This window comes from Wolffia australiana, chromosome 1, assembly GCF_029677425.1.
Source record: "Wolffia australiana isolate 7733 chromosome 1, ASM2967742v1".
Taxonomy (NCBI): domain Eukaryota; kingdom Viridiplantae; phylum Streptophyta; class Magnoliopsida; order Alismatales; family Araceae; genus Wolffia; species Wolffia australiana.
In genome coordinates this window covers 11,279,409-11,351,497 of record NC_135835.1, presented here as the reverse complement: position 1 = coordinate 11,351,497, position 72,089 = coordinate 11,279,409, and the positions used below count along the sequence as shown (strand labels likewise).

Sequence of the window (72,089 nt, the reverse complement as noted above, 5' to 3'; positions counted from 1 at the left end):
GCCAAAGCGGGTTGAGTACATATCATCACAAAGTTGAGACACTAAAGTATTCTTTCCTCATTGTAATGACAACCCTACACGTGGCCCTTTCTCCCTTAACTGAAGGGAATTTCTAGAAGGAAATTTTTTCTTTGAAATATTTCCAATATTTATGACTTCTTTGATAGTCCTTGTGCGCACAGTTATCTTTCCCTTCAATTTCATTATCAATTATAACGTGGGATTTACCGATCAATGCTCTCATTCAGACAGTTAATACTTCTAGGACGCAAGATGTATAATACACATAAACATCAGTAAGGTCTGATTAATTTGACTTTCCTTTACCTATAATATTAAAAAAACCCCAAAAGTTGTAATGATTTTATGAATGTTTAAGTACCATTATCTGAAATATTTATTTAGCCCTTGATATTTCGTATATTAAACTTATTCATGAGTGCTTCCTCCAATTCTCTTTGTTGGAAAGTTATTTTTACATATGTTTGATGTAGCTCTAAATGAAACGAGATTGTTAGAATACACTATCTCATAACAATTAATTCTTTTTCTTTGATTAATTTTTTATGCATTGTCTTATTTGTTTCACTATTTCTTCATGATTATTCATAGAATAGTAGATTCCTTAAAATCGATAGGTTTATTTCCTAATGATAAGTTTGTGATATTCTAACTTTTGTTTAATCTACTCATAAATATCATCCCTCGTGCTATTCAACAAATTACTGGACCTTGCATATTCTATTGTTCTGGAAATTTTAATATTCACATGTTTCCCCTAAGCTTAGTATTTCAAAAATTGGCAGAGCACATAAGACGCTGCAATGGTTCTTTTGTATCTACTCCCTTCAAGGATTTTACAGAACTCAAACTAGAAATTTAGATCAGGAAACAAATTTATAATTTCCTCTCTTAGAATGTGTTTATTGTTGAATTCATACAGAGAAAGGAATTGAGAAAAAGAATTGCTACGGGGAATTAGAAATTTAAGATTGTAGAATATGATAAACTAAATTACTGTAACTTATTGTGTTTATTATCAGGATATTTGTGGAGTATTTGAGGATTACAGTGAAGATAACATTTATTCTTATATTGTATCGACTATTAAATTTACATGAAACAAAACTTGTGAATGAGAATTTTGAAGGTGTCTGTGGTTTACAGAAATGGTCTGGCAGTAGTGCCTGTACACAATTGTGGCATGCACAGGTAAATTGCATGCATAAGATAGAGGCATTTAAAAGACCTCCTGAATTTGTGTGGTGTGGGTGTTGGCTTCCTGGCACGTTGAAGCATGGTGGTCTCATAAAATTCGTTTAGTCCTGAACGCATGGCTGGTTTAACATAAAAACCTGAGAGGTGTGTTTTGTAATGTCATCGTAAATGAAGTCTTCTCTGTAGGTGTGAGGCGTAGAACAAAGCCTAGTTTTGATTTAGAAGATATGAAGATGAAATAGATAATGTATATATTAATATGCTGGTATAGACTAAGATAATGATGACTTAATGTATTAAGAATATAAATGTTGGGTTCTAAGGGTTGGAGTGATTTCTTCAAATAATATTTCATGAAACAAAAATTGAAAAATCAATATAGAATTTATCAATAAACATATATGATCACATCACCTTATATAACTAATTCCACCATTGAGCAGCTCCTTAGAATAGTTCCTTCAAGCCATTCACATGTGCAGTCTAGATGTATCCAAATGCTCTATGTAATGATGGATCTCCTATTCTTTTTCTCTGATTCTTCTTTAAGATCTTGTAGATCTAAAACTCAACATCAAGTCTCACTAGTGGAGTAAGTGGATTTAGAAGAAAATAAATATTGGGGGACCTAATATTGGCTGGCATGGGCACCTAAACTGGATGCCTCCATCTATTTTAAAACTTTAAAAATGTCCATATAACTTTAATTATATCCACTAACATTCATAGATATTATGCATGTAACCATTTAGATCCATGTATCAGCCTAATTAATAACTTTAATATCCCAATAAAATTTATTGGCCAACCTTACTGACTAAAGATATCGACATGAAGATTAATTAAATAAGTGTTGAGTTAACCCAATCAATAGATTAAGTTCCCAACCCCTAGGATTCGAATCTATACCTCATGATCTAGAAGATGCAAAGTATTAAATAAACTCTATCACGTAACCTTTACAATCATCGATTACTGTGTATGGGTAACCCTTTGTCAGGATGAGACTCTCAAATCACTTAGGGTCTAGTTAACTGTCAAACCGTAGTCCATTTCAGTTAGTATTGATATAAAACAAAGATCAACGAAAAACCTCTTCTCCCACGTTCTCACTACCCTGACTACAGAATTTAATGCACCTTCTTCCTCAAACAATCCCATCTTGATTATTCAAATACCCTTAGTATGACGTTCTATATATGGGCTAAGACTTAATCCAAAAAGTAAGGACTCATAAGACATGTTAAAAATGTAGCTATCCATCTACATAATTTTTTGATGTCTTTTTGAAAGAAGGACTTATACAAACATGACCTGAATCATCTTGATTGACGCTTAGGTACAGCACCTTTAAGCAAATTCATATAGGTTAATTTTGGGAACTCTTTCCCTAAAGAGAACCCACCATTGATCCATAGCATCTCTAGACTAATGATCACAAGATCAGTTATACTTACCATTAAATTAGGATGGGATAGTGTTGTTCTTTCTAAACAATTTTATGTCCATTTTGAGTGTTCATCAAATGATAATATTTTGGATACATGTTTAGAGACTACTGATCAATGTATCTTGATATCATCATAATTCATTAAGTCATTAGGCATATTTAGGGACTTCAAATGACCATTACAGGATAATAATAATGAAAATATTTATTCCAATTGATTCCGGACGTCGTCGGGACGTCGTCAGGTCAACACCGAATATGATGGTTTGGGGCAGATAAATGATAATGGTATCGGACGTCGACAGTGGCGTCGTACGACGGGAATCCCTACGGGAATACACTACGATGCGATCAGTTTGGTACGTGCAAGTGCCGACTAAGAAGGGGTGCCGACTTCCTGGCTCGACAGAGTTGCCCGGTGGTGGAAGGGTAGACCTCTCGAACCTCATCACAAGAGACGAGGACCACTACGGCGCGGAACGGAGTGAATCTGTAGGGGCCCACACGTGACGGGCAGGCCCGACTCGTACCAAAAAGACGCTCAAGATAGACATAGTTCACACTCAACCTATCCCTCTCACCTATATCTAACCCAAATCCTTCTGCACTGATGCGTCCGGGCGGTCATGGGGTGAAGGCGGCGAAGGGAGTTTCCGCAGAAGGAACCGGCGAAGTGTGACAGCCTCGGCTGGAGCAAATAATCAGGGGACGGCTGAGGAGGGAGAGGCACCCATTCAATGTGTCAACAACCCAAACTGACTCAGGCAGCAATTCAGTAGAATCGCCTACTCTCGACGCGGAGTGCTGGTGGGGTCGGTGCAGCTGAGGGAGGGGTTCTCAACTTGAGCGTTCGACCCCTCGAGCGGTAGTAGAACTCCACTAGAAGCACCTCACGGTCTGCCGTAGGCCCACAGCGCGGGCAGCGTAGGCACCGCACGGTCGGTCAGGGGGGTCTTCCGGTCACGGAGTCAAACCCAAACTCGTCCTTTCTTGATCGATCGAGTGGTGATAGAGGCTGACGTCCGATTGGGTTGTTCATGACCAGGTATGTCGGGTCGTCCGGTTCCCGACCCTAACGGTTACAACCAGGGGTAGGGTACCTACGACCTCGGTCGACAAGATTTGCATCCCAAACAGGGTCTCCGTTATGGGGAAAGGGGAGGTGCATGGTCGGGAAACCTTCCCGACCACTCGTCCTTCCCGACCTTGAATGGCCGAATGGTCGCACTGAAGCGGTGAGAATCAACACGGATGGAGTCTTCCCGTGGCCCTTCCTGGTTAAATGAGTCGCACGAGGAACCGTTGACGTCTTGGGCATAGACGTGCCTGCGCAACTTGACGATTTGTCATCAAAATACGCTGACGATGACCACTGCACCCACTGCACAACAAAGAGAGAAGGATGCCCTCGGGTAAGGGAGATCTAGGGAAGTGACGTTCCTCCATCTCCGTCTAGGGCTCCTTCTCACCACACGAGTTCTTCCTTCAACGTTTTCCTCCTTTCTGTAACGGTACCTGATTTTCTTGCAACACAATTCTTTTAAAAAAACATGTCCGACAGGCTAGGGCGCCCATCCTTTCCTTTTATAGGGGAAGGACATGAATGGGCCCCTAGCAATACCAAGAGGGAGAAACAAAGGGGTTAAGGCCTACTAAGGGGGGAAGGTCCTTATAGAATGGATGCCCCTGCCCCGATTACAATGCATAGAAAGGAAGAAAGAGAATAAGAAAGAAAACAAAGGAAGGAAAACATGAATTTGAGAAATACGGATGAAAATGATGGATAATGAGTACGGTGCACCCTCTACCTAGAGTATCTGAATCTGGAAGTTTGGGCAGTCGCCTTGGCTTGCCGGCAGGCTAAATACGAGCTGGCAGTGATGTCGTTGACGATGACGGCATCTCCGAAGACGTTCCTTGGGGCTCAGGCTGCTTTGCACCATCACCAATGGACGTAAAATGACATGGAAATATAATTGGGTTGAGATCCAAATAATATTGATCCATATTTCCCTAGGACTAAAAACTATTACCCTTATTCAATAGTCCCATTGTTCTGTGGTGACATTCATAAATATCATAACCTATGAGCTTTGGTCGTGGGGTGCAATGTTATTGACAGATGAACAATTTTATATCCCAATATCTCCTTGAAGACTGAAATTCGAAATTAAGTGAAAGCACCTCAAATGGGCTTTGAGTTTTGTTGAGACTGTGCCTCTTTCTCGTGTTATTGAACCATATTTTCACAGGACAAATGAATATATCTCGATGTCAAAGGAACATCCCCAAACTTGGTGACGAATTTCTTCAACCACGGTGCTTCCTTGGCAGCATTGTTTGCTACAACATACTCAGATTATATCCTCAAGTCTGCAGTAGTGCTTTGACTGGAAATCTTCCAAGATACTATGCCTCCAATCAATGTGAACATGAATCCAAATGTAGATTTTTTGTCATGTGGGTCTGATAGGAAACTTGAATCAACATAAACCTGAATCTTCAGCTCATGTCATCCATTAATTTGAAATAAATCATCAGTCCTTGTCAACCACTTATGGGTGCATTTCATTGGCATCTCATAGTCCCTTTAAGGTATGCTTGAAATCTTCTCATAACACAGAGATAAAATGCAACATCAGGTATAGAACATAGAACTATCTCCATGATTGACCTTATAGCAAAAGCATACGGGACTTCAATACACTTAAAAAAAACTAAATCTGTGACTTAATCAATAAATTTGTAAAACTTAGACTCATTTGAATATATCTATCTTGTGATAAGTATGGGTCATTTTCACATGGAATGATGATGAGTGAATTAATTATATTTGATTCACAATTAAATAGATAAGAGAGATATGTATAAATATGAGATAGTCAAAGACGAGAAACAGACAGATGTGAAGATAGTAGGTAATATTTATAGAATGATAATATTTAACGACGATTGTATTTCATAGTGTGAGAGAGAGGTAGTTGAAGAATGATATATGTTTGAATGAAATATGGTAACAAAATGATAAGGTATGTAGATAGGTGCAGGTGGGAAGTGTGTTGTGATTAAATGAGCATTAGGGTTTTGAGAAAGATAATGATAAGGTGAGGTGAAAATCAACGGTTGCAGTGAAAGGAAATAGGATAATGAAGACTGAAGATAGGAGAGGATGAATCTTACCTAATTGCAATGATGAAGATAACACAATAAAAGGCGAGAAAACTTACCCTTGGTCCTTGCATTCCATGAGGACCATAGCAATTTGCTGATGCAGGCAAGCCTCTCCACTTCTCTTTTGTATCTTCTTAATCACCCAAGTGACCCACAACCCCTTAATGATTCTTTAATAATTCAATCAGTGTACAAAATTAGAAAATGAGTTAAAAGAACATTTTTTATAGAAATCCGCAAACAATCTTCTAAATTGGAGGGTTGAATGGAAACAGATGAGGGAGACAATGTTGTCCTCAAGAGTTCAGGTCGATCAGCCTTCTAAATTGTTGGATATCAATCCTTGAAGTTAAATTAATCCTGATTAATCTAATCAAAATATTTCTCTCTCCACATCATACCAGTCATAGTGTCATGTCTAGTGTTTTGGTATTAAAATTCCCTGCCATCTGATGAAATGATGGTCAAAGATGATGTCTATTGTCTTGTTATTCTCAATCAATGGTTTCAAGAGGCATCACATGTCTATGCATGAAAGATTAAATAACAAATATATCAATATTAATGAGAATGTGATGTGACACAACAGTGTGTGTTGTGTCAACACTTTTTATCCATTCCACCATCCACAAGTGAACATGAGTGTGGCTACATACATGGATGTTTGCCAAGTTAATGCCTGTATGCAATGGGTACAGCCATGTTGGTCAAGATTTAATACCAGCAAACTTAAGTCAATGGATGTATCTTGATAAATATAGCTTATCAACTCTACATGTAATTTGGTCAACCTCTGAAACCCATTCAACCAATGACCATTTCATGGTCAGCCTATTTACAAATCATGACCACAACAATTGAAATAATGCCTTAATATGTTTAGGATGAGTTGTAAACTAAAAACCATATCATACATGCACAGATCACATACGCTCATTGATAAACTCAAAATTAGGGGTAAAATTACATCTTCGTGAAATTGAATTTAATAATTAATATTTATACACCTTTACTCATAAAATAGTTTAATTATTTTGTGATGATTATGGTTCATCTTTGGAGGGAAGGGGTATTAGGGAAAGAGCTCTCTTTTTGGTATTAGGTGAATTCAAAGAAATGAGAAGGATAATGTATAGTGTAAGAGGTAGTGAATGGCCAAAGAAAGTGATCATGAAAGAGGCAGTAGTAATTTATAAAGATGGGATGAGTATAGTGCTAGTAGTGGATCATTATCAAATGAGCGGGAGCTAGAGGGTAAGAGGGGTGAAACAATGACATGAGACAAGATTAGAATTAATGATAATAAGTAATTACTTTAGGGTTTAATAGTTAGGATTTACTAACATAGGGTTCAATAGAATATAGGAATATGGAGAGACAAGAAGGGATGAAGATGATGGTATAAGATGTGGTGATAGGGGTAGTGAGAATAAGGTAGAATGTGGCGTGATAGAAGAGGATGGTGATGTACATTTTCTTGAACAAAAGGGGAGGAGACACATTATGGATGAGAATGGTGTAGGTGACATATGAAATAATGACAGGAGATGATGGATAGGGATCGTGATGGATGAGATGAGTGATGATGACGAATGATGGTGATGGATGATGATGATAATAAGACTTCCGAAGTGTGTTGAAGAAGAATCAATGTAAGGCAAGAGACTGACCATACATCCCAATATTATGCTAGGATGAAGGCATCTTCCTAATGTAGATCAACCTCTCCACTTCTCTGTTGACCCTCTCCAAGCACTAGGGACACCAAGACCTCCTTGATGGACCTTCAAAACTCCCCTTTCTCTCAATCTACCTTTCTAGGAAGAAGTGAACTTAAAGATGTTTTTTATGAAGATCTGAAGCTCAATCAATATATCCAATTATATGGATGGATATAGGACAAAAATTCAAACATACCCTTAAAATTTCAACTCAATTGGGATTTATGGTTGTAGGATATCAAACTTGGAAGTTGGACGATTCCTAACTATTGAGTTTTGGATCTGTTTTTATTTCTCTCTCCTCATCCTCATCAGTGCTATCACATCATTTGGTTAGGATTTTATCTCATACTATCATTTAATGTGATGACTGGCTTAGATTCTTCCTTATCATATGTGATAATGTTGGGTTTTTGTCAAATTGCAAATGCATACGTGATAGAGGCCTTTATATGGATGAAGAAAACGAAACAATACGCAGTGAAAAACTTTTGCCAAAATCGCACGTCATCGATGAAATCATGAAACTAAGTACCTTTGCACAGATCACATCTATGATTTTTTGGATTACGGAGCAAGACAAGTCGAACTGCTCAAGTGTGCAGCCTCTAGACCTATGTACAGGATCCTCGACACGTCAAATCTCCTCCTCATTGATGAGCCTCATTCAATCTTCGTTGCCGTCATTACATCGTCCCAATCGAATCAGGAGTGGAGAGGGGTTGTGGGGAGAAGGGAGAAGAAGGGGAAGGTCCCGAAACAATTCTGGCATGGGTGATTTTTATTTAGGGCCTTCCCCTATTTATACTAAGTGGTTATCCTCACAAAAACCCCCTAAAGACCATTTGCGTGTGACCCTTGAGGTCCACATATCATTCTAGTTAACGAATCGAGCAGCCCAATAACCTTATTGGCCTTCCAAATTAATTAGATATATTGACTTATAGATTAATTAATGTCGGATTGATTTAACCTAATTAATAGGTTGAGTCTCCAACAAGTGGGGGGCCAAGCTATATCTAGTGCTCTAGAAGATACAAAGGAGTGTGTATCAACTCACCCATGGAACCTGTTTATCATAGGTTACCATGTATGTATAATCCTTCATTCACTCGATGCTCCTAAGATGACTTAGGGTACGTTGAACTTTCAAACCCTACTTTGTCATCTGAGTTAGTACTGATATGTTTGGAAATCATCGCAGAATTCTTCTCTCGATATTTCAAAGCCTTGGCCAAAGACTTTATTGCATCATCTTCCTTGAGATGTCACCTCTTATACTGAGGGTGGACGATTCCATCTTGACCACTCAACCATCTTGGTGAACTTTTTTATGCACCAAACTAAGATCGCTTTAGAATCCCATAATTAGAAACTCGTTGGCCATAATCAAAGTACAACCGTCCATCCACAAGATGACTTTGGTGTCTCAGGTCTAAGGACCACTTGCACAACCGTGACATAAATCAACCTGATTGACACTTTAGTATAATACCATTTTGGGATTCTTAGTGGTAAATTAAGTGAAATATTTCCACTAAGGAGCACCCTCTATCTATCCTTGGTGTCTCCACACTAATGGCTACGAGACCGACCATACTCATCATACGAGTAAGGCTAGATAGTGATATTCTATAAGGATACTTTGATGTCCTTCCCACGTATCCTTCAAATAGGAATGTTTAGAACACATACTTACATACTAGTGATCTCCGTATTACGATCTCATCATAATTCATTGAGTCCGACCATATATTCATGAACTTCTTAATAAGCATCACTCATGCACTATAATGAATATGTTCTTTTGATGAACATGTAATGATATGTAGAATCTGTGATTGGCTTGTCGGCTACATATATTTTCGTCAGATAGATGTATCTCATCTCATCATGTGGTGCCCTTGGGAAAAGACAAAATATAAGAATAACAATATATTATTTAATAAATATGTCATAACTGACGTGGTGTTATGTCAGTGCATGCCATGTCAGCACATTCCCCCTTTTTATCCAATAAAGGTTTGACACGAATGGGGCATGCATACACGTTACACAATGTGTCACTAACATGTTGGCATAGCCACATTTGATTATTTTCAGAAAGAAATAAAAACCAATATTTTATATCCCGGATGCATTTATTTTGATTGGTTATCGCAAAAAAAGTTTCCCTTTATTTTGATGGGGTGAGATCACCCAGAGTTAGAAAAGTAAAAGTAAAACTGTTAACTTTAAATGCCATTAGTGCATGGCAAATAGATGCCATAAGAGTTAAGGATAATGATTAACTCACAACAATCATTAATCCGACAACCAACTATTATCCCTAACAGTGGTTGGTTGCCATTTGACAAATTGAACAATGACACGTGGCCGCATGAAAATAAAAAGGTTAAAGATATTATAAATTTCATAGTAAATTAAATAGAAACCCAAAAATTATAAGTATTTATAAAATTTTCTATACAAGCCTAGTAAACTAAAATAATTTCTCATCCAAAACTAAAATTTTATATCTTTTTAATCAAGTATCTAAAAAGTTTTTGCTGAGAATAACAAGACAAGTATTTTGATTGATTTAGATATTGAAAGTATCAGTTGACCTTGTAGTCTTGTTTATGATCAACCATACACTTATTAAATGAAATGTTCATAGGAAACTTTAGATTGAGTTAGTTTTTAAATTCTGAGTAATATTTATGATATTTCAAGTAAGCTTTTGAGATACATTTATTTAATACTTTTTTCACAAGTACCAAACGAAGGTCTGCAACCATAAATTTTATATTAATGATTTTTTTTTATCTTTTTCCTACTGACCTGGATGGTGTGACATCATCATGAAGATGATGGAGGTTTCCCACGAAGTTCCGTGAATTCTCTCATGATGTCTGAGCCTGGTAAGGGAAAGAAAAGGATAAGAATGTCATGAAACGACGTTTAACTCAAAAACACTACATTCAAAGCAGCCACCTCATTGTTTAAAAAAGGGTAAGAACAACCCTTTACATTAATAATGTACCTTTTAATGAGATAGTCAACTTTATTCAAGCCTTCAAGAACTGCAAGAATAAGGAAAAAGGTCTCAAGTGAGTACACACTCATTCTCAAGAACTCAACACAAGGAGGAGCATTAGGAATAACACTTCAAGATCAACCCACCCTGGTGCATTCTTCTACTCTTCTATGTTTTATTTAGATTTGTTTCATGTCATCCATGAACTAAATGTGAGAGGTGATGGATATTATTTGGTCATCAAGCCAATCACACCACCACATTTTTGTTTAAGTTTGTTTAATTAAATATTTCTTCATTATTATTCTCATGTGATGTTTACAATGAAGTCCACTTATATGTGTAATGATGTAGTTATTTATGATGAAATCATAATACAATGATAATTAAACATGTAGTTTGAATATTCTTATTCGTTGAATATATGAGTTAGGCATTAAATTCTCAAGATAAAATAACACATTTTAATCCTACTTATACAAATTTTATGGTTGATCATGTTGCGATTAGTGTGAAGAGACTGACAGATAGTGGGTTCTCTTTAGAGAAAAAGTTCACTAATTGATCCATATAAATCCCTGAATGTTATTATACCTAAATGTGAATCATGTTGATTCATATCATAGTCGTATAAGCGATCTGTTGATGTGAGTCACAAATGACATCTTGTGAATGGACAATTATGTTTGGACTACGAGTTATAAGTCTCTAACCATGCAATTCAAATCAGTCTTAGCTTTGATATAGTAAGAAGCACACAAATATGATTAAATGGTCAAGATGATTAACCATACCTTAGTCATTTGAGAGTCTCGCGTGGAGAAGGATTCTACATATATACTAACCCGGGGTGGTAAAGGTTCCATGGGAAAGTTAAAACACTACTCTGTATCTTGTACCACCCTTGGAAAATTAACTTGTTCATTAGGTTAAATTGATGCTTAGTTAATTAATTTGTATGTTGATATTGTTAATAAATAAGGTTGGGTAATAATTGGTACATGGACCCAAAGGGTCGAACACATGATCATAGGGGCATTTGTGGATATATGTTTTCTTGCTGGAATTATTATAAAAAGTCTTATGCGAAGTATAAATTGGGAAGGGTACCCATTTTAGGCATCCGAACCAGCCCATACTGGAAAGCCCCTTTTCTTCCCTCTAGGTTTTCATGGTGAGAGATTCTACAAAAGATTCAACAAGGGTTCAAGCAGAAGAGGAGATCCAAGAGCACCTTCATCGTCTAGATACTTAAGAGGCCAGACAAATGAATGACTCCAAAACACTCTCAAAAGGAGCATGTCAACAGAGGAACATGTCCCCGACAAGGTACACATGATGTGTAATATTTTATAGATTGATTTGGAATTGATCATAGCTTAGAAGAGGAGGCCTACCATCAAAGAGGGAGGGAGAAAATAAATCAACACTCAAACACAAGCATAAGGTCCACGATTGCATTTCACTGATCAATAGAAAAGAAACATTTAACATGGGATTGGATTTTATAAATTTTGGAGGTAGATTTGAGACAAATAGATGCCAAATTAAATCTACCTTGTTAATAAGATAATTGAATTTAAATTGAGTTCCTATTGAGTCTAAGGGGGAGAAGAACTATTAGGAAATGAATTTGAGAAAAAAATGTTGTAAATTCGTAGATTGAGTTTGTTGTAGGATGTACTATTGGGTTTGACTTGAGAAGCGTTTATAATCTATATAGTGAAAAAAAAATTGTCAAGAAAGGAAGGAAGAGAGAAGAGAAAAAATAAAATTGTGAAGATGCTAAAGAGAGTAAAAGAAATTATTTTAAAAGGATTTGGAAGATGGAAATAAAGATAAATTTTGGTTTTGAGACATTAAATGAAGAGGACAGAGAGATCTAATTAAAATTATACTATGCTAAATCTAACATAGAGTTTGGGTGCTTATTGGACTTAATTCAAGGAGGATTTTCATTGGATTGTTGAAGACTCTATTTAGACAGTTTGAAGAAATAAAATAATATAAGTTTTTGGAATAATAAAAAGGCCAAATTAAGCAACATTGATAATATTATTGGGAGTACTGCTAAGTAATGCTCTTGAGTAATAGTAAGTCATCTTTGAGTGGATTATTGGGAGTGAATCTTGGTGAGCGAATCATTAATAACACACAAATTATATAATATTTACATATTTTATGCATTAAAATAATAAAATATGTGTATTATTTGATTTAAGAGACATGTTATTTGCAGGGGGTGACGTGGACTAATGGAATAAAGAAGCCATTTTTTCCAATAAATGCCGACAATAATCAAGAAAAGTAAAAGATAAATATGGTAAAAGAAAAGTCAAAATATGGGATGGTACAAGTGGCACGCACGTGTAACGCCACAAGTCATTTAACATGAGGAAAAAGACAAAAAAAACTGACGCAGCATGCAAAAACCCGTGCCCTATTAGAGACTGTCATCAAATATTTCTCTTTTCTTTGAGGTGAATCACGTGCATCAGTGCATCATTCACTTAAAATGAGAAAAATGGAGAATATTCCATGTCGTGGCACGCCGATGCGTCACCATTCCATTTAAAAATCAATTAAGAAGTAAAGAAAATAAAATGTGCTTTTTTTTTATTTTTCCACTTACAAGTACACGTGGCCAGTTTGAAAGATGATGTGACAAAGACTCTCAACGATCTGAGAGTTCAACTGAAATGAAAAAAGAGGAAGCCTTAGCGCCGATGATAAGGAGAGAGAAAATCAAGGGCTAGAATTGCTCCAAATTGAAACCCGATATCTGAGAATCCATACGTACGCTTGAGCTGAAAATTCAAGGGTTGCTTCCTCTCTCCCTCCTCTTTCCATCCATCACTGTGAATTTCATCTTGAACTTGCTTCTTACTCATGTGGGCTGATTGAATGATAGTGAGTTTTGAGATCCATCAAGTGTGTTCTTGGTGTTTTGGGTGTGAGGAAACAATCATTAGAGAAAAGGCACAGCTTACCAGCAATCATTTATTGCCATGATCTTGGCTGAACAAAAGGATCTATTATATGCATCTTCACCTTAAGTTGTTCTTTCCCAACACCGTCGCTAGCATAATTAGATTCTGTTATCATCATTTATCTATCACATCACCTCCTTACATCCCAATAATATCATCTCTCTATCATCATAACATTCACCCACTTGATCATTATAGTATTTGACACATTCTCTACCTTATTCATGTATCGCTTTCCGTAATTCTACTTTTGATTTCCTCTTCTATTTGGTAATTGTAAGTTTGAATTATAGTTGTTTACAACCTTTCACTTAATACCACTATCTCACCTATGATAATATCGTCTTTATCCATTTCCATATCGATAATCAATATAGTAACAAAATTGAATCCTTAATCACCGTTCCCTATGGAGACGATCTGTACTCATCACTACTTAATTATTCATAGGTAAGTACTAGTATATATATTTATTGAGTAATCTCAATTAACAATTACGAGTTAAACCCCTAAAATTGAGATTATCACTCATACATCCATGTTGGGCCAATTGGGTAAATCAATAGATTCTTGTTAAGAGACTAGATTTCAAAATGCAAGGATAAATTTGACTCAGCAAACGAAAAAATCAAATATCACTAAAAAACTCATTTTATATCATATGTTCATCTAAATTTATATTATTTTTTATTTTATTTAGTTATCTCAAGTATCTCTGAAAATTTAGAGAATTTCATATGCTACGATAACAGGTTGGAACTGGCGACATGTGAGGTTAAATACTGAGGCTTTGGTAACCTCATTCACAATGACTACGGGTAGCCTAGTGAAGTTGACTTGGGTGGTCAAAAGCAGACGAGGTGGAAGAGACATGCATTTAATAAGGCTAAGGGGGGCAATGAATGGCAAGTTCTTCACGAACTTTTATTTTTTTGGATAGCATTATATGACCCTATTTCTACCCATTTGGATAAGGGGCTTTGGACAAAGAATTTCTGCCTATTGAACTTGGGGTAAGAATATCCTCTGGACAAGAGTAAGGGAGTATTCTAGGCCTGTATAAAAATCAATGTGTCTATCCTTTATCTCCAATCCATTAGATAGGATATCTATTATGTATGAATAAGGTTAGAAAACTAAAACGAAATACCTAATTCACCACCCGCAGGCATGAACCTAGACATATAAACCAAAAATAGATATGATCATTGTGGAAAAGAGAGAATGATTTTATTCCTTTTCTATATTAATAAGAGAGGATTACATGCCTTAATATAGTCTAATGATGGTAGGATTAGAGAATCAATCCATGTGAGACAAGAGAGAGAGAGAGAAGGATAGTGGACTAGGCCTAATGGGACACTCCCCCGCAAGCTGGAGCATATAGATCAATCATGCCGAGCTTGGTACTAATCCCATCATAGGAGATTCCCACCAGGCTCTTCGTGTAGATGTCCGCAAGTTGCTGAGATGATGCGACAAATGGAGTCGAAATAATCCATTACTTTGTTGTGAAAGTAATGGCAGTTCGCTTCAATATGCTTGGTTGGCTCATGGAACACATAATTTTTTGCGATGAAGATAGCGGCCTGATTGATGCAGTGCATAGGCATAGGTGTTGGAGACTCTACACCAAGCCCTTGTAACAAAGTTTAAGCTATACCATCTCTCAAGATGTGGAAGCCAAGGCACGATATTCAGATTCCGCACTAGAGCATGAGACTACCTTCTGCTTACAAGAGCGCCATGTGACCAGATTACCACCAATATAAGTACAATAACTAGTAATGGATTTGCGACCCCCTGGGTCTGCCACACATGACACATCAGAATAGGCTTCAACTCAAATATGATGATGGCGTTGATAAAGAAGTCCTCTCCCAAGCGCACTTTTGATATATGCAAGTACCCGTAAAGCTCCTGCCCAATGAACTTGACGTGGGTCCTGCATAAATTGGCTAAGGACACTAACCGCTTATGCAATGTCGGAACGTGTCACTATGAGATAAATGAGTTTCCCCACCAATCGTCGATACTCGTCAGCATGAGCCAGGTGGCAATGAAGTATCCCAAAATGATGGACGAGCCTCCATAGGAAATGATGCTTGCCGGCATCCCAGAAGTCTCATTTCTTAGAGTATATCTAGGGCATAGTTTCTTTAGAGAGAGAGAGTTTGTCACCTTGATAAGCAGACTCAATGCCGAGAAAGTATCGAGGAGTCCCCAAGTCATGCAAACTAAGATGCTGCATGAGATAGGCCTTGGTGGCGTGAATACCCTCGTTGGTGTTGCCGGTAATAAACATATCATCCACATAGACTGCAAGTATGATAATACCTGCATTAGTGCTCTTGGAGAGCATCGTAGGATCGGCTTGACATGGGGTGAAGCCAAAATTCTTGAGAAGTCTGCCAAATTTTGCAAACCACACGCGAGGACTCTACTTATGGCCATAGATTGCCTTTTTCAGATGATATACCTTGGATGACTCTCCCGGAGCAACATACCCCAGAGGTTGCTCGATGAAGACTTGCTCCTCCAAATTGCCATAAATAAACGCATTAGACACATCAAGCTGATGCATACTCCATGCCTGATTAACTGTCAAAGAGAGAATCACTCAGATGGAATTGAGATGAACTACAGGAGAGAACATTTATGTATAGTCAATCCAATTTACTTGGGTGAAGCTGCGAGCAACCAATCAAGCTTTATGTCTAGCAATTGACCCATCGGGGTTGTGTTTGACTATGAACACCCATCTGCATCTTATAATATTGGCATCCCGTGGACGAGAGACTAATGTCCATGTGCCCCGTGAGACAAGTGCATTTATTACAAGATCTATGGAAGCTTTCCATGCATGTACCTGTGCTGCCTCATCATACATCTTGGGTAATGACTCAGAGGCGACGGCCAGGGCAAAGGTGCAAAAGGAAGGAGAGAGGCAATCATAGGAAACAAAGTTAGAGATAGGATGTTGAGTGATCATACTTGTACCTTTGCGTAGGGTAATGGGAAGGTGAAGATCATATGTGGAGAGTGGTGAAGAGATGGTTATTAAGGCACTATCGGGGAATGGCAGATCTGAATTTGGCACCGGTGAAGGTGAAGCAGGAGAGGCAGATGTCAATGCACCATCGGAGACTAGCGGATCTGTAGTTCGCGCTGGTGAAGGAGGCTGAGCCATGAAGGATCTAGTGGGAGCGAATGAGTCAGTTCCTGGACAGGTGAGAAGAGGAGGGGAATCCATAACATCGAGCAGAGGAGAGAAGCCCGGTGGAGGTGTTAAGGGGACACGAGGAGGAGCCATTTCTGGAGAGAAGAAGGGAGACTCCTCATGAAATGTAACATCGGCTGAGATGACGTAAGTCTGGGTATGTGGAAAATGAACACGATACCCTTTTTGAGCACGAGGGGCTAGTTTAGAAAGAGATGGGGAGTGATCTTGGACAAAGTCATTACAACCAAATACTTTTAAAGGTAAAGAAAAAAGAGTGGTATTTGGATGAAGATGATGAAGTGGGATGTTGCCTTTGAGGGCCATGAAGAGGAAGCAATTTTGGAGATATGTGGCGGTGAGAATAGCATCCAACCAGAGATATTGAGGGACATGCATTTCAATAAGAAGTGTGCGCGCTATGTCAAGTAGGGAGCGATGTTTTCATTCGGCGATGCCATTTTTTGTGAGGTGTGAGGACATGAGGTTTGATGAATAATACCATGATCACTAAAGAATGTTTGAAGTGAGGTTTGAAATATTTCCAAGGCATTATCTCTACAAAAGATTTTTGGGATAGTGGAGTATTGAGTTTGTACCTCATTGAAGAACTAGATGATTGTAGAGGAAACTTCGGTGTGATCATGGAGAAGATAGGTCCAGCTGACTCTGGTATGGTCATCAACAAAGACCATATAGTACCGATGTCCAATAATAGGAGGAGTACATGAAGGACCCCAAATATCACAATGGACAAGGTCAAACGGAGAAGACGTGGGTGTTCCATCATGGCGTGGATAGGAGGAATGATAATGTTTCCCTAATTGATATGACTCACACAAAAAAGGTGTGAGAGAAGGAAATATTTTCTGTAATTTTTCAAAAGATGGATATCCCAAGTGTTGATGTCACAAAAGAGAAGATAATTTTGAAGTAGGAGAAGATAAAAGTGCGTTAGGGTTAGAAGGGATGTCATCGGAGATGAGTTCATAGATCCCCCATCCATTCTCACGGCCCAAACTAATTCTATGCCCAGTATGCAGATCCTGAAAGGTGCAATTAGTAAGAAAAAGTGTTACGGAGCATTGGAGGGTACAGGTGATGGTACTGAATCAGAGAAGATTGGTTGGAAATTTGGGGACATGGAGGACTTGGGTGAGAGGTAGGTGTGATGAGGTTGTGGTATCACCAAGGCCTTTGATTGGACATGTTCGACCATCGGCGATGGTGACAGATGGAGATAGAGAGGCAGGTTTGTATGATGAAATGATGGAGGATGTGCCAGTCATGTGTTTGGAGGCCCATGAGTCAATAATCCATGACGAAGATGAAGAAACAAGAAACGTGTGTGTACCTGACGTGGACAAGGCAGATGTCAGTGATGGATGAGAAGATCTAGATAGGCCTCTGAATTGCCGAAATGCATCCAACTCAGCAGATGTGAGTGTTACTTGAAATGCCTATAATGGGACACTTGATGGCGAAGGTGGAATTGGATTGGCTGAAGTTTCCAACCCTGGCTAGGTAGATTGCGGCTTCCCAAATTTCTTCCAACATTTGTTAGAAGGGTGATTTTGTTTACCGTAGTAGGAGCATGGGGAACAGAATTTTGTCCCTTCTCGTGAGATAGTCGACTACCTTCAATCCTTGGAACAGACTATGCCAATACTGCCATTTCTGACAGAGTAGAAGAGGCCCGCTATGAGACGTGTGACACTCCTGTGGTTACTCAAAGTGTAGTGGAGAAGATCCGAGTGATGTCAGGAACACGATATCCAGAGAGAAGAGGACCCCTGATCTACGAGGAGATAGATGGATGTAGTTTGCCAATATAGAGCCAAGAGGACCCTTGATCTGCGATTACATGACGAATGTAATCGAAGCACTCTTGGGGATGACGCTTCAATGTTCGCAAGTATGTTGTAGCTGACAAGTAGACAACCAATTCTTGAATTATTGCCTGGATTTTCTCGAAGTGAGCTTGGAGCATAGATTCTCCTTGCTTACATTAGAGTGCTTCAAAGATTTCCACTTTGCGACCAATGTTGCTTTGATTGGCGTACATGTTCTCTAACGTCGTCCACAGTCGCTTAGCCGGTCGGATACGAGCCAAGGGCTCGGCGATTGGCTGTTCAATGCTCGTGAGTATCCATGTTAATATGGTCGAGTCTTCAATCTGCATATGCCGGTGATGTGAGGAAATGCTCGAATCCCAATGCCCATGACCCATAATTGTGTCCACTGAAGATATACGCCAGCTGAGTGAGTTACGCCGTGATAGAATGTCGCGGAGCACCTTGTCCAAGTGGAGAAAGAACCCCTGTCAATGGGTTTGAATCATTTAGATGATCCATACCTCAAGATTTGGCAAAGGATCACGGCAAGGAGATGATTGCCAGCTCGGAAGATCGTCAAGATTTATAGCAAGGACAGCAGAAGAAGGCTGGCAAAACACTGGGAGGACCGGCTGACTTGGAGTGGAGCAGTGGCAGAGCAGGATGCACCGGCATTTCAGAGTTCGGCAATATAACAATAAGACGTGGTGTATCCGCAAGGAGCGGCCGTGGTCGATCGGCGGTGGCGGCCATGGCAGATTGTGGCAGCGGCCGTGGCAGATTACGGCGACGTCTGCGGCAGATCACGGCGGCTGCCGCGGTGGAGCCGCAGTGGCAGGCTGCGGTGGAGCCGTGACGGCGGCCGCGATGGAGATGCAGCGGCGGCCACGAGAAGCTGTAGTAGAGGGCACGAGAAGCCGCAGGAGGCTACGGCGAGGCCGCAAGAAAAGTGGCACGCAGCCGAGGAGCTAACGCATGGCGATCCTACAACCAACGCACGGTGAGGGGACACGGTCACCTGATTGAGCTGGCAAGGAGAGGCCGGCGAGGAGAACGATTGTTGAGGAGGACGACCGGCAGTAGAAGGATAGGCGGCACTTGAGAGAGACGTCGGTGCTGGAAGAGCGGAGGAACTGACACTGGTTTTTACCTGAAATTTTTTAATATTAGGATCAATCGATGCTCTGATACCCTGTGAAAAAGAGGGAATGATTGTATTCCTTTTCTTTATTAATAAGAGAGGATTAAAGAATTAATCCATGTTGGACAAGAGAGAGAAAAGGATAATGGATTAGGCCTAATTGGCCTTATTTAACAATAAATTTTTTTAGTACAGTAAATACTAATAAAATCATTTATAAATATTTATTTCCTTTTTCTTCGCACATGGATTCATTACAAATTCAATTTGGCCTATTTTTGGCCTGTGTGCTCCTGTGATTAAATAATAATGATGAGGCAGCCAATATTAGATATTGTGGCGTGCCAATTTAAAACTCCATAATAATACCTTCGTGAAATTATTAACCTTATTAATTTTTATGAAAAGGCATGATTGGTCACTATTTGGTCAATTGGACAATATCAGAAGATAGGGGAAGAGTTAAGTCCAAAAAACCTTACAAAATCTAATCTGATTTGGAAAATATAATATTAAATAGTGTTCAACTCATTAAAATATTATATTCATAAATGAGGGCTCCTTAGATACTTGAACTCGATGTCTGATACCTATGAGACTTCATTTGGTGTTTTATGCCAAAATATTTTGATGGTGGTTCCTATGTACATGGATTAGAATAGATACATATTCCCAACATATATGTTGCTTCTTCCAAATCCTAGATGGATAAATTGTGGGAGAGTCATGCTTTTATTAATAAAAATATTACTACATCCTTACCAATGAGTGGGATGTCATCTAGATATAAAATCATGAAAGTGGTAACATTGGTCTTTATATACACACATGTTGCATTCGTACTGAAGTCATAAGATCTGATCGCTTCATCAAATATTGGATACCAACTTCTCAAATCTTGTTATAATACATTAGTGGGTCTTGGCTACTGTATACTTTTTCTGGAATATCTGTGAATTCGTGACCCTCGATTTGTATCATATACACCTTTTCCACAACAATCCCATTAAAGAAAGCAGTTTTGACATCCCTGTATTCATAGAATACATATATGACTCTTTGTGATTTACGTAGCTCCTTTGTATGTAATTTAACATGTTATGGAATTGAGCCCTCAAACTATAATGTAGTAGTTTTGTTATAAATTTTAACTTCTTTCAAGACTACTTTTATCAGTTTATATGATTGAGTAATATATTATTCCTTAAACAAAGTTGTACCTCTTTGCAACAATAATGATTTGTTCTTGAGGACTGTAAAGGTAGTAGCCCCATGTTTTGTTTGGGCATACTACTGATATATATGGCACAGTCCTTAGTTCTAGAAAATTTGAGCCATGCCTGTTTACATGGAATATACCACTATACTTTAATATACATAAAGTTGTGTCTCTGTCTATGCCTTGTTCATGCGGAGTAGAAGTCACCAACTTATTGGGTAACATGCTCAATATTTATGCCACCCTTAAAGTGCTTATTCCTAGAGGAACACTAGAAACTTTAAAAATCTCATTATTGATACCATCATTTCCAATGAGGTATAATTTATCTTATCCAGCATGATATTCATCTGTGCTGTGTAGAAAGGAGTTACCTGAGTTAGGATACAATTACCTTTCATTAACTACGTGAGCTTTCGCTTATATATTATCCTCCTAGATCAAAGAGCTTTGATACGCTTCATAGATTATTTTTCTACTACATTTTTTAACTCTTTGACCATCTAAATCTAGAGAAAAAATCAGTAAAATGATGAAGAACAACGACCTCTCTCTTGGACATACAAAGGACCACATACATTAGAATGGAATAGTACTTAGGTGCCTTTTGCAGTTTCTCTATTCCTTAAAATGGTGATTTAGGTAGCTCACCCAAAATTCAATTTTCAGAACTGAAGTATGATGTACATTCAGAAATATCCAAGAATGCATCTTTGTAAAACTTTTAGAATCTTCCATTTTCAACTTAACCCAGTCAGAAATTCCATAAGTAGGTAGTGTTCACACGTTATTTACTCTTCTAAAGAGGAAACACTTCTATGATATTGTATTAAGAAACACTAGATAGACACCAATGGCCAATTGGTTATAAGTAACCAATTTATTCTGAAAATGAATAAAACAAGTTTTGTTCATTATGCTCTCAGTATACCTAAGTCTATCCAAACAACAAATAAAAATGTCCTTTATCTTGGAAATTTGGCACTTTGATTGGCACAGTCCAAACTTGATTATGTTGCATAATATCAAATTAAATATGGATAAAAAACCAAGAAAATAAAAAAATCAAGAAGATCACCTTTGCACAGATCAAAAAGTTGATTTTGTGGTCCGCAAATGAGCATCTTCAAGAGGATGAGGTGTCTGACCATTGGATGTATCCACACAATCTGAAGAGTGCTGCATCTCCTATTTTTCTTGAAACTCCACTGCTGGAAATGCAATTTCCTCTCCATCCAGTGCCTATTGTACTACACTCAAGGAAGAGGAAGAGAAGAAAGAGGGCTCACTCAAACTACCTAGAATGGATATAAAATCAAGGTGCCCCATCTACTTATACTCTGTGGGGAAGCTTTCATAAGGTCTTTGAGAAAATTGTGCAAAAGTATCACTCCTTGGGAATAATTAATAAATAATTTCTTGAATTTAAAGTAGACCCACGAATCTCCAAAAACCTTGTACGAGTCACACTCTAGGCTCCTGTAACAGTCTAGTTAATAACTTCTACACCCCAACAGAAAATTGATAAAAAAGTAGAGAAAAATATTTTTTTGCTAAAAGTCAGCTTGATTCTGATGATTTTAGTGAGAGATTTTATGATGCAACATATTTTACCATCTACCTCATTAAGCATTATGGCAATCAGGTAGATAAAATACTAGACATGCTAAATCAAATTTATGATGCAATATAAAAATCAAATAGTTGATTTTTATATAACTAAGACTTATCTTAGTTATATAAAAATCTTCATACCTCCTTTATTTTGACTATAACTACCTGACATAAGATCTGAAAACTATAACATGATACACATATTAATTGGAAGCTTTTCACATACAAATTAAAAGTAAACTTGTGATCGAGTTGGTGAGTTGGTGAAAAGCAAACTGGAAATTATCATAAATAAAAAATTTCAATTAAAATTTTCATTCAACCTAGAATGATATATATATTAGATTATTCTCTTGAATTCACTTGCTAATTTATTTTTAGATATTGAGGTAACAGGGATACGAATTAGGGATCATATTCTTGAGGTTCATATTCTTTTGAGCCTGATGATTTTATTTGAAATTTGATGAACTCAAATTATGGTTTTAATTTCAGGTTGGTACTTTTGTTTTCAATCAATAAAACTATCAAATTGAAGTCACATAAATCTAGCTAGAGATGAGTACGATTCATCTTCAAAGGAAATAACAAATATAGAGTTATTAATCTTAAAATACTTATTAATAATAAAAAAGATAGATTTAAAATATAAGACAATGAGGAAAACAAAATGGGAGGCCATAAGGTAATAGTAATTAATAAAATCAAGATGATTAAGTTACAGATATATGAGTGCGAGGAATGAGAAAGGCAGAAGAGGAAGAAATGAGTACAAGTAGAAAGATACATGAATCACAAGGTCGTATCTGATGATACTACATCAAAAATATTTTTATGTTGATCCTTTATGCTTCCATAAAAATTTTGAATATTTTCCAAGTTTTATTCATCAGGGTGTATACATTTTTGGTTAATTCCTTTAATTTTTCCCATACTTGAGATAGGTATTCATGGGGCCCTTTAAAAAATTATCGTATCCTGCTTCAATATGTCTTCGTTTTTCCAACCAAATAATATCAAAGAAGGATATCTGTTACATATACAATTATAAAATATTTGTTAAACAAATGAGACAGTTCTTGATAAAAATTATTTTGGTAGATTTAGAGTGACTTCGTATCCACCATGTACTTATAAATTACCATAAAAATAGAAAACAGCATTATTACCTTTTTCAGGATTGCATAGTTACAATAAGTAAACACTTTTTGAACACATACCATGAAGAGACAGCGAAAAAATAATTTTAATACTAAATATTCCTGAAATAAATACTTCTAAATTTTTAACTATGATGGTCATGAGATGTGATCAGTAGTGAGATCGAAAAAATTGGGGTGATTTTTTGAATTGGAAAAAATGAAAATGATAAAATATTACTTATTCACTATTACTATTAGATCCATAATGTGTAATACTGTAATTTGGCATTCTGGAACAATTGAAAACCTAGAAAACCTTTCTAGGTCTATTGTTGGATCACTATGGAATGGTTGATACCTGAATTCATTATAGGGTTTTAGGTTTAACAAAGAACAGTAATGAAGATTGACTCACATCAATATACCACATATATGAAATGTAAAATTTATGTCTAAGAGTAAGAAATATGATCATGTAGGACAATACATATGGATTACTATTAAAATATGTTAATGAAAGGAAAAAAAAGCTTCAAAAATCCTCAAATAAACTCTGAGCTGTCACATTTCTTTGAATCTAACATGTGGTCCTCAGTTATATATAGTCTTGGGATACATATCCTATTAGGTTGGGTTTATTATGCTGTTAGTGAATAAGATGAAAAAGACTTTGGAAGACAAATAGTTTTAGTTTCTTGTGCTACCCAAGGGCTAGATCATAACATTTTCCGTTCTCATAACAATCATATTGCATAGAGAACACTGTGAAGTTTGCTGTGGTGTGATAAGGACACAAACTTTGCACATAAATTACAATGCAAGGTTTCAATCCACTATAAGTCGCATGAATAGGTACCTAATAATAGTGTTTGGATTCATTGTGCTTTCACGAAGTTCTAATGTAATTTGTAGAGATTCAGATACCAGCTAGGAGACTATTCATTTATCATTTTCTACGCATCTGAAGATTGGAATAATAATATCCAATCTTGTCAACGAAATTTTCCTAAAATAATATTCCTGGATGTAAACCAGGAGGTATGGTGGAAAGAGCATTCCTACTAGATGTTATGGCCTTTGCGGCTGACAAGTCCAACCTTTACTGCGTGTTACCGTCCCCTCCAAAACTCTGCCCTCGACAATGTCACTCACCAAACTGACTCTGTTGCTCACACCCCCAACCTTTGATGCCTGCCACAATAACCTCTATAACCTGCTGCTCCACATCAGCCTCTAGAGGATGCCCTACATTTTTTTCTCCATTTCAATATAAATTCTTGTATGAGATATTCCATTGTCCTGAATCTTGGTGATTGAAACTAGATGTTACTATTGCGAGAGAATATTGGGATGAGGCTAAGTCACATACATAATAAACTACCAAACACAATTTAGAATTTTATATTAAACATGTATGTTGACAAGACACTACTCAAGTGTACCAATAGGGATGTGTCCCTCCAAAAAAATAATCCTCAATAACTTCAATGAATGTCTCTGAATGAATCTTTTGACAGAGTTATCTGAGTGAAAAGCTGAAGGGAATGATAGTATGTAAGAAGATAAGGAAATGCACAAAGGTTGTCACCTCCAGTTCGAGAAGGGAAACCATTGTACATGTAATGAAGATCATTTACAAGAGGACAAGGGGAAGGCCATGGCCATAAATGGTAAAGGGAAACGTGAAATAGTAATTGATATTTCAGATGTATAATGCTGCCGCCGGACTCCCTATGGGGCATTTAGTACTAGTGCCTTTGAGGGATATAGAGGCTGGCCCTCCTCGGCTGATGCGTGTTGTAGCTTTGGCTCAATATTATAACATCACTCCTCCTTATGTTGACCATCTTATCCTCAAGCTGGAAGTCCAAAAACTATTGATAGATTAGGCAAGAGAGTTCCCAGATAGCATAGTGATGTGGAATATTTTTCCATTACTCAAGGACTTTTGAGCCCATGTAGATCAAAATGTCATGATCACTACACATCGGGTGTGTCATCATGTCCAAATTGCTAATCATCATCATGATAGATCATGATCGAGCGGGTCAACCATGATCATCGATCAAAAAATTATTCAATGGTCATTATCATGATCATTTTTTTTTATTTATCACAAAGTTTATTGGGTTGGCAATCTGATCTGACCAGTGATTGATCAAGATTCTCGATTGGACTAAGTGATGAAATATTCCCTAGATTGGTCTGACTGTCACACCCTTGCTGTCGTAATGGCAACCCTCTAATGGTTTTCAAAATATATGTGTAATAGGTAAGGGTGGTTTGTATGCCCATGACAGCCAAAGGTTTGATGCATGGAACACAAAATGGAAGCACACATCTGGTGGCATGTTCAACTGAGTCGTTGATATGCCCTAATGTGTTTGTTGATATGATAAATCCCAAAGAAATGAATTGTTTCTAATTTGATTAGATGCTTTATATTTTACAATCTCGTCCAAAAATAAAACCTCATCTCCTTCTTGGAACATAACATTTTGTTATTTCTCTCTACTTGATAATTTGTATGAATATGTTCCCAAGGAAGTTGTATGCTTCATACATCATCTTCAAATTCTTCAGAAATTAGTCAATTTTAATCAACATCTTCTCCATATCACAAATTAGGGATCTCGTAACACCTTTCGTAGTCTAGCAATAGAAGCAAGATCCTATCCATGTAGTGCCTGAAACTATGACATGTCTTTTGTTGGTGCGGGAGATTGTGTTGTAGCTCATTTCTGTCAAAGGGAGCTAAACCATCCCTTTTCAAGCTGTTCACCTAAAAAAAGTATAAATACGTGGAAATATATGGGTAAGGGAGGAGGATTCAAATGTATGACTTGATGTTGCATTGTTGGAAATATATGTGGCCTACAAGTAAATTTCACATTCCACATCTCATGTTATATTCTTTAATATGATATATTCATTATAATGTACATGTGATGCTTAGAATTGAAGTACATGAATACATGTAATGACTGAATGAATTATGATGCAAGCATAATACAAAGATAAGTTATGTTTAAATATGGGTCCTAAAATTTTTTATTCAAAAGACCTTAGAAGAACATTAAAATATTTCAAAATAATGAAAATATCTAGTCCCACTCATATGATATGGCTGAGCCCATAACCATGAGTTTGAAGACATTAGTGATAGATAGTGAGTGCTCTGTAGAAAAAGTGTTCGCTGAATTTGGCTGTTTTATTATATTTAGAATTAAATATAGTGATTCACGTCACAATTGTGTATGTGGCTCTTAGATCTGATATGTGAAAGATGTTGTGTGAATGGACAGTCGTGTTTTGACCACAACCTATGATTAACTCAAATTTAGGGTGTTAATTTGTTGTTGATATTTGAGATAATCAATAAAAAATAATAAACCTTTACTCATGAAATGATTTGGCTAGTTAGTGATGAGCAAGGGTCATCTCCACAGTGGACGGATATTTTGGTTTAAATACTCTTTAAATGATGATTGAAAAGGTATGAAATGAGATACATATAAAATAGAGGACTATGATGTAATGAGTATGAGATGGTGAGAAGATGATAAGAATTATTTAATAAGGATTATATCAATAATAAAATGAGAAATAGGTATGAGGAAGTGGATAGGTAAAATGGAAATGAAATATGTGATAGAAGAAGAAGCGAAGTGATGATGAGCATAAAAAATAAAAAAGAAGATAGGATGATGATATGGGTGAATGGATGAGTGTGGATGTGTATTATTGATGTTGAAATAGAATGTTAGATGAAGAAATGATAATAATCTATTAAATTGATGTGATGGAAAAATGGATAGTTGGTTGTGAGATGGAGAAGAGGATGATGGATTACAAGATTTAAGTTTTAGAGATGGATGTTCTAGGGTAAGATAATGGTAGATGGTGATGAGAATAAGATGATCGTGAAAATAAGGTCGTAGATCTCACTAAAGGAATGTTAAGGAGAGAAACCAATGTAAGACAAGAGACTAACCTTACATTCCTATGTTCCGCCAAGATCAAGGCAATTTTCTGATGCAAATCAGCCTCTCCACTTCTTTACTGACCTTCCCCAATCATTCCAAACATCAAGAACACCTTGATGGACCTTCAAAACCCTCACTCTCTTTCCACCAACCTCTCTATTAGGAAGCGAGTTCAAACATGGTTTTTTTTTTAAATAGAGGCTTTATTTTAGATTCAGTTGTATGGATTGAAGTCAGGTTGAAAAAGGAAGCCCCACTCATATTTTTCGCATGAAACTCCTGGATTGTCAGATATTGCAATTTGAATTTGGATCATTCTCATCCCTCTGATTTTCACTATCCTTCGATAGCAAAAAAGTCAAAGAGCCATTAAATAATCCCAAATAATGGATATTAATTCATAAAATTTTTATAATTTATAAAAATATATCTCTTTGAATATGATATCAAAAAACAGAAAAAAGTATATTTCGACTCAAAAGTATGTTCTTTTGGAATTTGATGTCAGAAAAATTATCTACTTAAAAATTCATAAAATTAAAAATAACATTCTAAAAATAAGTTTAATCATTTTAGGCTTGATAAAACACATATATAATCAATTTAATGAAAATAACCATGTATGGTCTTATTAACTTACTATAATGGGTGTTATCAACCTACGAGTCTCTTATGAGGCCCGAATGTAATAACAAGACCATAAATGTGATTGTGTGGTCAAGATGGGATTGTGTACCCTTGGTATTATAAGAGATTGACTCAAGGAAGATTATACACATAAATCCCTAGATAGTGTATCAAAAAAATTGGTGAAGGTTTTCTCCAATGATTTTTCCATGCATAAGAACTCATCAGACTGATTGATTAGGGTTTGATGGCTAACCATGTTGCAAGCCATTCAAGAGTCCTGCGCGGGTAAAAGATTATGCCTATACAATAAACATTGATGACAAAACTTATATGAAAAAGTTTACATAGTCCTTTGTAACTTCAAGGGCATGAGGTGTAGCTTGCCGATCCATGGGAGGCATTTTAACCAATCAACACGGTTAAATAAATTCTTGACTAATTAGTCTATTTGTGACATAGCTAACTACCAGTGTCAGTCCAATAAAGGTTATTATGACACTGAAGTTATTGCATTTATTGATACAGGAGACTAGAAGGATCATAATCATAAATTTTTTTTGGATGTTGGTGGATTAACTTTAAGTTCGAGGACTTCTATTAAGTTTACTCAATATGGGGATTTTTGTGAATATCATAGACAGTAAAAATAAATAAACTGAAATTATACATGGATGTAAAATTGCTTTGCAAGCAGTATATTTTCAATTATCTCCCACCTGGAGAAAAACCATTATCTGTTAGGAAACAAATGTGTGACTTTCAAATGATGCTAAAAACTTGGTAGACATTGTTTAGGAATTTTATTGGATTATATTATATCTCCAATACCAATGATCCTCCTAATAAAGAGAAAGTACCTAAAAATCCGGTTCAAGTGAAAGTACCTGAAAGTACCTAGAAGTCATAGCTATTTTATTCTGGTATTGCATCATTGGAGCAATATAACATTTAACTAGAAGCTAAGATTAAAAGAATAACCCTAAGGTTGTTGAAGAACTTATTCAATCATGTATTATTATTTCCACATTAGATGTAGCAATGCATTCAGTTTGAATCATCTATTCTAAAGTTTTAGTCTAGATAAACAATTTTGAAGATAATGTAACTTGTTTATCCTTTAGAGTATTAGAATACTGCTCCACGGATATCTAAAATCAAGATTCCAAAATGTGTGGCTTGTAGTATCATTACTTTTTGCATATAATTTAAACTACACTACTTGAGCATACCTGTGACATTCATATTCATAAGATCCAGCCATGACCACAATTTACAATTTGTTAAATTGGGTTTGTTTTCCCACACTCATATGGGGTGAAAATCACAAATTTTATATATGATTTATACAGTGTATACACTGATGCATTTATCATAGATCCCCTTTTATATAAATTGTGCAAACATCCTCATAGGTCAGATTTATGGTTGATTCTATCTTTTACACCATTTATAATAGGTGTACTGAGAGGAATTATCAACTTAGGATAATCATTTTCCTTGGAAATTAAAAATTCCTCAAGCGTTGATCTTCCAAATTTGATCAAATGCATTAACATTTTTATGGTTTACTTTTCTACCCTCTTCTTAAGTTTGTTTCCAGAAAGCATGATTCATTGGTTCTCGCGATGAAAATTCCATTTTGATGCATGAATCATATCTCTTTTCACTATATTTTTTGCATCATAACGCTAATATTATCCTCATTTTAATGTGAATTTATGTAGAATGCATTAATTCAACCATTCTTTTAATTTCCATTTTTTAGTATCAATTAACCTAATTTACAGGCCTAATAATTTTATGATTCAAAATAAGTTTTAAATTTTCAAATTTTGATTAGGTAAACCTGCTTTTGGGCATATCTCTAGAGTGTATTGTTTGTATTTTTCAGAGTTGAGTATAGTTTTTTAACAAAAAGGAAGAAGATTTTTTTTGAGGTTTGGCTACATTCACCAATAGGCTAAGGGTCAAATCCACAAGGAGCACACAATAAGAGACTAAATTGTTTTTCAAATATATTTTAAAATAATTTTTTCAATGATTTTATGTTTTTCTATATTTTTAAATTATTTTTTAAAGAGAAAATCAATGAAATGAAGGCAAATTCTAATAATTTTTTGGGGATTTATTTAAGGTCAATAAATGAAATTTAATGAATATGGATGTTGTTTTCCCGACCAAACTTGCGGGCGGCAGCATGCCGGTGGGGGGCGGAAAATGGGTTGTGGAAAAAAAATGCTTTAATTTTTCCTACATGAAGAATTTTGTAGTATCATTTAATGCATTGGAAAGATTTAAGTCAAGGATATCCACTTAAATGTGTACCTTGAGAAAATGGTGATAAAATATAAATCTAACATTCAAGAGATCACACAAACTTTGTTTTCATTTCTCCAAAGGGCCAAGTGGTGCTCTTTCTCCAAGAATGTTGATCACCCTTGAACTCTCTCTCCCACACTCTTGTAGAAGAAGACCTGATCAAAGAAATCTGATGCACTTGGCCTCCAACAACAAGTTGGGGGCAGAAATCTAAGATGAGATACAAAGAGAGGGGAGAAGAGATTAAATAAAATTTCCCTAATCTCCCAACCATTGGATTTAGTTTCAAAGGTTTGGAGGGCTGGGACTACTTGATTTCCAGCCTTGGTTCACGTTCCCTCCTTCGTAGATTTGAAAACAGGCCTTTCAAATTCAAATTGTTGGTTAGTTCCACATATCTTGCATTTAGTTGTCCAGTTCTTAAGGAGGTTTCAATGGGCCTCTATAGTGGGCTTGATGTGTATTGGGACCCCCATCATTACCTATGAGATGGTTTTTGTTTCTCCTTTCCTCCCATTTGTATCCCAAATTCATCAGTATATTTGCATATGTACTATTTTTATAATAAAAAATTAATAATTCTCTTGTCTTTAAGGATTCGAGTGAGGTTAGGCTTACAAATAAATAATATATATATAAATAGATGTGAAGATTCCACTTGACTCTAAGGATTCAAGTGGGGTTAGTCTTACAAATCAATAACACAAATAAAAATAGAGCTTAGGAAAATAAATAAAATATGTATTAAACGATGAATAATACAAGTGAAAATATTAAAATATGCTCTAAAAAAAGTGTAAAACAATAATTTTATTTATCTAACTTGATATTATCAGGCTTTGACCTAAAAAAATAAAATAGAAAACAATTGCCCAACTTTGAGCAGACTTGGCCTGATGCCCACCTCATAAGGGTTTGATTTACATATATAGTGACATAAATTTCTTTGCTTGATGTTCATCTAGAAGATCGAATAATGAGATTTAGAGTAAATGAAATTATTTCTCAGTTTTTTCTTTAAGGTTCTGATTGTTTTTATATAGTGACAAGGAATCAAGAAACATTCAACTAATGGAAAGTAGACATGATGCAAGGGTACATCATTTAAGACACAAATATTGCTGTAACTTAATATCAGCCATTGGCCCATCTTTAAAAGGAATCAAAACAAGCAAGGGTAAATCCTTCCATGTTGACCCCCAACCATTGCCTACACTAGGCAAATGATAGATTCCATAAATGCGGGTGACTGCCAATCAATGATGGCTCTCCGAGGACCTCAAAGGATGTAAACATGATCTACATCCATTAGACGCCATGATTGACCTAAAACATCCATTATCATACTTGGACCCTATATTCTGATCAAATATCAGAGCAACAATGAGAAACCCTTCTAACAGTGACAAGAGCTGAGGAAGTATTTCTGGCCAGCACATCAATCACAAATTCCATATCATATTCCATGTTGATTAATAGAATATAGTCATTATAGTGCACATGTGATGATTATAAGGAAGAAGATGAATACATGATAAGACTTAGTCAATTGCAATGAGATAGTAATACAGAGACCACATATCTTTAAGCATTTCTTTCTAAATATTCCTATTCAAAGGATATTCAAGAAGGAAATAAATGTATCAAGACAGAATAATATTATATGGGTGGTCTTGTAGCCATTAATGTGAAACGGCAGAGGATAGATAGTGGGTGCTCATTAAATTGATATGTATGAATCCCTGAATGGTGTTCTACCAAATTGACAATCAGGTTGATTGATGTCACATTTGGGTAAGTGGTCCTTGGACCTAAGAGACCAAAGACGTCTAATGGATGCACAGTCATACTTTGACTATGACTGATGAGTCTCTAGTCAATGGATTCTAAACAGCTAGTTTGAATGCATCGAGAAGTCCACGAAGACAATTGAGTAGTAAAGATGGTGTTATCCGCTTTCAATGTAAGAGGAGACAACTCAAGGAGGAGGATGCGATGGATTCCTTGCCCAATGTAGTGAAATATCAAAGAATTTTTTTTTTTGATGATTTCTGAACACATCAGTACAAACTCAAATGATCATACCCTAAGTCATCTTAGGAGCATCAAGAGGACGAGGGACTACACATACACGGTAAGTAATGACGAACAGGTACTATGTGTGAGTTGATGCACCCTCCTTGGTATGTTTAGACTCAACCTATCGATTGGCCTAAGTCGATCTAACATTAATTAATATAGATGATGACAGAGTTAATTAATTTGGAAGGCCAATTAAGATTTTTAGGCACTGGATTTGTTAACTAGACTAATACATGGTCCTAGAGGGTCACACGGAAATGGTCTTTTAGACGTCAAAAGATGTACAAAAATTTTTGGAGGTTTTATGAAAAATAATTACTATAAATAGGGGAAGGCCTTGAACAAAAATCACCCCAGCCAAAATTTTTCATGGGCCTTCCCCTTCTTATCCTTTCTCCCCACAGCTCTACTCCACTATTGATATGATGGGGACATTGTACGGACGACGACAGAGGGTGAGCTGAGCTCATCAAGTTGAAGGAGGATTTTTTACGAGCCATGGATCGCATAGATATGTCTAGATGTTGCACAAATGAGCGACTTGACTCATCTCGCTCGAGAATCTAACAAATATTACATGTGATACATGCCCAGGTAATTCATTTTGATGTTTTATTGATGCGGTTACGATTTCTTTCAAGTCTTCCACTGTGAATCGTCTTGAGTTTTTCATCCAGATCAAGGCCTTAGATCCCAACAAGAGTTGCAAGAAAGCATAGGAATACTCCAAAGGATCTCCCCAAAGTCTTGATCTGTGCTACTACGGAGGGCAAATACAAATGTACATTGAAGCCAGGGGGTGAGTATAAATCTATACTTACATTTCACATTACTTATCTGAATCAGGGAATTCACATTTCATTTATCAAATATTTTGGTATACATCTATATTTTAATATAACTTTATTCCTTGATTCAATTTGAATCAAATCTGGAGTTTTATTTCAAATCATATGAAGTAGAACAGCCTCTTTGATACATTTTGAAATATAGCAGTCCATTACAGACATTTTATTTTATTTTATCCTATTTTATTTTGGTCTTATAATATAAACGAGAAATAAATTATTGAACAGTCATTATATATATATATATATATATATATATATATATATATATATATATATATATATATATATATTATTCTATTAATATAATATACCCCCTAACCATATCTCTTTATTATTCTAGTTATTCCCGATAATCTTCAATTATTCTCTTGGTCTCTAATTTCTTAAGTTTTTCTAAAAAATAATATATTTTCTCTCCCTATGTCTGCCGCTTTTCAAATCCTATTGGTTATCTATAGTCTACCTCAACCAGTAATGTATATATAATGAAATAATCTCTTTCTTATGATCATCCTAATTCATACCTCCTTTCCCATTCATCCATAGTCTTATCGTCTACTGAAATAAATATCCCTATTCATTAACTCCCTACTTTCTTATCCTCTTTGATTTACAATATATTTTTATTTTATCTTACATATAACCTAACTATCAACTAAAATGAATAATCATACTAAAGATATCTCCTACAAAGTTCATTATCTTCAGTAATCTCCTTACACCTTATAGCTCTAATATCTTAAATAATAATTAATAAATAACTCTTACACCATCTATCTTAATATATATTTTTATTTTAATAGTATAATATATATTAAATTATTAATCCCAATAATAATAGGAATATTAGGTTATCTTGTACAGATCTTACCTCTACCTTTCTTTATTTCTCTCTTACTCTACTTATTACCTATTTTTCACATTTCAATAATTTATTTAATATTTCCTGATCCCATACTTTGTTTTATCAAATACCTAATTCATCTAACTAATCACATTATCATCTTATTCTTTCTAACCCTAACTCAAGAAGTAGAGCTACGTCTTAAGGCTAGTCCCCATGGAGATGACCCTATTCCAGCTTAATCTATTTGAGTGAGTCTATATAATTAACCTTTTTATTTAGATGAATTAAAATTTACCACAACATTAAAATTTGTAATCTAATTTTCATTCATCAATAGGTTATGTAGATTCAAATTCAAATACCCATACCTACGCATTTATATTAAATTAAGTATTATTCACTTGATAAATGTGTTATTGACAAATGAGGGCCTTAGTTATATTAGTCATTGCTCTTCTTTATTGTAATGTTGTATTAGATATTTTAATAACAAACACAAAAGGAATTTTGTCCATGAAACATAAATGGTGTTCTTCATTATCCTCGGAATATAATGATCATCTTCAAAAGATGACAAATATCCTACAATAAGAATGAAGTTCACTGTCCCATAGTGATCATCATTCCATCCATTGCCATGTTTTCTAGCTTCAAATTGACCTTGACTTATCTTCAGATTTTGGCTACTTTTTGGAAATTGAAAACAGCTCCATGGTACAACTTGGTTTGTGTTATCTCATTAAGTTAATTGTTCTAGTTCCTGGTCTATTGACCTTTTTAACCAAACTGAAACCATCCATTTTTGTCCCGTCTTTTTGCAATAGAAAAATCCTAATGGGCTTTATTGTTTTTCCTTCTCAAAGAAATGGGACTTCTTTCTCTCCTTATTGGGCATACAAAATACGAAGTCATGTGGTTCCATTTTTTAAAATTTTACCCTATTAATCTGGTGCATATGAGATAGCTCACCCCTACTTACATTAATATGGTTAATTTAAATATTAATACTCAACGGTGAATGTGTTGGGAAGAAATTGAAAGACACACTTAGAACTCATTTGAGAGAGAACTATTTCCCAAGGGTACAAATGACATCCATTCAATCATTTATACTGAAGATACCTTTACCAAGTCAGCCTTGAATATAATATTTCATATTGTATATCTCTAAGTCCTACTCAGCCTGTAAAACAAATCCACCAAATGCTGCCTCATGGCCTTATTTTCCATGTCTTTTCACTACCTCATTAGCTCATTTCTCATTGATAATGAGTAACATTGAACCATATTAAAGTTAACCTTTCACTTCCAATACATGATGATATCCCATCAGTAGCATCCAATGCCAACTCAGTACAAGCATCATTCTCAAGGACAAAAGTATGCTACTAAGATCTGTAGTCCATCTTTAGGTTATTGAGCTATTTACAGAATTCCAAGCTTGTTAAATGATTTGGATATAATATTGTACAACTTGGCATATAGGAGATTAGGTGGCTTAAGACTACTACTTTAACATATGTTCTTTCCATAAACCCTGCACATACACCCTCACCTGCAACATCACCCTCACTGCACCACTCGTGGCGTGCCTGTGAGTTGAGTGCTGACCCAAGCCAGAACACTGGAAATAAGATTTTCTGATCAGCCAACTATGCATCTAAAGGTCAAAGCTCAAGATAATATGCTAACATTATGTGAATCAAGAGTTACATTATTTTTATAACACAATCACATTCAACAGGATGAATGCGATGAGAGCGGATATTTTCATCTGGGATGCTGAACTTATGTTCAGCCGGTGGCGGAGAGTCAATCCCCTACAATCAAAGCTCAACAGCTGAGCTGTTATCCACTATTTCCAACCTTATCCTAGCTCCATCCAAGTTGTACTTCCAAAACCAGCTCCCCCTGTTCGTCCCCTCTTCTCCCAGTGGGTGCAGAGTTGCCTTGAAACCTGAACGAGACGATAGAATTGGGGACTTCAGATGGAAAACCGATGATGGGAAGATCTGCTATCAAATAAGTTTTTAAGTTAGACCTGAGGTACAGGGGCCCAGACGCATCTTGAACCCATCAGGAACCTCAAAGACATGGCTTCCGTGGATGGTCACGTCGGCTGCCTCGAACTCCGCATTCCCATGCAGCACTATTCTTGCACTCTCCACCCTCTGGACATCGTTCTTCCAGTAGATGTTCTTGGGCGATGACCAGTCAATGCCCTCGTTGATGACCCGGACATTTTGCAACTTGCACCTTCCGCACCTTTTCCCATGAAATAAGAATATTATCCTATCGCTCTCAGAGATATATTAATATAAATTGAGATTCACACCTAAATCCATATTGGAGAAGAGGTTGACCGTGTTCATCCATTTCCATGGAACCCATGATGTTATCCGCCAGGATTATGAGGCTTCCGTCAAGCTGGACAGAAAAATAATTGTATGAAAATATCGGGATTTTCAGAGTAATAACCGTAAAAAAATATACCTGGACGTCCCTCCACAGGAACTCAGCCACCTCTAGTTGCAATTCAGAACCCTCTGAGATCGAGCCCCCGTGGAACTGTTCAGTTTTCCAAGTATAAAAATGAGACATTCTTTCTCAATCGTGATTTTATGTAAATGGATGAAACAAGCTTGCGGACTGTCAACCTCTCCAAGTACATTCCTTCCATGTACTAAAGAAGATTTATTTATCTAATTTTATGGATCAGAAAGACAGCCAGAAAACCGAAGAAGAGAGACAGAGCTCAAGAATGCAAAAAAAATGAGAAACGAATTTTTTATTTTACTGAGTGACAAATGCACCAGAAATGGAAGAAAAAAAGGGAAATCATTGTATATGCGAGCAAAATCGTTCATGAAAATAATTTTACTTTCTTTATTTTAATGAATCACAAAGGCACCATAAACAGCATGTTTCCGGAAGTACCTTTTGCCTTGTCACATCCCAAAGGGGCCCCAGAGCAGGATGAAGAAGAATGAGGAATGGTGGTCCAGAATACAAATACTCACTGTTGTCCTTTATCTGAGAAAGAAATACAGTAGTTTACATGATCCGAACATAGGTTAAACACACCAAAAGCTTATGTTGAATTTAAATATATTCTTTCACGTCGAATATGTTCGTCTGGCATTAAAAATGATCACAGATATTGAAAACTCATGAGTTCATTTTGAAAAGTGTATGTTCCAAACTTACGTCAAAAGATCCGATTTGTATGCATCAGGACAGTGACGCAGAAATAAAGCATTATCACAAGGTGAAGTGGGGGTAAGACAACTTATAATATTACCTTCGGCATTTCTATATGACAAACCGAAAGAAGATCAAAAGCATTTCGCAAAATGTCCAACAGCGCGCCATCTGGAGTCTGTTAAGAAAAAATAAATACCACTACGTCAAAAGATTTGAAGGATATTTAGTTTTACCGACCAACAAGTTTTAAAATTCAAAACTATAAGCCGTTGGGAGAACAGATTCGACGTTCATAAATTCAAGTACAAATTCAGCTTAAAAAGACATTAACTAAGACCATTTCTGCCAAGACATTATGACATCCTATCCTAAGATGGTGATACAGTATGATAGTTTTCATGTTTTGAGTTTCACGCATCTTTCATGAGATCATGCATCAGTTGATTCGACCTAAATAAGTCCACTGATACAATAGCGTATTTAATTTTGTCGTAGCCAATTACGCCAAAACTTTAACATTTCAGTTTTTACAATGTTTCTATGAAGGTAAATCGGGCTAAAATTACACAAACGAGACGTGGAAAGAAATCAAAAAATTGCAACATGATACCTGATGCAGAGAGCTGTCATTTTGTCGTCTTTTCTTTTTTGCAGAAGAAGTCACACGCCTTCTTTGATTATAAACGATGAAAGTGTCCAACTCCTCTTTGAAAACAGTTCAGGAAAACAAATTAGTTTCTTTCAAGGAAACGCCAAAAATTATAAATTAAAAATAAATTTTACATATAAATAATCATGATAACTGGGCTCCTTAAAAATGAAGTTCTAATTCAATACAAAGGCATGGACAGAAGATTTGACAACGAATTGTTGCCAGCATCTCAAGAAGAATCCAGTATTAGAGTAAAAAAGGATACCTTCAATACTCTCACTCTTTCGTGAATGGTATACATTCAGAAAATTTTCTGCAATACTCTGCATCGTGCACTCCAATCTACCTCCAGGAACACTGCAGGAGAAAATTATTGCGGTGTTCAAGGTTGGAAACCAAGGATATATCAGTTTTTGATATAATCCCAAGGAATTGAGCGTGGCGCATTTAAAAGCAACCAGAAAAAATCTTTCAAGAAAAACGCAACCAGAAAAAAGAATTGAATGGACGGATGATAAGAAAATAGGAATATAATTCTAAAGACTAGAATACAAGCGCACAGTCATGATGGAACTATCTTTTCACATATTTAGGGGGTATTAGTACAATTTTTTTAATCAAATCGTAATTCTTTTCAATCCTGCATGTCCTCAGGAAATCTAGAACTTTATACGTCACAAATTCAAAATTATATCTTTTTGAAAAATCAAAATTATAACCATCAAAAATCTTAAACGATGTCACATCATTGCCGCCACCGGTTAATATAAAAAATGAGGAAAAAGTGCTTAAAACTCCACAAAAAGAATCTTTAGTGAAGATAGTGTTTTGAGAGTCGAATGCAAAGATTCAATACTTGCAATGTGAGTCACAGACGGGTGATTCTAATTAAACATAATTCTAGACTAATCGAAGCAATTTCTGTCCGAGCAAGATTGTCTGCAAGGCCAAGTACATCCTCAAAAATATAAGCGAAGTGTCATTAACAGACCTGCGCTTTATTCCAAGGTAGTCAACGTATTGTACTGGCTTCTTCAAATTCAACACCATTCCAGGCAGGGAGGAAGCGCTTTTACTTGATCCAACTTTCTCCGCAGATCGCAAGTCAACATAGAGAATATTTGTGTTGGCCGGAAGTTCTGCCTCTGAGCTTCAACACGATAAATGAAACAATAAGTAAACTTGAAAAACACAAAAAATGAAACAATAAATAAACTTCAAAAATAATGAATGAAACAATAAGTAAACTTGGAAATCGTCACATAAAATTACACTGAATATCAAATAATGTGGTGCCGGGATGAGTAGAAGGATCGCATGATGAGCACATGAAATGGTTCATGGGTCTCCTTCCCGTAGGAATAAGAATATCATTTTTTAGACCAATCAAGCTGATCCGAACCAAATATAAGGCCAACTATAATGCCATATGTTAAGGATCGACGTTTCAAGAAAGACAATTTGTGGATGAAACGCCCTTTCTACTTTTAAAGATTAGATTACTTGATGAAACTATTAATACCTGTTTGGCGAGAAATGGCCGTCTGTTATTCCAAACTTCTTGAATTCTGTGTATTCAATGCATGTCAGGCCATATGCATACTTCCTGTCAACGGTTTTTTTCTCTACGAGAACATTAATGCCCTCTGTAGCCGCTGGACTCCTCTGGCATGAAGCAAAGCCCAACTTCTGCAAGGACCACTCTGCTTGTTGTCAATCAATTAAAGATGATATAAATAAAAAAGGTTTACCAATTTCCCGAATCCTATTATAAAGGAACATAATTCACACAATTCTAGTAAAAGGTCCGCTCCCATCACTGCAATAACTGAGAAGATTGAAGACAAATATTTCTTTAAGAAGAAAACTAGAAAATCGTTCAATATTTATTTTACTGCATACTGGTACAGTCTTATAATCATCATTTTAACAAAGAAAGAAGTTACACGTCGATGATTCTGGGTTGGCATATTATGGCATGATATTTCAGGATCCAGACTGAAAAAAACGGGACAAAATAAGGTCCTATCAGCCGACTTGGTTTACCATTAAGCCAATCTCTCACAGATAAATTGTCTGCACTGTAGATCAACTGATTGTTTGCAGGTGAGCCAAAAGATAAACAGGAAAAAGCAATCATTTCAACATTTATCTTAATGTTTGACTTTCTCTGTATGGATTTACAGCAGAGAAAAGTAAATGGATCTATAGCAGAGAGAACCTTCCAAAAATTCGATTCAAATTTAACGAAACACATTCAAACTAAAATGAGTGCAAAGAAGCCCCAAAAAACTAAGAAATCTGACCTTCTGGTGGTGAAGTCCAATACCTGCCAGTGCCAACAGAGTAACATCCGTTGCAGCCACCACATTACTGCAAAACAAGAATCCATTCCCTGTAATAAGGACTTTTCCGATTTGACAAAAAAAGGACACGTTGACACATGCCATTGATTTTAGTTGACTCTTTGCTCAATGATTTTGTCAATGTCACATAGCAGCTAAATACAACCGTTCATACTTTTCTCACAACGCCAGCATCATAGAGAACAACAATGACGTTGATGGTTGGGGCTGACCGTCCATCAATTCCCATCATTTTCAACATGAACAGTCAACTCGTCCACGTCAATGCATCCATCAACATCAAAACGGGGTTTTTGATGTGTATGAATCCTTAACTAGTTGTCAAAAATACTACTAAAAGATTCAATAAAATTGACCTGACTTGGCGTATAGTTGCACCCTTTCGTCCTCGGTTAAAAAACCACGTGAAAATTCCTTTATCATGCGCCAGCTTCCAAATCGCACCATGACCACCGGGTCTGCAGACTGGGGAGAACTGATCGCTAATCAACCACCGACCATCCTGTGCCGATACAACAGGTACCAGAGGCTACCAATGAAGAAAGATGAGGAAATCGTAAGCATATCACCATAAAAAACAATCAATATACAAGGTTACTGGCATAGTATCAAATTTAGGTTTTCCGAGAGGAACCTGTTCAAAAAGCTGAAAATTTTGGCGACCTCTTCCAAACCATTCAAGCCTTTTGCAGAGAGAAGTAATTAGAGAATGATTGTCTTTGGCTGAACTCGTCATGATTGCAACCGGGGTGATGCATTGTTTCCCATATAGCTTGAAGTAAAGAAATTCCCTTGCCTATGAATCAAAAACAGGGAAAATAATCCCCATCTGAATTAAACAGTGTTTCAAGCACAAATGACAACTGAGAGCCAATAGCGAACTAAACTTAAAATGTCGGCCATTATATTCAGCATTCTACATTTAAGACAAATCCAGGCAAAACCCTAAATCATCTGAAGGTAAATGAAACATCGAAACAATGTATCTTTGAAAAAGAGATACAATGAACAATACTATACGGAAAAGTTACACATCATTAATTCTCTATAGTTTGAAAATACCTGAAGATCTCTTATCAGACCTTCCAACAGAGTTCGCCCGCAAAACATGAGCATTGCAGCAGGCAGACATTTTCTTGTGTCGGGGTCAATCAGCCCAAGACGATCTCCAGAGCCTCCAAGAGGGTAAATTTCTCCGAGATCTGGCATACCCTGGCCACATTAAAAATGCGTTGTTGAATCTGAAAGTGACCCTGATGTATTAGAGTTGAGTTTCTCCCATTCTTATTGTAAAATCTCAGTTAAGATTCGCAATAATGTATAGCTTCCGACTAACCTCGATTCCCCATAAAGCTGCTTGGAACGCATCTTCTGTCTGTTTATCAAGATTGAGACCATTAGGAACATGAAAATCCATGTGTCGCTGCCCCCTTTCTTCGTCTACATGACTGGACCAAGCCCGTGATTTCCCTTCTATTGTCGATTGAGAAAGAAGCCTAAGAATCATGACTTGATACCTGAAAGAACAACCCATGCAAGGACGATAACTATAAGCCCTCCAAAAGGCTGATGATTGGGTTTTCCAATAATTTGCTCATAAAAACTTTGCAAAGTTTAATGTGAAGGCCAAGACAAATAATCGAAGGAATCACGAGAAGAAGATATTGTAATTAGACATAAAAGAACACAGTCTACAGACTCCTCACGTCGGAGAAGAGCTTCAGTAGACGGAAGATGACTGGTTTCTCATAAAAACATCGATGGACTCCAGAAAAAGAATACCGAGGTGAATCACAAAGGCAATGAATATTTTCCACATATAAAAGCACATATCTTGCTCTTCAATGTATAATCAGGTGATAAATGTTGAAATAACCCACATTTTCTGCCAAACAAATCAGGACGCGCAAGTTGATCTCGCCAAAAGATTTGGCGATTCACGATTAACTTACCCGATGATGCCCCCAATTGAGCTATAGAAGTGATCGACCTCTTCTAACATCGACAGAAGCCCATTCAACGCCATATTTCCAACTCCATTCAAGTATTCCCCACCGCCGTTCAAGTCAGAGTTCCAATTTTCAATCATGTCCGCCAACACATACAGAGCATTCTTCAATGCGTTTCCATGAGACGTCACAACATTCATTTCTCCCCCCACGTCCGAGAAAAGAACATGGGCTTGACCAGCCGCGACAAGGCACTTGACCAAGAACGCCTGCGAAGAATCCAATCCAGAGAGAAGCTTAGAACACCGCCGACCGCCATCGCCGAACAACTCCTTCACCCTGGGATCATCGTCGAGCACTCTGATCTTATCTCTGAGGCTCTTTGAGGATCGTAATCGAGAACAAATACCCTCGAGCCGCGAGATTTCCTCCCACACGTCGAATTCGGGGGCGGGAGCTTGCTCCAAGGGGGCGATGGACACCTTCACGACGGTTCTCAAAGCGCGAGAATGGCGAGCGACGGACGATACTTGGATCACCGACGACCAAGAGAGAGATCTCCATGAGAATTGCGCGATGGAGGAAGGATAAGAAGCGATGGAAGAGGGTAGGCGGGTCGACGGAGGAGGACGAACGCTCCATCCTGCCTTCGCCATGACCGCCCCCTTCACCTCTCTCTAGACTAGAGCTGATGGGGAAGACGAAGAGAGAAGAGAGCAGCAAGTCTAGTTTAAATACCGCGCGCTCGAAGAGAGAGAAAGAGAGCGGATAAGAGAAGATGCCGAGCGGCAACGAATATCCAAAGGGGGGAAAAAATAAGGTGGGGCCCACTGTCAAGCTGGGCCTGCTGTTGGGCCCACTGGAGTTTTCTTGGACAGGCCCAATTTCGGAGAGCGGGGATTCTTGATAAGGCGCTGTCCGACGTGGCACGTTGTTTGGGTTTGGGGCTATCGTAATGCTGACGTGGATCTTGGGACCTGAACATGTGAGAGGAGATGCTTGGGCATTATGAGGCTCATGTCACAATGTATGGTGGGGAGATGAGTATGCTGATTCTTCAAAATCAGAGGTAATTAAGAATTTTTTATTATTATTTTTAGAGTTGAATTTGTGTTGCTCATCTTCTGACTCACTTTTAAGAGTCTTTTATTTTCTACTGCAATTGAAATTTCATTTTAGTCAAACTTGCATGTTATTAGGCATTTTTGTGGCAAAAATAGATTAGTAATATATTAGTCGAGTTCAAAGAACATCTCTAATAGTTTCCCTAATATTTAAATAGAAATTCCCTAATTTCCTTCAAAAAATATTGGTGTATTTTCTATTTGTATCTCTAGCCTAATACTGCAATTGTTTTGATGGATTTTATGTAATGGTATTATATTAATTATATATCAACTGAGTTCTTAAAAGATTGAAATGAGCATATTTGTCATTCACATTATACCTCATGATTCTTTATAGTGTGTATTATGTAGAAATCTGTGAAAAATTTTCCTCCCCCATTGATATTGTTATTTTGCCTCGGGATATTTACTTGTTCTCTCTCTTGGCAAATGTTCTTCAAGATATTGGTTTTTAGAGGATGTTTATGCCTATTATGTGTATCCTATACTATTTGTGAACAATAAAAATATGTTTCTCTATATTTTATGTGTTTTGATTTATATAAGTACCCTGAAAATTTCTAAGTATGCTTGAAAAAAATGAAGGTTCTTAATTTTTATGGACAATACTTGATGTTTTGATTTCTTAGTGTTTTAGAGACACACATATATAATTATTTATTAGAAATTATTCATTTTATTTTTAAAAGTCTCCAACAATTTAAAGGTAACTTTACTCGATTCATTTAGGTTTTGATTTTTCTTGAAGACAGAAGATACGGTACCAATAAAATATGAGAAACTAATGAGAAAGAAATGAAGAATCGCAAGATTATTTCTTACATTTGATGAATAGTAAGCGTCTGAGGATATCTAATATTCTAATGCATCTTTGTAACTCAATCTACGTGTGTTGGCAAAGCTAATGTGCATTTTCCCAAAAAGGAATTGGTAATTTATATATTTATATTTGCATAATGATATCTGAATATGGAAGAGAATTCCCCATCATATGGGAATTGATGAAACAGAAACTTAGGTATTTTTAAGAAGATTCAATAAAAAAAAGAGATCTTCACCAACGGGACTACAGACTAAAATTTTTAACAGCATTTCTAATCAATGAGGCGGAGCTAAGGAGATGGCGCAACAACTTTATACAAGTCCAGATGACACAGCCATGTCTTCGGTACTCCTGTTACCTGTATCCTCACTCTTACCAAGCGTTGGTCTTGTTGGCTAAGGTACAACCTAAAAATGAGAAGGTGTGAATTAGGCATATAAAATTATAATAAATATAATATGTTTAACAAATATCTTGATTAAATTATAATAACGAATATAGGGAATACGTTTTTTATGTAGATTAGTTGGAGTCCTTTAATTAATATCGTAGCAATGCATGAGACCCTCAAGCCAAAAATTACTTGGTCAGAGAAATGCTTAGGACAATTTCAATAAAACAATTGCATCTCTGACCTTGACCTCTGTAGTCTTCCCTGGAGGACCATTATACTGCCTCCTATGAGTCAGTATCCTAAGCCTTTTTTAGGTTGGGCCCCAGAGCCTTCTAAGAAGTAATTTTGATATGTTGATACTTTGGTCTAAAACCACTCATTCATACTCTACCAAATAATTTATGACTATCCTCTTTTATAAAATATCCAATGAATTTCTACATATATTTTTTCATTAATTCAATTTGGCTTAATCGAGAAGAAATGTTTACCAACATTTCTCTCTAGGAAATTCAGAAAGAGTTCAGTCATTGAGTAGTTCATAAATAGATATCGCCATAAATTCCACTTTTATATATTTAAGAGTATAAAATTACCATCTTTAATCATAAATTAATCATAAGATTTTTCTTACTCTCTCTATGATTATTTAATTTATCATTAATTTCCCTGATATCTACATAAATGATTAAGCGAGGCAAATGTATATTTTGGTATGAACTGAATTTCTTACAATTATTAAATTTATCCTCCAAATTGTGTTCATTACTAATACCAACATACTCCATTGAGATACTCAATTTACATGTGCTTATATTTATACCTCAGTTTACAATTTGTAAAACAAATCAACTATATATTTTTCTTCTAATCGATAGGGTCCTTTTCGGTGGTAAATAATTTCATAGATTCATCAAGTCTATCATAAGCTCCAAGTTTTGTATAGATTGTGACTTTTATCTGGAATTATGGGTATCAATATTTATTATCAGGTTATTACTCACTTGTTTAATCACTATAAGTTCTTATTTTATTCTAAAAATATATTTTTTAAAATAACTGACATTTAAAGGCATTCCTTTTATTAATATGCCATTTAGAGGTATTTTTAGATATAATGTATTGGCAAGGATGTGGTCCGGTCTCAGTCTGGTTTTAGCAAAAACTTAACCTAGACCTGAAGTTCAGTCCATTTTTTCTCTGGCCAGGTTAACTAGTCAATGTTTAAAACTCTTTCTAAATCTTAGAAAATATCTTAAGTAAATCTTATAAAATTTAAGTCATATTTATCAAATATGGTTTTCCCATTTAAAGGTATTCAACAGAAGTGGTCTCCCTTTCTCTTATTTAGCTCACCTTTGCTCTATTTGGTCATCTGAACACATCTTAAGTTGGTTTATTTCAATATCAATGAATCATTTAAAACATTAAACATTATAATTTAAAACAATCTCTTATTTACATCATTCATCATTATTCATTCCTCCTAGATATGTAAGGGACGGTAGGCAGTAATTTATAAAGATGGCCATATACACACAATATTTTAATAAATTACATAAAAAATTAGAAAATATGGTTAAGTTCATTTTAAGATATCATTTAAAATTATTTTTTAAATCTGTACATTCTGGAGGCTCATTGGGGGCTATAAAGGGGGGGAAATAGGCTGTTATAAGCAGTTGTTATTTGATCAGTAGTTTGGCATCCATGGAGAAGGCGTCTTGATGGGGCATTCTATTTGATCAAGTCTATGTATCGATGATGATCATGGGTAGGTTTCCAGGAGCCACAAGCTTTATTAGCAGTATATTTGGAACATTTTTGCTCTTGTCTACCTCCCACACTAAGCAAATCAATTGGTACTCACCAAGTTGAAAGATTCGGTCATCTCATGTATGCCCTGTCCATGGCAATAGAAGCTTTGGAAAATCTGAGCTGGAAAAGTGGGATCAGATAGAGCTCAAATTTGGGAGACTCCTTGGTGAAGCCCTTAAGTTGACATCTTCCAAGGTGATGGATGGATGTTTCTATGGACCCTTCTTGGATTTTTAAATCAAACAGTGTGATCTTAGTTTTTGAATTATTCATGACTGTGATTTTCAGATAACTGGGGAGATTCATGGCTCATTTCCATTCAACGCCTATCTTAGAAGTTTATACTCCTATTAAATTAAGAAACACAACAAAATATGTATACAGAATGACACAACATACTATTACTGATAAAATGAGGATGGTTGGACCAGTATCATTTAGGTAAAGATTCCACTTAATTGATCTGTATGAATCCCTGGATGATAATATATTTAGTTATAAATGATGTTGATGTTGGAAATATCAGTGGGTTCCAATTTGATTGCACATTTCACATCCAATTAATTATTTAGTGATATAACATATTAATTATAATGTATGCTTAATATACTAATTATAATGCATGTGTGATGCTTATCAATACATGCAATAGCGAAGTGAATTTTGATGATATCTGAATATTACTTTTCATAGGGTACCGGAGAAGGACATCCAAATAGTGGTAACGAATATCACAATCTAGCTTGCTCATATGATGAGTGTGACTATATTAGGTGTCCTAGGGAAATATTTCACTGAACTGAGTCATATCAATTCTTTAATCTTTTTATACCTAACATCAATCAGGTTGATTTGAGCCACAGTTGTGTCAATGATCCTTAGGCATTAGGCACCAAAGAAACCTTGTGGATGGACAATGGTGTTTTGACTATGACCAACAAGTATTAAACCATGAAATTCTAAATCTTCCAAGCTCTGATGCAGGCACGGGAGATTGACTCGAGGAAGAATATTGATTTGGGTGGGGGTGTAGGTAAATCTCTGCCACTTAAGTTATTAGAGAAGGTGTTCACACATTTCAATTAATTAGAATGACTGACAGGGGTTTGATGGTTAACAATACCCCAAGTCATTAAGGAGTCTCTTGTGGATTAAATATTATACTTACATAATGACTTATGATGTTAAAGTTTCCATGAGAGATGAGATATATTCCTTTGTATCTTCTATTGTATGATGTATACCTAGGCATCCCATGGCCTGGAATCTCTGTCTTATCCATTTGGTTATATCTATATCTTATGAGATAATGTATTTTTTGCCATAGTAAATTAATACGGTGACTAGGTGAGTGAATTAAATTTATTAGACCATAGAGTTATTAACTAGCCGGTGGTGGATAACTCTAAGCTTGGTGACTTTTATGAAATCTTTCTGAGGATGGAGACTTCTATAAGACTTTGCAACAAGATTTTATGAAACTTTACTAGAGAGTGTAAATGGAGGGAACCATGATAAACCATAAATTTGGTTGAAATAAGTCACTTAAAGGATCTAATTTATTTTTTAAAATTCTTCATTTAAAAAATGGTAAATGAAGGTTGAATCAAGGGAATATGGACGACAGAGTAACTATTAATAAAAATCTATGTCAGAAGATTTTAAGAGGTTTTCATATTTTTTCATTTTTTAAATTTAATAAAAAGAAAGAACAATATTAAAAAATAATTTAAATAAATAAAATAGACATTTATTTCTATTTTTAATATGTTCAAATAAATTAAATGATATTAAATTTACACAGTAGAATGTTGGAAATTATTATAACACAATTTATTTCAAACAATTCAATACCCTTGGCTAGCACTCAAGCAATGAAATTTATGGGTTGATAAACTAATTGGGGTGGAATTGGGGGAAGCTTAGGATTAATGTAGTTTGTTGTATTAGGAAGCTTGTAATCTAGGGTATCCATTGGAATTCAGGGAATTCAATGAGAAAATTAAAATAAAAAATTGAGATAAAAAAAACCTCATTGTCACTTTCCGTGACTGAATGATGATTTCCTTTTAACAACCTATATAAGAATCCAACTCCCTCTCACTCTCACTTTGAAGAATAATGGAGAAAAAATTGTTTGATGCATGCCCCTTTCATCCCAAATTAGAATAGATTTTCTATTTGATTCTGTGGATTAGTTCAACAGATGGTAGAAAGATAGGGGAGAAAAGTTTTATTAGAATTAGAATTTAGTTCCAGGATTGTGAGAGATGCTTTTAAGTTGTTCATGTGCGTATCCTCCAGACACCAATTGATTGAGGGACTGTTGGATCTCCTCTTCTTGTTTTCCAACTGTTTTGGAAGATATAGTTGATATTCTCATCATTAAGCAGTTCTAGAGGAGTGATTAAGGGGTAAGACAAAGAAGAAAGAAGCGGGCACCCATGTTTGTCTGGCATGTGCACGTAAAATGGATGCCCCCTATCTAAACTTATAAAAAACCCTTTTCAGTTAGTTTTTCCTTGACCTGATTTGTATATGGGATCAATTGAGAATGCCTTCTTTAAGTTTCCTATTACACTCACCAAGGATTTGAGGCATCTTCTTCTTCGATTCAATATCTTATTATATCAAGGGTGGACGATCTGATCTTGATCACTCAATCACTTTCTATTTGTTGGTATGTTCGAGCTACGTCATGTTTCAAGCCCATAATTAGAGGCTCTATGTCTTAATGAATACATAGATGTCCCTGATGCCTTAGCCAAATGGAGAAATTATACAATTGTGACATGAATAAATATAATTGATGTTTAGGTGTAAGAATATTAAGGGATTTAGATGCATCACATCAGTGAAATATTTCTCCCAAGAGCATCCACCATTTGTCCTAAGTTTCACCACACTAATGGCCACAAATCAGTAATACTTATTGTATTTGTAGGATCAGACTGTGAAATTTTATCTGGATTAATTGATGCCATCTTGACTATCTATTGAATAGGATTAATTAGAATACATCCTTAGAGACAAGTCAAAACTGTATTATGATATCATCATAATTATCTAACTCATTGCATGTATTTAGGGACTTCATTATAAATATAATATGAGAATAACAATTAAGAAAAAAAATTTCCAATAAACATAAATAATGGACTAACAGTGACATAATATCTAACAGTTTCATAATTATTTCCAGTGTTTGACCCAACTCTTTAAGATGGCTTACATGTGCTCCAAATTTGACCTTCTTGTGTATTGGACCTCTTTTTAAGTTTAGGATATGTATTGGGTTTTATAATCTGATGTAAGACATGTCTTGGGCTTTCTTTTTCCTCTCATTTGTATCCATAAACCAGCACTTAATTTATCTAACTCCCTAGTTCCGAGGAAAACATCAAGCATATGTTAGAAAAATTGCTTCTCCCTATGGTTAGTCTCAAAATTCAATAAAATAGTATAAATTTTATTTTTTTCATTTTAACATAAAATGGTGGTAACGAATGTACATACCTAAAGATAGGTAGAAAACAAAGTAAAAAGGCATATTGTCTTGATGGAATTTGATGTTACTAGGGCATCTGTGTTTTGAAAACCATGTGAGTCATTCTTGACTGCCCTTCCCTCTATTCTTTTGTTCTTCCTAAAGCATTTGTTCTAGTGAGTTTAGATGGAAAATAAATCACACCTCTAGTAGCACACTTTGAGCTAAATAAGAGGATATTAAATATCACAAAGAATGAGTTGATATGTTTAAAGCCAAAACATGTCAAAGTGATTCATCAAAAGAACCAATAAATTACTGATTTAATCTGTGGAAAGGTGATGATTTCAGTATTATCTATTGAGACCCATTTATTCAATACTCTGATAGAGCCAATTTTGATAATACTATTGGTAAAATAATCAACATACTTAGATAATGTATAAGATCTAAAGTTTTCTTCTGTAAGTTAAGTCAAGCCAAGTGATTATCACTCGCGTCTCATTTTTCCTTTGCAGATTCATGCACTATGGCCTCCCTACTGATGATCGGGTGACCTCTATTATTCTGTCACTTAGTTTGCCTGCCATTATTGTCCAATATCTCCTTAGGTTGAGACTATGGAACACCTTTTCTTGCACAATAAGATTGCTATAGACTGTTGGCACCAATTTACTCACCATTGACATCTGCTCTTACGCACCCATACTACACTAACACCAATAGAGTGTTTTGACAAGATCTTTATCTTGTCAACAAGCTCTAAACCTAGCCCTTATCTACACATCACCATAGCATACTTTCTATGGGAGCTATGGAAAGGGCAAAATTGTTCTCGTTTTGCAAGGTCTACCTTTAGAACACTCCGTGTCATGCAACGCATCAAGTAATGGATATGGAAAATACACCATATTGTACCGACCATTACCCGATGCTCCTCATTTATATGCAATATACTTCACACTCGGGGAATATCGGTGCCTTTCACTTTCATCACCACTCGGTTGCAGATTGTCTATTGGCATCCACCACCAATAGGCTTTCTAAAGCTCAATGTGGATGGTGTGCCCAAAGGGAACTTGAGCCCATCAAGTAGAGGTGGTATCCTTTGTGACCTCATAGGAAGTATCATTTTTGCTTTATTATCTTTCTATGGAGTACAAACTAATATAACAACCAAATCTATGGTGATACGTGATAGTTTGCTCCTCTAGGAGAAGCAAAACCTTCACAGTATCATCCTATAATTAGTCTCAAAGTTGTTGGTCAACATGCTCCATTCAGGCTCATGCTCCTAGTGGCATCTCGAGAGAGTTTGGGAAGACATCACGTGTTGTCGCCCACACTTGGCCAGCATTCGTCATTAGTTGTGCTAGGGGAACCAGACAACGGATGCCCTTGCCTACTATGAAGTATGCTCTCACACCCCCTTCCTATATATCACTTGGAAAGACCTTCCTCAAGCGGTTCGCGGCTGCCATTGCATTGAGAGCCTTGGCTTGCCCCCTCTCTGCACATGTCACATCATATCGAATGCTGGCCCTCACGAGTGGTAAGTGTGTGATCTCCTGCCTAATTGTTGTACCCTCTGCGCACCTACATGATGATATCTAATGATGGTGCGAGGACCTCTTATACTCCATGCGTCACCACCTCTGTGGGACATGAGCATGCTATGGGCGCCTACGGCCTTCTCTGGGAGCTGCACCGATATCACCTTTGTATCTTTTTCCTTTTCGCATCATGGGCATGGGCAAGTACGGTCCGACTGTAATTGGGACATTTACAATCACTCCACACCTATAATCACTTATAAACACTTCACTTAATATATAAAACCTCTCGGTTGGCATCTAGGGCACAGCTTTATTGATTTATAGGGACAACCTTGGGTTGGCCGTACCCGATAGTATGTTTTTTGCCAAAAAAAAAGGTAAGTCAAGTCACATGTGACGAAAATGTGAAAACCATATATACGGTAATGGAGTTATTTGAGGAAAAAACTCTATTAGTAAAAATAATATCCCATTGGGATTTTATAGCAGAGAGATATATCATAGTGTGTAAGAAAAGGTTCTGTAATTACTAAGATAGATAAATTTTTTGGACCAGACAAAATCCATCAATTCTCCAAGGACAAACCAACTGTGCATAAATATTTCATTTGTAACTTTTGTACATATTAGATAGTACCTTAATGATTGTATTGTTCAAGCTTTCATCCTACCCTTGTCTCTCCTTTTTCAATTTTGGGTGATTGGAAGACCTCTGGTTTTTCCTCTTTTTTTAGCCTTACGTCCATATTCCTTTCAAGCAATGAGGATACCTTAAAATACTCATACAATTTCCCCCTCTCACAGTCAACCATTCACCATCTCATTGTTGTATTAATATTCATGACCACCATAGTGATGTTGAATATATTTTTTTGATTTCTTTCACAATCAAATGACTTATACATAAAATTAAAATATCCCTAACCAGATCCCTTTTCACCATCCTGAAAATTCAAAGAATATTAGGATATCAGGAGATACCATGCTAAGATTTGTAAATTCTGCAAATTTAGATTTTCTAGTAAAAGGCAGAAAGTTAGATCACCAATATTGATAGAAAGACCAAGGAAGAGACTTTTATGTATTCTAAATTATATAACTAAATTAAAAAGGGCCTTGTCTTAAAAGAAAAAGGATTTCAAACTAAGTTAGTGCACACCTAGTGTAGAAAATCATTTCTCCCCAAGAGGAAGTCTCAATATTAAAAATACTAAAATTCTATTTTCATTATAGCTCAATGCTGATTAAGGAAGCATGAACCGCTTTTGATTATGGAAGGATGTCGTGAGTCTCGATCATAATTTTATGGAAAATATTAACCTTTTACCTTTACCAAAAGTCTGGTGACCTTGATTCCATCAGATAAATTGGTCAATTTACAAGTTTAATCCAAAAAGTCAAAAGCCATAATGATAAGCATGATGAATTATATGTTATGAAGAATAATTTATTAAGACAATGCTCAAAAACTTGAATTATATTGTTGTTTAAAATTAGACTTAACCCACAATATTGATAAAAGTGTACACTTAAATACATTATAGTTAATAAAGCATAATGTATCAATCCACTGGGAGGCATGAACTGATTATGGAGTTTTTCTTAATCTTTTCAATCAAAATAATGAGTTTCTAAGTTATGATCCACTTACCTAAATGAGATTATAAGTTATAAATTTTAAAGGATTTTATATACTTCATATAACTTTCTAAAGTTATTGTTTAACAAAAATGGAAGAAAATGAATAAATAATTTATATTTTTATTATATTTATTAAGAAATGGAATGGATACACTTCCACAAGAGTGTACTTATATTTTTGTAGAATTTTTTGTTTAGAGTGAGCAAAAATTTGGCCAGCTCCGGAATTGGCCAAAGTTAATTTGTACCTGGAAAGGCGAAACCTTTGAACCATACTACATGCCACTAAGCTCCCCCGTAGACTGGCAAGTGTGCCGCTGATGTTCCAGTATCCATGCAGTCCATCCAATTGTGGTGATATCAGTCGAGGGAGAGTATTTGGTTTACGAGGATATAAAGTTTTATTTATGTGGTTTTCAAAGGAGAAAAACTTTTTTGGTGTTTAGAGAGATAAAGGATGAATTAGATAGAAAAAGTGAAGAAATGGTGGAGGATATGATGGGAATAAATAAGTACCAATTTTGGGTGTAATGTCTCCATTTTAATTGAGACCTAAGAAATATTTTAGAAAAATACAGATTAAATGTCAACTTAAATACTCTATAATAAATACAGACTTAAGGGGCTGATCTGAAATAAGGCATAACTTCTTGAGGTTCAGAATAAAAGAATGAGTTCAATAATAAAATAAATATTTTTATGGGATTTTTATGAATTTGATGATATTATATATAATTCTAGGATATATTTTTCATGAGAAATGCAAAGAAAAGCACTAAAATATTTTAGATAAATTTTATAGATACTTTTCAGAATTATTTTGTCTTTAAAAATGCCTAAAATGGTCATTGATATTTAGGTACTTTTTTGGAATATATTTAGAGGCTGGAATGACTAGGTATTAATTATATTATTTTTATTGAATTTATTATGATTTTTTAAAAAACTTTTAGATGAATAAAACATCAAATTTTACCTTTCGGAATTGGGAGTAATGGCAAGAGGTGGCAGCTATCACCAGGTGGCTGTAATTGGGTGCTTCTCTTGGCTAGTATGGTCCCTGATTGAACCCTGATTCAAGGAATGACACCCTATTGTGGACTTCTCTAAAATATGGCCAACTCTAGAAAGAGGGGTACCCTATGGACTAGTGAGTGCACCATCACACCCCACATAGACTAATGAGAAAATGGGAAAATGAATACAGCATGACAACGCCTGTTGCATGTTAGGCTGGCTCAACCCCGGGAGTGGCGATGGACAAAAAAACCCTGTTTTGAATGAGTCAAATATGAAATTTGTGTTCTTTTTTACATATATGAACTAGAGATGGAGGTGGATGTCCAAAAAAAGAAATGGATGGATTTTAGAGAGAGAAAGTGTTCAAAATGAAGAGATAGTAAGGAAATGGTGTGGGAGGTGTTGTGAATGAAATTTGAAGATGAAAATTTTTGATGTTTAATGGTTATTTAAGTAAATTAATTAGAGACACAAATGAAGGCTTGGAAAGAGAGAGAAAGTTTACAAAGAGAAGGGAAATCAAACATTTGTGTCTCGCTCTAAGTAGTTTATTTCCACTCTGTATTTAAGTTAAAATTTTGATTAATATTTTTGCTTTGGTATAAATTAAAACAGAGACATAATAACAAATTTTTTACTTATCATCTAGATCCTTATATTTCAGCACTATTATAATTTTTTAATGCAAATGAGAAGATTGACTGAAAACCTCAAAAAACTTGCATTAAGTAGGTTGAACAACCTGGATCCTTAAGAGCCTTGTCCTGCTGGTCAGCATCTACTGGACAGAATGTGGGAAAACCAAAGGAAAGGGAAAACTTTTACCTCAGGAAAATTTATGAAAATAACATTTCATAAGTTTTTATTCTCTTTACTTGCTAATTTTTGCATCCTTTTCCCATTGTTTGAGGGCTTTTGCATCCAAATTTGTTATGTCGAAATTTTTTAAGTAATTGAGAGACTAATGGGTGGATGATATTCTAGCCCACACTCTTTTGATTTATCCTTTAAAAGCCCAAAATGCATTCAACCCCTTTGAGCCCTTGTGCCCAATTAATTTATCTATAACAAATGCTCCATCTCATTGATAGTGTTCCATTTGATTCCTCTAAATTTTTTCACTCATGAAATGTTGAATTATTCATTATTAATGTAACTTCTTGACTTCAATGAACTCAAGAATTGATATTTAAAAAATTACATCATTTAATATTCATATTAACATAATAAATGAGTTATTTTATTAAGTCTAAATACATATAAAATGTATAGAAATAACATTTTATTCAGGAAGTTATCATGGTCCCCTTTGGCTATTGGCATTACTTCCTAACCTACATTGGCTCCACTTAGTTATCGTTCTACACCCAAATAGATTCTAAATAAAATTATATCCGTTCAATGTGACACAAGCATATATGTGCCTCTTGACAAAATATTAGAAATAGAAGCATAATTCTAAGTATTGGAAAATCTGAACACATAGATAGGAAGATAGACATGGGGGTAGGATCAACAGGAGTAAAATCTAGGTAGAGAGAATTTTGAAATGTGAGAGAGAGAGAGTGGGGAGACTAGAGATAAAGATAGGGAATTCAGAAAAGAAGATAGTGAGAGAGAGAGCAAGGGAGGAGACAAATTGTGAGAGATAAATATGGATAGAAAGAGAAAAGAGAGAGAGAGAGGTGGCAAGAGAAATAGAATAAGAACCCATGAGAGTTAAAGAGAGTGAGAGACTCAAAGCTAGTGGGAGAGACATGGAGTGAGAGGGATAGATGAGTGAGATAAAGGGGGATAGAGGGGTGAGCAAGAGACTGAGAGAGGGGCCAAGATGGATGGTATGAGGACAAGTGAAAGACTGATAGAGGCGGGCAAGAGAGGGATGGGTGAGATTGAGAAGGGGGCCAAAGGATCAAGTGAGAGATTGGGAGAAATGTGTTGACAGAGAGTGTGTGGGGATCAAGGTATGCTGAAAATATATGTGGCCAGCAAGCCAATCACACACTCCATGTCTTGTTCCATGTTTATTAGTACAACATACTCCTTACAGTGCAAGTGTGATGCTTATGATGAAGTCCATGAATACATGATCCGACTTAGTGCATTATGGTGAGATCGTAAGATGGAGATCACTAGTCTTTAAAATATTCCTATTCGAAGGATACTTGAGAAGGACATCAAAGTATTCAAATAGAATAGCACTATCTAGCCTCACTCATATGATGAGTATTGTCCTTCCCATAGCCATTAGTTTGGAGACATTCAGGATAGATGGTGGGTGATCTTTAGTGGAAAGAGTTTATTGAATTGATCCATATGAAGCCCTGAATGGTATTATACAGAACTGCCAATTAGGTTGATTCACGTCACGGTTGTGTAAGTGGTCCTTAGACCTGAGACACCAAAGTTGTCATATGGATGGACATTTGTACTTTGACTATGGCCAACAAATCTCTAATCATAGGATTCTAAATGGTCTTCGTTTGGGTGTATCAAGAAGTTCACGAAGATGCTTGAGTGGTCAAGATGGGATCATCCACCCTCAGTATAAGAGGTGACAGCTCAAGCTAGATGATGCGATGAAGTCCTTGGCCAAGGCAGTGAAATATCAGAAGAAGAGTTCTCGATGATTTTCAAACGCATCATTACTAACTCGGATGACCGATTGGAGTTTGATAGTTGACCATACCCTAAGTCATCCAAGGAGCGTCAAGTGGATGAGGGATTATACATATACGGTAACCGATGACGAACAGGTTCCATGAGTGAGTCGATACACACTCCTTTGTATCTTCTAGGACACGAGGTGTAGCTTGGCACCCCACGTGACGGAGTCTCGACCTATTGATTGGGTTAAATCGATCCGACATTAATTAATCTATATGATGATGTAGTTAATTAATTTGGAAGGCCAATAAAGTTTATTGGGCCACTAGAGTCATCAATTAGATTGATACATGGGCGTAGGGGGTCACATGCAATGGTCCTTGGACGTCCGAAGATATACTTAAGCTTTGGGGGTTTTAATGAAAATTAACCACTTAGTATAAATAGGGGAAGGTTCTGAACAAAATTCACCCAGGCCAGAATTGTTCAGGGGATTTCCCATTCTTCTCCCTTCTCTCCACACCTCCTCTCTACTCTTGATGCGATCGAGATGGCGTAACGATGACGATGGAGGTAGAACAGGGCTTATCAAGAGAAGGAGGAGATCCAACATGCCAAGGACCACGTGTATACATCTAGAGGCTGCGCACTTGAGCAGCACGACTTATCTCACTCTGGGATCCAAGAAATCACAGATGCGATCTGTGCACAGGTTCTTTATTTAATGATTTCATGGATGTCATTGCGATTTCATTGAAGTCTTCTACTACGGAATGTTTTGATTTCTTCATCCATGTCAAGGCCTCTAGAACCCAAAAAGGGATCAGGGAGAAAAATAGGGGGAGGAAAGAAGGGAAGCAAGGGTCCAAGAGAAACATGGTTGAGAAAATATTTGCCCCTCTTGAAAAAATTTAAACCGACGGGCATCTTTTGTTTAGTCGACCAAATTTTGTTACATCATTGCTTTCCCTAATATTGATATTGGTGGTATCAGTTTCTATAATGTATTCTCTGTCATTGGATCAAGATTAAGCATCATAATTATATGATATTGGAGTGATATTCAATAGTGGAGTTGAATCCCACTATTATACAATACAAATTATCAATGGATGTAAAAACACACTATTTTAGAAGTTTATTATATTAAAATGATTAAGTATACATGTAACTAACACTATAAAAATTAGATTTTGTTTTTTGAATGATAATGTAATTATGTGGATTGTTTTAACCATTTTCTGCTGTTTACATCATAATCTTAGAGAAAATACCTTTCTAGGTTGGAATATATTATTCCTACATTTATGACATTCAAATCATGAAGAGATTAATTTTCTAGGCCAAAATATGTATTTTTAGCATTTTTAACTTTTATTTTATTTTCAATGATCAATTACAGGTGTTCAATTTAAATTTTCTGCTCTGCTATGTCCCCATTAAAATTTGTCAAACAGAATCAAATCATTACTTTCCGCAATGATTAGTGTCACTAATTATTGCAAAAATGTCATCATAACAGTGCATACACATGTAAATGTGGTGCACATGCATCTGTGTGGCACATCCATGTCCAAGCATGGACGGTGGAAGAGACAAAAATCATATTCGTGGCACACGCTAACACATGGCCACATCACAGGGTCAACATACTTAATGGTATTCCTCTTTTTGTCTTTTTTACGCACAAGGACATGGGTGCCTTGTGGAATTGGTCATTAAGAAGGACTTGAAAAATCTGGTCCAATCATTAAATCAAATGTTGGAAATTTTATGGATCAAAACCCAAGATGTGACACGATGGTGGTGAGCAAAGACATGTTTTTATTGAATGAATGACCAGGATTGCTCTAACTTCAAAGCTTGATATCTCATGATTCCAGAAAATGATACAGCTAAAATTTTGAGGGTGGGTTTATCCCTCAGATCTATAAGATGAGGTCTTCATCATTCCAAAAACTATATTGAACCCACATCTTACATTTGTAGGATGACAGAAAGAGATTGAGGTTAGATACCCATCGAGTGTTCTATTAATGTTTTGGATGATTAGCTAGGGACAACATATAAGAGGAGAGAATTGCGTGCATCAGTCAATGACAATGATCTTGGCAGAATGTAAGGACTTAGGGTATGTTTTGTTGCCTCATATTATCCCATCTTTATCTTTGTTATTAGACTAGACCTGTTTCCTCCAATTTTCACATCTGACTCTATCACCATCACTATTTATTAACCCCTTGTTGTTACTTTTCTCTATCATTTTTCCTCTTCCTCCCATCTTTAATAAATATTCATAATCTTTCACATGTACGGAAAATAAAAATTTAAGCAAGAAACTTTTAGTTTCTACCATTTTTTAAATGTTGGCCCCCAAGGATATTAAGGGATATATGAGTTGAAAACACACGATACAATTTATTCACTGGCTATATTTTGTTACGAAAATTCTGAAGGCATAATAAAAAAATTCAGCACCAAAGAAATGTGAAATTTTCAAAATGTTCTTCCCTACAAAATAAGATGCTCCCATGTGTTCTAGACATTTTGTAAATGAATTCCCTGTAAATCATGTTCTTTCCTATAAATCATTTTGTAAATTAATTCATCCCTACAAAATAAGATTCTCCCATGTGTTCTAGACATTATGATTGTAGCCAATTTTTAAATGTGTGCTTTTCTCTATGTCAAGCACCATTGATAGTCCTGGAATATGGAGAATGATCTTTGATTAGTTGAGGTGAAATATTTCCTCAGATATGTGTCACATTTACTAGTATGATATTTCAAATGCTGAGATGACTCTTCATGATTACAAAGTGAACATATGCATATGATTGGGATTTTTCCTTGAATGCTGGAATTCTAAGTCAAGTAGCCCATACCAAGGCTAGATCATGAAATTAATTAAGCTGAAATATTGATGTCACCACCCTTAACGTCTCAACCTTGCAACAATTCTAAATCACAAGGAAAATCGACCCTCCTCTATGTATTATCATTATACAGAAACCCAAAATAATTTACGTTGGACAGTATGATAATATGACTTTCTAACACCTTTTTTAGAAGTCATAAATAGTCATTCTAAGTTTTAAATTAACTTCTAAAATGTGTCATTTTTTTAAACAGTTCTATTCACACATAAACATATTTTCACATTTAATATTAGTTTAAAATTCAACTCCAAAATTATTTGGACTTTCCCTGAGCTATTGTGATTTTTCTATAACTTTTGAAAAAATTTCTATGATCTATTCTGTTCAAAAAGGGTTATTTATGAAAATTATTTATTTCAAAGGTTTTTTTAGATTGGTCTTAGTATTTTAGTTTTACAGGTTATAAGTATCAGGTTGAAGATGTGAGTTAGTAAGTCATGGGTTTGAAACTCAACAATTAACCAAATTACATGAGTTTGCTCATGGCCCAAGCTGTGCTTGCGCATGTCTTGTTATAGAAAAAATTTTGATTCATTTAAATTAAATCAAAATAATCTAAATAAGAAATTGGACACGTGGTTTGAGTTTATTTTAATGCATTATCTCACCTTATTCAAGAACTAGGACTGTTGCAGCCAGTAAATCAATTAGAGATATGATCAGCCATATCTATTGATGTTACAATTTACCCTGCTTTGTTGTGTGCCTTCTAATAGGCTTGAGTACTGTAAAAAAACATAAGACCTATAAAATAATGGCATGAATCAGGATTTTTTGAAGGTAAAATGCAAATATTTACTAAGAGAAACATGATATGAAGTGATCAAGACTTGAGGTCAAAATTATACCCAAAACCAAGGATTCTACCATTCAGTTTTTATCACATAAAATTAAAAATCTAACACAAACGGGATCTATCTAAAGGATCCAATTTACCCTTAATTTTAACTTGACTTAGAAGAGTTGAGATGAATAGAAGAAATATGGAGCTCTAAATTGGCTTCTTTTATCCTAATAAAAGGATCCAAGAGGTCAATTAGAGAGGTTAAAAGGGAATTTTTAATTTGAGTTTGGTTTGTTTTTGCAACTTTGATAATTCAAAACTGAAATGGGGGTAATTTAATCTCCTCAGAATTAAAACTAATCTTTTTAGAGTTTTTCTTTCGAATGCAGCTTATGCTTAGTTGAATCCCTCAAATTCTCCTCTCAATCCAAATCAGGGCTTGTACATGCCGCTCAAGCCAAGCGATTTAGAATTTCAGATCAAAACCAAGAAGAAGAAACAAGAAATTGAACTAATCTCATTCAAAATGCACAAATCCAAATACAATCAAGGAAAAAGTACCAGATAACTTGATCTAGGGTGGGACTCCTCTCTGTCTTGCAGCTGTGATAGAGAACCATCAAGAATGATCTCCCCCTCTCAAAATTTAGCTTTTATACTTAGGTTATATGGTAAAAATCACCATTTTACCCCCGTTTAGTAAATAATATTTATCTATCAATGCAGGCTAGATATGAATGATCCAACCATACAGATAGAAAGAGGGGATCAAGACTAACAAATCCATAAAAAATCATCTCAATCGGACTTCAGGATCAAAAGTTATTAATAAATCAATTTTAAACCAATTTAATCCATTGGATTTAAAATTGATTTATTTATTAGTTTCGTTTTTAAACACGCAATGACGTGTCGCTCTCTCATTGGCTGGCGCATTTTGAATCCTCCTTTTTGCAGAAAAGTCCTTAAAAAGCCTGGAACTGCTTTTGGACGCCGCCCAAAAGTAATTGTGTATATGCCCCTGGCGCACTCTCTCTCCTCCGATTTCTCCTAAAACATTAAAAATATATATTAAAAATTGCAATAAAACCCTGTAAAATTTTAAATTGGATCTTTACGCCTGCAGTGGCGACCGAGAGCTGTTTTCAGGGTCTTTTTGCACCGAAAGTTTGCAAAAAGGCCCTTGAAACTTTGAAAATAATAAAAATACTTCTTTTTCTATTATAAATATACTTTTTTTCCTTGAAATAAATACATTTCATCTTCAAATAAATCCCAGAAATATCCTAAAAATTCGTAAAAAATTCTAGAAAATTCACTGATTCATTCCCATGCTGATAAATGTCGATATAAAATATTAAATATGCCATTTTCATTCAAAAATAATTATTTCGAGCTTCAATAAATCCTTTAAAATTCATAGAATTAACAGAAAATTAGGAAAAAAAATCAGAAATCACTAGAAAACACTATTTTCATGTAAATATATGATAACAATCCCATTTTATGCTCTTTAAATGCATAAAATCATGCTAATAACATGAAATAAAGACAGAAATTAGTGTGTTATCATTAATCCATTAATATCCCTCATTGAATAAAACCAGTATTTTTAGGCAACAACCCTAAAATTTTCAAGTGACACTGAAGCCATGTTGAGCTTAGTGGCTTCAGTAAAGGAGCTAGTAGATTTATGGTTGATAAGACTTTCAATTTTAATATCTCATATCGATATTATCTCCCTAATAAAGTAAAAAGAGCCTTTGAGTGCACCTTGACTATACTTATGATATAACCCGTTTTCTTGTGTTATGACAACTTTTCTTGCACACAATTAACTTAGTTGGATCCAAGATCAAATGGACAACACCAAGGTTAAGGATCAACTTCTATGGTCACACGACATCCTTAGTGTGTTAAATGGAGCTATGGGCTTAGCTTTTGTTGTTGACTTTGTGATAGTACTCATGTAGGGTTAGTCTCAAAAAACAATAAAATATAAGACACAGTAACTTAAATATATTTCAGAAAATTTATTCTCACTTCATATGATGAATAATACATGTCTAAAACTAAAAATCATTGGGACATAAAATAGAAATAATCAATATCAAAAACTAACCTTATATGATGTTAAAAATATGAAATAATGTAAGGTAAGAAGTTTTGACATATGTCCTTATGTTCTGCCAGGATCACGACAATTTGCAGCTCTAGGTGAGCTTCTCTAATTCTCTGTTGCGCCTTCTCGACCACATAAGACACCGAGAATATAAAAATTTTCTTTCTTTTTTAGACACCAACAAGTATAAGAAGCAAAATTAAGGATGATTTTTACATATATCCATAACTTAATACGTGGACCTTAGGATAAATGGATAGAGGTGAGAAAGATGAACCAGGCTTAAAAATTTCAGCTCAATCAGGCTTCTCTGTCATAAGATATTAGCCTTGAAGTTGGAGAAATCCTAGCCATTCATTTTATCAAACATTCTCTCCCTATTAGAACAAATGTCGTTTCAGATTTATTTCTTGATTATTAAAAAACCCACAAAATTCCCTTCAATGATCAATGGCTCACAGGTCAACATATGTATTGCACAACATAAGAGGAAAATACTATCAAGACATATATTTAATATATGCATGATGCGGCAACATGTCCCCATGTGCCACGTCAAAGCATTCGTGTGTACCATATCACCATGTTTGTACTTTTGATTAATGACATGCAGACACATGTCATTCTCACTCTAAGAAATGTACATGCAATGATTATGTAAATAAAGACATGATGTGGCAGCACACACTGCGGCGCCATGTCAAATGTACATGAAATGATAAGCACACCATCTTTTTGACTTTAAATTATTATAACCAATGTGTTTATCTTATTCTCTGTGATTTTATTATTTTGATTTTATTATTTTTATATCCATCCTTGTCAAAAATGAAAAGCTGTTAGCTAATCATTAGCCATAATGGCATCATGATTTGTGACATGATAATGACAAATATTTGCAATGATTGGATGCACAAACTTTTGATAAAAATGAAATCTATGGCTGGTCACCATTCAATAATCTCAAATAGTGACACTTGGCAAGACACGAAATAACACTGGAAAACCTTAAGTAAGTTCCATTAAATATAAAAGAATTCATAAGAATATAAAATACAAAGATTCTAACAAAAAATAATAATTTCACCTTGAATATAGTGTCAATATTCTACAAGAAATATACACTGATTCAGTAAAATAATTTTTTTGAGAACATGATGTCATAAAAACTCTTTAAAATACCAAGAACTCCAAGAAGATCAGAACATCACTATAAAAATAGATTGAATAATCATGTATAATTATTTTAATGCAGAAAAACATGTAAATTCCATGGTAATAATTGAATCGCATGTTTTGTTAGCTGGAAATCCTCTTTGCTTGTTAAGACTCTGCCACCAAAAAGCTGAGAGGATTTCTTCACCATCTAGTATCTCCAAAAGCGGAACTAAAAAAAATCAAGGAAAGGGGGATATTCTACAATGACTTGTAGGGGTGTCAAAAGTGGGTGACCCCCTTTTTTTATACTATCTGGGATAACTTCTTACAAGTCCCTACAGAGTTTTTGTACAACTTTTTGTGCCTAATAAAAATTCATAAAAATCCTGAAACTTAAAGTATATCCATTAGCAATTCTAAATGTTGTCTATGTGACCCTCAAGGCCATATACCATTCTACTTCAGGACCTTAAGGAACCAAAAAACCTTCTTAATTAAATATATCAATATATAAATACATATATATTAAGTAATCAATGATGATCAATTTAACCCAATTCATTAATTAATTTATCAGCTTGTGAAGTGCAAAGCTACATCTTGTACCCAAACAGATACTCAAGAGTGTGATAACTCATTGAAGGAACCTTGCCATTATTAGTTGCCAAATATGTATAATTCCTAATCCACTTGATAATCCTTGGAAGTTTTAGAGTATAGTCAACTTTAAAAACTAAAGGTCATCATATAACTACTATAGTATTACATTGCCTAGGTCGAGGACTTTATTCCATATTCTTCCTTCACTTTTCCTACCTTATAATAAGGGAAAATCATCCTATCTTGACCACACAATCAGCTTCATGGACTTGTTCATGCATCTAATCAAAGACAGTTTGGACTCCCATGATTAGAAACACATGGTTCATAGTAGAAACACAACCTTTCAAGGTAGTGCCTTCAATGCAGGATGATCATGTGCTTAGCACTACGGGGGAGCCATAACTCACATATATTTATTTTAACTATTCATATACCACATGATATAAATAAAAATCTCCCCTAGGAATTTTGTCTCACATAACAGGATGATCCATCATCAATGGTTGAAGAATCTCCAAAGACTATGATGATGATACACAGAATAACTAATGAAGCCACAGTCTCATCCATTAGTTGATGAAACTGTGAAAATTTGGGACTTGGATATTCCAGTTTTATTTTGAAAATATGCGTGAAATATGCACCTTCATTCAAAACTTTTGTGATGAAGTTCGAACCTCATCTCATAAATGGTCTACTCTATGACAGACACTCTTACCTTAAAATGACCTTCTAAGATCCCAAGTGGAAGCAAGTGATATTAGAGGAGATGGCCCCATGATAGAAACAACATGTGAGACCTTACTACTCTATCAGAATGCCAAGTTCTGATGGATGCAGCTGGGTATTTATAACCAAGAAAACACCAAAGGGAATAGTATCATTATGAACCTTGATTTGCTGCAAATATATATCTTCAAACTTTTGCCTTGGGTTAGGAAAAGAACGCAACCTATTTCCAAAATGAGCTCGATAAAAACTATCATTACAGGTGATGCTAGCAAAGGTAGGGATATTCTCCAATTAGATATAAAAATGCATTCTTTAGTAGTAAGTTCAAATTCTTCCTAGATTTTTTTGTAACATAAAAATGCAAGGTATACCTCCTTAATTGATCTCGATATGGCTTAAAATAATGTTCAAAGGCATGTTTGATTGATTACACAAGGTCAATGTAGGTAAGCGTATTGGCTAGTAAATTCTGGTCATACTCTCTTCTTATGAAGTCAGATGAAATAGATTATCAACATAATAGTTTGCATCAATGGTATCAATAGCATGCAGGCAAATGTAGAGGAGATCACTAGCTTCAAGGCCAACCTTGTTACAACATATTAGGATAAAATCATAGGCCAATTGAGTAATCTTCTTGGGATTGATGTCTCACTGTCCCGAAAGGACACCACTCTCACTATAGATAAATATATCGTAGCTCATTATACAGACTGAGATGCTTGGTAATCAAGTGGCATTCCCAAGGAAAAAAATCATCACCTGGCACTCGATGAAGGAGGGCAAGCAGATATATAGATTATCATTGAATAGTGGGTGTATTATTGATATGTCCATATGCTTCCTGATGTTGCATATGATGTGTACCTCTTTAGCCAACTTATGCATGATCTTAGAATGTGTAGTATGCATACTGACATGCATATACTTTGGTACCGAAAGAGCTTCTCTTGGTGTGGCATGTTGTACCAGAACCATACCAACTTTATAGTGGAATGTTACACAAATGATGATGGGAAAGTAGTAAAGATTAACCATGAGCTATATTAGGACATAATGTGTTTTTTAGTACTGATGCAATCTCATGTTGTTGCCAAGTCGACTGCTAAGGAAGGGTTCAAATAAGTGGAGTTGGGAATCTTCAAGGTATGTTGGGTTTGATTTTTTATTTCAGAGTTAAAATTCCTTGATTCGTCCATTAATTAATGACTGAACCTTCCTAATTTCATCACACCACCTATTGAGGCATCCATGTAGTTTATCTTCAATATTTTTGTCATGATCAATGATAATTGGCATTGCATCATGAAGTTTGAGTGTTGTAGACATATTATGTCTATTTTTCAGAGAATGAAGTGAAGTAGAGACGTTTGTGAGTATGTACATTGAAGATATGAAGAAGAGTGAAAGAAAGAGATGGGAGAGCATTCCCCATTTTACTGGGAATACCCTCCCATCTCTTTCCTTCACTCTACTTCCATTTCTTCAATGTCCATACTCACAAACTTCTTTACTTCACCTCATTCTCTGATCTTCCCTCCTATATTCAGAAGGCAAGGGTTCTATGATGTCCATCAGATTTCAGGAAAGTTTTGATTTTCTAAGGGGAGGGTCTGGGAGAGCTAGTTTTGGAATCACAACTTTCATGGAGCTCCAATTCACTTGGAAATGGTGAAGCATTGAATCATTGCCACCAGCAGAACACAAATTCATCATCCCTAATAGGGATCCCTAATCGAAATATTCACTTTATTGCATTCATCAGATTGGATTTGGGTCTCCGGAATAACTATCATTAGTGTGTATTCATGTTATGTTGTTATATCATCTTAATCTTGAATGTGTCAGAGGTTAGATGACATTCACATGCTTTGGACTTTATAAAGATTGGTTTAGAGAAAAAAATAGTGGGCCCTTTATAGGGAGTGACAAAGCAATAGAGAGGGACATAAGGAAAGGGAAAGTACAGAGAAAAACACAGACAGAAAAATAAATAGGCAGATAGGAACTGAGACAGAACCAATAGAGGGAGAGAGAAATGAAAAGGAAGAAACAGAGAAAGTACAGAGAGATGGATAAAAAGAAATATGAGATATATATATATATATATATAGAGAGAGAGAGAGAGAGAGAGAGAGAGGAAAGACATAGCGACAGAGAGAGATATGGAGGATAGAGAGAGGTTGACGGGGGAGAGATAGAAGAAAAAAACTACATAGGAGAGAGGTATAGAGAGGCAGAATGATAGACAGAGGAACGAGAGGGAGAGAGGGAGAGGGAGGGAGAAAAAGAAATAGGGGAGAGGGGGAGAGGTAGAGGGAGAAAAAGAGAGGGGGGAGAGGAGTAGAGAAGACAGGTGAAAGAGAGTAAGAGGAGAAGAGAGATAGGCGAGAGGGGAGAAAGAGAAAGACCTAGAGAGACTTAGAATGTGATATAGAGAGAGGAGAAAGAGATGGAGAGAGAGAGTCTGAGAAAGAGAGATGGGGGGAGAGAGAGACAGACAGACAAACAGACAGAGGTACCAATACAGAGAAGGAGACAAATAGAGAGAGGGAGAAATATATGGAAAGTTAGACAAACAGAGTGAGGGAGAGAGATGGAGAGAGAGACAGAGAGAGGGATAAAGATAGAGAGAGAGGGACAGAGAGACAGAGACGGATAAAGGTAGAGAGAGAGGGAGAGAGAGGACAGAGAGAGAGAGGGAGAGAGAGACACATAGAAAAAGAGACAGAGAGAGGGATAAAGATGGAGAGAGAGAGGGCGAGAGAGAGAGACAGAGAAAGAGACAGAGAGAGAGAAAAAAAAGAGAGACAAAGAGAGAGGGAGAAACAAAGATAGAGAAAATGTTTTAAACATAAAAATCCTGTAGAGCCTCATTATTCAATATATTTTTGACAGTTTGTTTCCTCAACTTATTTTCTTGAATTCAAGATGACCACATGCCCCTGAATAATGTCTAGAATTAGAATTGCAATATACATTTCTTTTATTTGAGACAGGCAGAGAGAGAAAGACAGACAGACAGAGTCAAAGTCAACGAGAGAGAGACAGATAGACAGAGAAAGGAAGAGAGAGATAGCGAGAGAACAGAGGGGGATAGGGGGAGACAAAAGAGAGAGAGAGAAATAAACAGGCATAGAGAGAGACTGAGTGAGAGAGGGAGAGCACGAGACAGATACATAGAGAGAGAGAGCGGGAGGGAGAGCAGGAGACATATATATATATAGAGAGAGAGATTTAGTGGGTGAAAGAGAGATAGAGAAAGACAGCGAGAGAGAGAGAAGGAGAGCGAGAGAGACAGACGGACAGATAGGGAGGAGAGAGACAGAGAGAGGGAGGAAGAGATTGAGTGGATGAGAGAGATAGAGAGAGGCAAAGACGTGAGACAGGGAGATACAGAGAGAGGTTCAGTGGTTCAGACAGAGAGAGTGAGAGAGAGATTGAGTGAGTCAGAGAGAGGAAGACAGATACATATAGAGAGAGAGAGAGAGAAAGAGAGAAATTGAGCGGGTGAGAGCGAGATATTGAGTGGGTGCGAGAAAGGGAAAGATAGATAGATAGAGAGAGAGATAGAGAGACATTGAGTGGGTGAGATAGAGGGGGAGAGATAGATAGATAGATAGAGAGAGAGAGAGAGATTGAGTGGATGAGAGAGAGGGAGAGACAGAGAGACAGAGAGATTGAGAGATTGAGTGGGTGGGAGACAGATATATAGACAGAGAGGGAGGGAGGGAGGGAGCGAGAGAGAGACAGAGAGATCGAGTGGGCGAGAGACAGGGAGATAGAGTGACAAAAAATAGGAGAAACATTAAGATAGGAGAACGAGAAAGATAGAAAGAGAGAAAGACGAGTACAAAATTGAGAGAGAAAAGGTTAAAGACGAGAAAAAATGAAAAAGAGAAAGAGAGCCGTAAACAACATTGAGAGAGAGAGAGGAGAAGAGAGAAAAAAGGAGAAAGGGTACGAGAGCGAGAGCGGGAGAGGGAGAAAAAAAGTCTGTGAGGGTGGAGAGAGAGAGAGAAATTGAGAGAGGGAGAAAGAAAAGAGAGGGAGAGGGAGAGTGAATCCTTTGACTTGAGTTCATTCTCTAGAAATTGAGGTCTAAAACAGTTGACCCATCAAGAAATCTACTCCAAGATTCCGATTTTTATTACATTATTCTTAGCGCCATCGGCGAGCAGCCCAGGCTATCGAAACAAAGAGGGAGTCTAGCAGCGCGCGGTGCACTTGATGCAGTCGAACACGCAGGACGAGCCTGGGATGTGGTTGGGCTGAATCCTAGCGAGGCTGCCGCCGCCGCTGCACTGTTTGGGGCAGACCAGCTTCTTCTTGAAGCATGGACCGGGGGTGAGGCAAATCTTGTAGCGCCTCTCCGCAAACTTGCCCTCCTCCATTGCCGAAACCATCTCTTTCTGGCCTTGCGTCATCATTCCGTTGTCCTGCTGTGCTTGCTCAATCTCCATGTCGCTCTTGTCCGCCTCAGTCCCAACTCCGAGCCTCCTCATTTGACTCGCTGGGATGGGGGCGCTTCCCGGCTCGTTTGCCCCCGTCGCTGCCGACAGGACGACGGCGGCTGAGAGGACGGCGGCGATCAGAGCTCCGGCGATCTTCATGTCTGACTTGGGAAATGGTTACAGTGGAAGAACAAGAAGACGCTTTTTATTTCGCTCGAGTTCTTCTTGATGGTTTCATGGCCATGCAAGCTAACCAATTTATAAGGTTAACGGAGGCAACCTGGAGCTGGGTTTCTCTCGTGCAGCAACAACCTCTTTGGGAAACGGACGAGGCGTGGGGGCGGAGAATGCGACCTGTGTGAGGCAATCATCGATCAGAAAACTGTAGGATATCCGACGTGATTTTACGCATACATTTGGTTTTAGTATGTCTTAATTCCACTTTTTATTATATCGAGAAGGATATGTTTGCATGTTACTTTTCCTCCGAAACACGCCAATCACTATATCTTTGAGTTACTTCAACTATCGACCGACAGTGAATATGGTAGGGAGAGTTTGTCTCCATATTAAAATTTTAGGGGGTCCCTTTAGAGAAACCTAAAAAGTGCATGCGTTCAGAAAACTGTGTGATATCCGATATGACTTTTGAAAGAGTTCGTAACCGCTCAAGAACGAGAGGAGGTGAGAGGAGGAAGAAGAGAAGGAAGAAGATGTATGATCAAGATCGTTATTCATCCATTGACTTTATTGATTTACATTGTTTTGTATTTATAGTGTAAAGTTATAGTTATCTATACAACTATAATAGGAATACATGTGCGCTTCTGGCCTCTGATTGGCTGACATAATAGTGAGGGAGAAGAGAGAGAAACGGTTGAGAACGGTTGAGTGGATTGAGTGGCCTCTCCGCCCCTCTTGCTCTCTCTCTCTCCCTCTCGCGCTCTCCCTCTCCCTTCGTCACGAGAGAGAGAGAGAGAGAGAGAGAGAGAGAGAGAGAGAGGGAGAGGGAGAGAGCGATAGTGAGAAAGCGAGAGGGAGAGAGAGAGGGAGAGGGCGAAGGAGAGAGGAAGAGAGCGATAGTGAGAAAGCGAGAGGAATAAAGGGAGAGAGAGAGAGGAGAGGGAGAGGGAGAGGGAGAGGGAGAGGGAGAGAGGGAGAGAGGGAGAGAGGGAGAGAGGGAGAGAGCGATAGTGAGAAAGCAAGAGGAAGAGAGGGAGAGGGAGAGGGAGAGAGGGAGAGAGGGAGAGAGCGATAGTGAGAAAGCGAGAGGAAGAGAGGGAGAGGGAGAGGGAGAGGGAGAGAGGGAGAGAGGGAGAGAGCGATAGTGAGAAAGCGAGAGGAAGAGAGGGAGAGGGAGAGGGAGAGAGAGAGAGCGTTAGTGAGAAAGCGAGAGGGAGAGAGGGAGAGAGAGAGAGGGAGAGGGAGAGGGAGAGAGGGAGAGAGGGAGAGAGAGAGGGAGAGGGAGAGAGGGAGAGAGAGAGAGGGAAAGGAGGGAGAAGGAGAGGGATAGAGAGAGGGAGGGAGAGAGAGAAAGTGGAAGAGAGAGGGACGTATATTTACCAATTTGATTGAAGAAAACAGACGTATGATGTTCATCCTGGCCTCTGAATGGCTGTACCTTCCTTCACCGGTGAAAGAGAAGGAAGGTTATCGTTTTCGTTTATGGGTTTCCCATCAGAAATGCTCTTTTACATAAAACGGTTACAGAAACGGAGGGCAGCGGGGTGAACCTGGAACGCACGTTCATCAGAAAACGGGGTTCAACTGCGGGGACTCCGATGTCCTCCAGCGTTGTTCTCCAGCTTCATCCACGCCGTCCGCAACGTCCTCGAAGCCCCCCTGGATATCCTCTCCGGCAACGCCTGCAGGTTTCATTTCCTCTCTCTCTCTCTCTCTCTCTCTCTCGATCTCTATCTCTCTCTCCATCTCTCTGGTTCGCTCTCTCTTCACCTATATCCCTCTATCTCTATCTATCTATCTCTCTCTCTATCTCTCTCTATTGTATAGATCTCTCTCAATCTCTCTCAAATCGTATCTATCTCCCTCTTTCTGTATCTGTCTCGCTCTATCTCGCTCTATCTCTCTCTATCTCGCTCTATCTCTCCATCTCTATCTATCTATCTATATCGCTTTACCTCTCTCTCTATTTATCTATCTATCTTGCTCTATCTCTATCTATCTATCTCGCTCTATCT

General features: G+C 36.4%; 1 protein-coding gene across 1 annotated transcript; it reads right to left on the bottom strand.

Moving 5' to 3' along the window:
* Positions 1-36,116: 36,116 nt before the first annotated feature.
* UGP3 (UDP-glucose pyrophosphorylase 3) lies at positions 36,117-43,339 on the bottom strand. The gene is made up of 16 exons (XM_078579395.1): positions 42,630-43,339; positions 42,014-42,194; positions 41,740-41,889; positions 41,312-41,473; positions 41,034-41,206; positions 40,618-40,684; positions 39,834-40,000; positions 39,303-39,461; positions 38,577-38,668; positions 38,270-38,364; positions 37,757-37,834; positions 37,393-37,488; positions 36,949-37,023; positions 36,791-36,882; positions 36,497-36,720; positions 36,117-36,412 (listed from the first exon to the last, which is right to left on the bottom strand). The coding sequence occupies exons 1-16, from the start codon at positions 43,280-43,282 to the stop codon at positions 36,282-36,284; spliced, it is 2,595 nt and encodes an 864-aa protein (XP_078435521.1). The 5' UTR covers positions 43,283-43,339; the 3' UTR covers positions 36,117-36,281.
* Positions 43,340-72,089: the final 28,750 nt, after the last annotated feature.

Bases quoted from the DNA above. Each gene is read 5' to 3' on its own strand.
- UGP3 (XM_078579395.1), bottom strand. From the start codon at position 43,282: ATGGCGAAGGCAGGATGGAGCGTTCGTCCTCCTCCGTCGACCCGCCTA. The intron at 41,890-42,013 runs GTTAGTCGGAAG...TAATGTGGCCAG, and splicing joins CAGCTTTATGGGGAATCGAG to GGTATGCCAGATCTCGGAGA. The intron at 37,489-37,756 runs GTAATATTATAA...TTTCTTTCTCAG, and splicing joins GTCATATAGAAATGCCGAAG to ATAAAGGACAACAGTGAGTA.